The 72089-nt window shown below is 45.6% G+C and overlaps 2 protein-coding genes and 3 pseudogenes across 2 annotated transcripts; 4 read left to right on the plus strand and 1 right to left on the minus strand.

The window, feature by feature from the left end:
* Positions 1 to 1588: 1588 nt before the first annotated feature.
* Positions 1589 to 2307, plus strand: LOC122684099 (annotated as a pseudogene).
* A 15669-nt stretch (positions 2308 to 17976) lies between these two features.
* On the plus strand, positions 17977 to 18922 carry LOC122684328 (annotated as a pseudogene).
* Positions 18923 to 22837: 3915 nt separating this feature from the next.
* On the plus strand, positions 22838 to 23781 carry LOC122684100 (annotated as a pseudogene).
* An 8494-nt stretch (positions 23782 to 32275) lies between these two features.
* Positions 32276 to 32542, minus strand: LOC122684334 (non-histone chromosomal protein HMG-17-like). Its single transcript, XM_043888390.1, has one exon. It carries the CDS (start codon positions 32540 to 32542, stop codon positions 32276 to 32278), a length of 267 nt encoding a protein of 88 aa, XP_043744325.1.
* Positions 32543 to 51265: 18723 nt separating this feature from the next.
* On the plus strand, positions 51266 to 60543 carry LOC122684102. Its single transcript, XM_043887963.1, has 4 exons — positions 51266 to 51304; positions 51398 to 51851; positions 58881 to 58996; positions 59934 to 60543. Exons 1-4 carry the CDS (start codon positions 51266 to 51268, stop codon positions 59955 to 59957), a joined length of 633 nt encoding a protein of 210 aa, XP_043743898.1. The 3' UTR covers positions 59958 to 60543.
* Positions 60544 to 72089: the final 11546 nt, after the last annotated feature.

The raw sequence follows: 72089 nt of genomic DNA on the forward strand, positions 1-72089 counted from the left end.
TGTGGTGTATTACATTGATTGATTTGCGGATATTAAAGAATCCTTGCATTCCTGGGATAAAGCCCACTTGGTCATGGTGTATGATTTTTTTAATATGTTGTTGGATTCTGTTTGCTAGAATTTTGTTAAGGATTTTTGCATGTATGTTCATCAGTGAAATTGGCCTGTAGTTTTCTTTTTTTGTGGCATCTTTGTCTGGTTTTGGAATTAGGGTGATAGTGGCCTCATAGAATGAGTTTGGAAGCTTACCTTCATCTGCAATTTTCTGGAAGAGTTTGAGTAAGATAGGTGTTAGCTCTTCTCTAAATTTTTGGTAGAATTCAGCTGTGAAGCCATCTGGTCCTGGGCTTTTGTTTGCTGGAAGATTTTTGATTACAGTTTCGATTTCCTTGCTTGTGATGGGTCTGTTAAGATCTTCTATTTCTTCCTGGTTCAGTTTTGGAAAGTTATACTTTTCTAAGAATTTGTCCATTTCATCCAAAGATAAAGAACACTACAGCATACTAACACATATATATGGAATTTAGAAAGGTGATAACGATAACCCTATATGCAAAACAGAAAAAGAGACACAGAAATACAGAACAGACTTTTGAACTCTGTGGGAGAATGTGAGGGTGGGATATTTCAAAAGAACAGCATGTATACTATCTATGGTGAAACAGATCACCAGCCCAGGTGGGATGCATGAGACAAGTGCTCGAACCTGGTGCACTGGGAAGACCCAGAGGAATCGGGTGGAGAGGGAGGTGGGAGGGGGGATCGGGATTGGGAATACATGTAAATCCATGGCTGATTCATATCAATGTATAACAAAACCCACTGGAAAAAAAAAATAATAATAATAAAAAAAAAATAAAATAAAATAAAAATAAATAAATAAATAGTATCCCATAATACTCAATGATTAGCTCATTGATTTGGATTTATAGTGAAAGAGCTAAATATTCATAACGTCAAAGACAAACAAGATTTGGAAATACCACTGGAAGATCATCATTTTAAAAATTAACTATCTTTACCCCCAAAACAATTTTAAGTGGCTTACAAAATATTTACAGGAACAATAAAATTAATTTTGAATTGATAATAGTGGAAAACAGAAGAGAGAGGTGAAAAGAGCATGTCAGTGGAAAACATGAAATCATTGTTACAGTGGAACATAATTTTCCATTTGAATTTTTAAGTGTTCAAATGAATAGCAAAATTGCAATCGCCTGTTTTTATAATAAAGCAATAAAATAATATATTGTAGAGAAAACAGAGAGTGAAGTTTTTTTCTTACAGATAGGTTTCATGATAAATAAAAGTATACTCCTGTGTAATTTTAGAGCACCTGGCATTATAAGTTTGGTTTTTATAGGGAAATGAAAAGTAAGAAGACGTATAATCTAGTTTATACACAAAAAACAAGAGTCAATAAAAATGAAATGACAGTGCCTCTGATTGAATCATTCCCACAGATGAAATATGAAGAGATGGAATCAGAAGACAACATGTCCACAGGATATAATTTGCACTACTGGGATTTTTTGATCTTCCATACCTCCAAGGGTTATTATTTGGGGTGTTTACCATCACTTACATCATGGAAATCTGTTATGTGTCCGTCACTCTCCCTAGGATTCTGGTGAACATTTGGACTCAGGACAGAAGGATATCTGTACTGGACTGTGCCACCCAAATGTGCTTCTTCCTTATCCTCAGAGCCACTGAGTGCTTCCTCCTGGCGGTGATGGCCTATGACCGCTGTGTGGCCGTCTGTGACCCTCTGCACTATCCCCTGGTCATGACCCCAAAAGTGAGCATCCAGCTGGCTGTGGGCTCCTCGGTCAGTGGAATCCCAGTGCAGGTAGGGCAAACATGCCAGATCTCTCTGCGTTTCTGTCATTTGAAATAGGTTAACCACTTCTTCTGTGCCATTCCCCCCTCCCCCATTCTGAAGCTGGCCTGCAGACACTTTTGCCCACAGGCTGTCAGTCTATGCAGTAGCTCTGTTGTCTGTTGTTGGACCTTTTATGCTGATCCTTTCCTCTTACAGCAAAATCATTTCCAGTATTCTGAGGTCGCCAACAGCCAGAGGAAGAGCCAAAGCCACGTGTGCCTCTCCTGTTGGTTGTGCTTTCATTCTTTGGATCTGCCATTACCTACTTAAGGCCCAAATCCAGTCATTCTGCAGGAACTGACAAACCCCTCTCTGTGTTCCACACCATAGTGACTCCAATGTTCAATCCCATGATATACAGCCTTTGGAACAAGGATGTGCTTGCAGCACTGAAAAAATTATTACTGAAAAAAGTAGTGTGATGAGTTTATTTTAAAATGCTTTAAATACTGGCCACAGGGTTATCAGAGAAATTTTTTAAAGATGTCTACATTTCCTAGTTTCAAAGTTGACCACCTCTTTTTGTACTATAATTTTCAGTTCAGTTCAGTTGCTCAGTCATATCTGACTCTTTGCGACCCCATGGACTGCAATATGCCAGGCTTCCCTGTCCATCACCAACTCCCGGAGTTTGCTCAAACTCATGTCCATCAAGTCCATGATGCCATCCAACCATCTCCTCCTCTGTCATCCCCTTCTCCTCCGGTCTTCTATCTTCCCCAGCATCAAGGTCTTTTCAAATGAGTCTGTTCTTCGCATCAGGTGGGCAAAGTATTGGAGTTTCAGCTTCAGCATCAGTCCTTCCAATGAACACTCAGGACTGATCTCCTTTAGGATGGACTGGTTGGATCTCCTTGCAGTCCAAGGGACTCTCAGCAGTCTCCAACACCACAGATCAGTGGTAATTATCCCTATATCCCTTCCCTCCCCTCGCCCTCCCCCACTCCAGGTCGTCACCTGAGGCTGGGCCCCCTGCGCTGCACAGCAGCTTCCCACCAGCTATCCGTCTCACGCCTGATCGTGTGTGCATGTTGATGCTACTTTCTCCATTCAGATCCCCCGTGTAAGTCCATTCCCTACATCTGTGTGTCCATTCCTTTCCTACAAATAGGTTCATCAGTATCATTTTTTTTAGATTCCATATATATGTATTACCTAATAAAGAAGATTTTACAAAATCGTGGAACACTGCTGTCCCAGGAGTTCGATCACTGGTTTTTAATCTTCTCTTTACCAGATGTAGAGCAAGTCATTTAGCTACTATTTTTCCTTTCATTCTTTTAAAGAACAAAATTAAAATGAGTATGAAGCTTATTAAAAAGCACATGGCCAGCCATACCATAAATAAAATAAATGTGTTTTATTTTCACAAAATAAACGTGTTTTCTTACACAGGCCTGAATATGATTCTAAAGAAGAAAATACACATTCATGTTTCACAGTGTTTGGTGCTGGTAGATAGTATCTTTTTATAGTGGCTTTTCAGCTGGTGCAGGATGTCTTTTGCGGTAGGAAGTGTTTCTCAGAAATGCAGGTTTTGGTATTTTAATGTGTGTGTTATGACTGAGCACTTCAATGTTTAAACAGTGCTTTCCTCTGCTGTGTATGTATTCAACACAACTTCATCTGATATATGAACTTCTGTGAACTACAGACACACCTCATCTGTGACTACAGACACACCTCATTAGTACTTTGCAAAGATTTAATATACTCATGGTGTCAATGCGAGAGCACTTAAAGAGGTCTTATTTTAAAGAAAAGCATTCCATGCTTCTGTAGGTGTGGATTTCATAATTAAAAATCCTATAGCTAGATATTTGACAGCACTTTTGCACGAATATCTACTATTAAAAAAAAGTGTTTCATTTTATCATCCAGTTTGTTGCTACTCCTATATAATTTTAACATTAAAAAGCATTATTGAACATGCAGGCTTTGCAGATTTTGTTTACAATTTGGCCAACAGAGAATGTGACCCCATCATCATTATTTGAAATAATGGTAAAACCAAACTTGGGAAAACTATTTCCACAGTTTATGATTCAGTTCAATTCAGTTCAGTTGCTCAGTCATGTCTGACTCTTTGCGACCCCATGGACTGCAGCACGCCAGACTTCTCTGCCCATCACCAACTCCCAGAGCTTACTCAAACTCATGTCCATCGAGTCAGTGATGCCATCCAACCATCTCATCCTCTGTCATCCCCTTCTGCTCCTGCCTTAAATCTTTCCCAGCAGCAGGGTCTTTTCAAATTAGTCAACTCTTCGCATCAGGTGGCCAAAGTATTGGAGTTTCAGCTTCAGCATCTGTCCTTCCAATGAATATTCAGGACTGATTTCCTTTAGGATTCACTGGTTTGATCTCCTTGCAGTCCAAGGAATTCTCAAGAGTCTTCTCCAACACCATAGTTCAAAAGCATCAATTCTTTGAGGCTCAGCTTTCTTAATAGTCCAACTCTCATATCCATACATGACCACTGGAAAAACCATAGCCTTGACCAAGATGGATCTTTGTTGGCAAAGTAATGTCTCTGCTTTCTAATATGCTATCTAGGTTGGCCATAACCTTTCTTCCAAGGAGCAAGCATCTTTTAATTTCATGGCTGCAGTCACCATCTGCAGTGATTTTATTTCCCCATCTATTTGCCATGAAGTGATGGGACTGGATGCCATGATGTTAATTTTCTGAATGTTAAGCTTTAAGGCAACATTTTCACTCTCCTCTTTCATTTTCATGGCAGATTCAAGTCAATGTATGGCAAAACCAATACAATGTTGTAAAGTAAAATAAATAAATAATTTAAATTAAAAAAAATTTTTTTAAAAAAAGCTCTATAGTTCTTCACTTTCTGCTATAAGAGTGGTATCATCTGAGTATCTGAGGCTATTGATATTTCTCCCAGCAATCTTGATTTCAGCTTGTGCTTCATCCAGCACAGCATTTCTCATGATGTACCCTGCATATAAGTTAAATAACGTTGGCAACAGAAGATAGCCTTGACATACTCGTTTCCCAATTTGCAACCAGTCTGTTATTCCATGCCCAGGTCTAATTGTTGCTTTTTGTCCTGCATACAGGTTTCTCAGGAGGAAGGTCAGGTGGTCTGGTATTCCCATCTTTTTAAGAATGTTCCACAGTGTGTTTTGATCTGCACAGTCAAAGGCTTTGGCATAGTCAATAAATCATAAGTCGATTTTTTTCTAGAACTCCTTTGCTTTTTCAATGATCCAACGGATGTTGCCAACTTGATCTCTGGTTCCTCTGCCTTTTCTAAATCCAGCTTGAACATCTGGAAGTTTATGGCTCATGTACTCCTGAAGCCTGGCTTGGAGAATTTTGAAGATTACTTTGCTAACGTGTTAGATGAGAGCAATTGTGCAGTAGTTTGAGCAATCTTTACCATTGCCTTTCTTTGGGGTTGGAATGAAAACTGACCTTTTCCAGTCCTGTGGCCACTGCTGAGTTTTCCAAATTTGCTGCTGTATTGAGTGCAGCACTTTCACAGCATCATCTTTCAGGATTTGAAATAGCTCAACTGGAATTCCATAACCTCCACCAGCTTTGTTTGTAGGGATGCTTCCTAAGGCCCACCTGACTTCGCATTCCAGGATGCCTGGCTCTAGGTAAGTGATCACACCATCGTGGTTACCCAGGTCATGAAGGTCTTTTTTGTACAGTTCTTCTGTGTATTCGTGCCACCTTTTCGTCATATGCTCTGCTTCTGGTTAACAATACCCATGTTGGTACTGACCTATAGTTATGTTTCAATCTATCTTTCCTTTGAATGTTCAGCCGATCGTGATAATAAGTTCCTATGACTAAAATTTTATCATTAAGATTAAATTAGTTAAATATTTATAAATAGCCTTTAAGGAAGAATGGGTTGTTCTCTAGTCTGGAAAGGATCACTTTATGGTATTTGAAATATAGCACAATTTTAACAGTATTGTGCATGTATCATCCAAACAACTGTGACATAATGGACATGTTTTAACATTAAATTTTACTGTCATCATCTGTGTGTCCCTGTCTGCAAACTGTATCAATTAGGTGTATGAGAGTGTCTGTGACAAACAAGTAACTCAGGAACGACAAAGACCTCCTGCCAGCATCTGACTGAGATTATTTTTCAACCCACAGGCTGACCATGGCAGTCTAGTTGTCAAAGGTAATTGATTGTTAAATGAGAATAAACAGTCCTCTTTAGACTGGTTCAGGGGAATGGCCGTGTATAATACCATAGAGATGTTTTCATTAATTGATAGCATTTTAAAATATATTCTATAATATTTTAAATTTGTATGCAAATTAAAATGCACTTTTTTTTGTAAATTTTTTGAGAAGTCTGACAAATCCACAGAGTTATGTTACCAAAATCATGATCAAAATACAGAACTGCCTGATCAATCTCCAAAATTCTCATGTTTTGTCTCTTTAGTTAATACCCTACCAATTTACTACCAGCTGACCAGTCCTCTGTCCATATGACTTTTTCAAAATGTCATATAAATGGAATCATAAAGCCTTTTAAGTATGAATTTTCACTTTGCATAAAGCATTTAGCATATTGCTGCCGCATCAATATAGTTTGTTTATTTATATTTCTTGGTAGTGTCTCACACTATGTAATGTACCAGAGCTTGTTTACTCATTCCTTGGGTGAAGAACACGTGGCTGTTTCCAGGATTTCACTGTTAAAACTGCCCTGAATGTTTGATAATAGATTTTTGTGTAAATACAAGTTTTCTTTTCTCTATAAAGTGGGACTTCTGGATAAACGTGTTTCATAAGTGTACAATTAACTTTATAATGAACCACCAACCTTCAGAGAAGCTGTCTCAAATTTCCATTCCTACGAGAAATGTACAGAAGTTCACTTGTTCTAAATCATCACCAGCATTAAGTATTATCTGTGCATTATTTTTGTTGTTGCTTTGCTTTCATTAGATTTTTTTTTAAACTTTAATGTGTCTAGTGATATTTCATTTCTTAATTTTGATTTTCCTGATCAAACTCAGTAATTTCACACTGAGTTTTTCATGGTGTAACTTGTCATCTTTATATCTTCTTTGATGAATTATCTGTTCAAACTGTTTTCTAACATTTTACTTGTGCTGCTTTATTACATAGTTTTAAGATTTTTATATATTTATATGTAAATACAAAAAGTATATATGCAATGCATATGTATTCATATATATTTATATTCACTGACAGGCTTCCTTGGAAGCTCATTGGTCAAGAATCCACCTGCCAAGCAGGATATAAGGGTTCAGTCCTTGGGTGGGGAAGATCCCCTGGAGAAGGAAATGGCCATCCACTCCAGTATTCTTACCTGGGAAATGCCATGGACAGAGGAGCCTGGTGGGCTATAGTCCATGAGGTTGCAAAAGAGTCAGACATGACTTAGGGACTAAACAACAACAGTATTCATTGACAGATTACAAAATGAAAGAAAGCCATTATCCAAAAATTTTACTGTCAGGAATTAAGCTGATAGAACTGCTCAGCTGCACATGTATGCTACGTTTCATGCAAAGAGACTTGTAACAAGAAGTCTGACTCCATATTTGATGCTTGACTGTGGACAGCTTTTAAAGCACACAGTTGAAAACAGTTGAAATGGCCCACTGTAAAACAAAATGGGATCCTCTAAGACTTAAACTCATTATACAAGAACCATTTGAAAGAGAAGGGGAACTTTTTTTAGTAATTAGGGCTAGAAAGCGCCTTCCTCCTCTCGTCTTCCCCATCCTTCTGCACCCACCCCAGCCTCTGCAGGCCGTCCCTGGGGAGCAGACTCTCCAGGCTGTCACGCGCAGCGTGCAGTCAGTGGGGCTGTGTAAGGAGCGAGGCCTGACGAGCCTGCAGACCTGTCCACCCGCGGGCTCACCGCACGCCCCCTCCTTGGGGCTGGCCTTGCACTGCCCCAGCTTCAGGCTGGGGTTCATCTGGGAGAGAATGGCAGTAAGCCGGACTCTCCTGTAGTCGGAGGTGATGGGGGCCCCAGCAGCCCTGGCCTCCCCAGGGAAGCAGGAGGACCTTTGCCTTGCCTCTGGTCAGGCCGTCTGGGCTCAGAGAGTATAGGCTGGTCCAGAGGCAGCGTGTTCCCTTTCCTGGGGTACCAGCTGCAGGGAGCAGGGACGAAGGACTCCTTCCCCCCACTCACCCATCCTCCCACCCGGCACGGAGGAACCGCGCCATGCCCTGCGGCCCTTGGGTTGTGTCCTTGCTTTGTCTTCCACCTTCACCATCCCCTTTCTCCAGATCAAGTTGACTCAGGAAGAGGGGGGATTAGCTCCCAGCATTTCTCCATTTTACAATCCAATTAGGCCGATCCATAAAATGGAAGTAATGAATGACACCATATGATCACAACCTTAATGCCGTAGCCCCAGCTATGAAGGCTCCATAGGCAATAACAATGAAATTACCGACTTCATTCCAATAGCAAATATCAAGTATTTTGTAGCCATAGATTTAGCTAATATATTCTGTTCAGTGCCTATTTTGATTGCCTCTCAGAAGAAGTTTGCTTTCACCTCTACAGGGACACAAGATACTTTATTTGACTGCTCATAAGGTATCTCAGTAGCTCTGCCATCTCATAAAATTTTTTCAAGATATTAACTGCATTCAACTCCTTCTGGAAATATGGATATGACATAGTGTATAAATGGATTCGGGCTTCCCCAGTGGCTCAGCAGTAAAGAGTCTGCCCGCTGAGCTGTGGAGATGCAGGTTCAGTCCCTGGGTCAGGAAGATCCCCTGGGGGAGAGTATGGCAACCCACTCAAGTGTTCTTTCCTAGAGAATCCCGTAGACAGAGGAGTCTGTGAGCTGCAGTCCAGAGCGTCACAAAGAGTCGGACATGTCTGAAGCAACTCAGGACTCCCTCACATAAAGGGATTCATTTGACAGATTCATTTAGGACCATTGGAGGAGGTCATCTGGAGAAGGTGACATCTGGTTGACTGGCAAACTAGATCTGCGTGCTCCTCACCCTCTCCCTTGTCTTTAGAATGTACATTCTGTCCGTCATTCCTATAGTGAGAGATATTTTCAAAGACCACACAAGCAATCTTGAGAGAGCAACTTACTGTTGAGACCATCTGAATAGTATACATGCCTGAAGCTAATTAAGACCTCTATATAAATACTTGAAATTCTGACTGGTGGGTGTTGAGATCTACTTGTATCACAGCCTCCCATGAAAAGCCCTATATGTGAGACTACAAGCAATAATTTGATGCTTATTCTAGAACTTGAGTTCAACTTTAATTCAATTGTATTTTACTGACCTGCTGTAAAATTAATTCAGCTTATTGGGATACCAGGGCTTCTCCAGTGGTTCAGTGATCAAGAATCCACCTACAGTGCAGGAGACCCAGGTTTGGTCACTGGGTCAGCAAGATCACCTGGAGGAGGAAATGGCAACCCACTCCAGTATTCTTGCCTAGAGAATTCTATGGAAAACGGAGCCTGGTGGGTTACAGTCCATGGGGTGGCAAACAGTCGGACATGACTTAGAGACAACAACAAGAATATTTGGATATTGATACCAATATGAGAAGAATCAGGACTTTTTGTTTGATGATGGTTTACTAGAATCTGAGAGTCACAGTTTCCTGCACAGAGAGGAATGTTATCAATTTACCAACTAGTGGGAAAATTTCTTAAAAAAAAAATCTGAAAAGAAAAAGCATATATACTTAGTGAGAAACAGAGTACTAACAATTGGAAATTTCAATTACATAAAAATCTTTAAGAACACTGAAAGCTTATTTTTCAGGACTGACTTAGAAGCATATTAACGAGATTAGATAGCTGTCTCTGGTACCATCTATTGTCTGAAAGATGCAAGAATTCTAGGTTCTACGGTATATGAGAAACACTTTTTAAGTTCATTCCTCTCAAGCAGTGCCATGTGAAAGAGCATTTGCTAAGAAAGTCTGTTTTCTTAAGGCTGGTTAATGGTGAGCATTTAAGTGGAAGTAGCATATATTAAGAAGAGGTGGCAAGAATACACAGAAGAACTGTACAAAAAAGATCTTCATGACCCAGATAATCACAGTGGTGTAATCACAAACCTAGAGACAGACATCCTGGAATGTGAAGTCAAGTGGGCCTTAGAAACCATCACTACGAACAAAGCTTGTGGAGGTGGAGGAATTCCAGTTGAGCTATTTCAAATCCTGAAAGATGATGCTGTGAAAGTGCTACACTCAATATGCCAGCAAATTTGGAAAACTCAGCAGTGGCCACAAGACTGGAAAAGGTCAGTTTTCATTCCAGTCCCAAAGAAAGGCAATGGTAAAGATTGCTCAAACTACCACACAATTGCACTCATCTCACACGCTAGTAAAAAAATGCTCAAAATTCTCCAAGCCAGGCTTCAGCATACGTGAGCCGAGAACTTCCAGATGTTCAAGCTGGTTTTAGAAAAGGCAGAGGAACCAGAGATCAAATTGCCAATATCTGCTGGATCATCAAAAAAGCAAAAGAGTTCCAGAAAAACATTGATTTTTGCTTTATTGACTATGCCAAAGCCTTCAACTGTGTGGAGTACAATAAACTGTGGAAAATTCTCAAAGAGATGGGAATACCAGACCACCTGACCTGCCTCTTGAGAAACCTGTATGCAGGTCAGGAAGCAACAGTTAGAACTGGACATGGAACAACAGACTGGTTCCAAATAGGAAAAGGAGTATTTCAAGGCTGTATCTTGTCACCCTGCTTATTTAACTTCTATGCAGAGTACATCATGAGAAACACTGGGCTGGAAGAAGCACAAGTTGGAATCAAGATTGCCGGGAGAAATATCAATAACCTCAGATATGCAGATGACACCACCCTTATGGCAGAAGTGAAGGTGAAATAAAAAGCCTCTTGATGAAAGTGAAAGAGGAAGTGAAAAAGTTGGCTTAAAGCTCAACATTCAGAAAAGTAAGATCATAGAATCTGGTCCCATCACTTCATGGGAAATAGATGGGGAGACAGTGGAAACAGTGTCAGACTTTATTTTTCTGGTCTCAAAAACCACTGCAGATGGTGATTACAGCCATGAAATTAAAAGATGCTTGCTCCTTAAGGAAAGTTATGACCAACCTAGATAGCATATTAAAAGCAGAGACATTACTTTGCCAACAAAGGTCTGTCTACTCAAGGCTATGGTTTTTCCAGTGGTCATGCATGGACATGAGAGTTGGAATGTGAAGAAAGCTGAGCGCTGAAAAATTGATGCTTTTGAACTATGGTGTTGGAGAAGACTCCTGAGAGTCCCCTGGACTGCAAGGAGATTCAACCAGTCCATCCTAAAGGAGATCAGTCCTGGGTGTTCATTGGAAGGACTGGTGCTGAAGCTGAAACTCCAATACTTTGGCCACCTGATGCAAAGAGTTGACTCATTGGAAAGGACTGTGATGCTGGGAGGGATTGCGGGCAGGAGGAGAAGGGAACAACAGAGGATGAGATGGCTGGATGGCATCACAAACTCGATGGGCACGGGTTTGGGTAGACTCTGGGAGCTGGTGATGGACAGGGAGGCCTGGAGTGCTGCAATTCATGGGGTCACAAAGAGTCAGACACGACTGAGCGACTGAACTGAATTGAACATATATTTTCCTGATGACCTCCTTTACCACATTAGTTGCAACTTCCAAACTAAAGAACCTTAATACAAACCCTTTTGCCCTTTCCACTTTTCATCCAATTCTCTGCTTTTAAAAATTCAATGTATCAATATATCTATTCAATAAGTTGCTAATTTAGATGTATTTTTCAATTCTATTTTATTTTCTAAGGTTTCCAATCATTTGTGGAATGTCTCCCAACTTTTGTCATTTTTTTTTTTTTGAAAATTTTCTCTAGGATATTTTTAGAATCATTTTTAAATTCTTGCTTACTAACTCCAATTTTGGTTCAATGTGCATTCGCTTTTGGCATTTTCCCTCTAGTATGGGCATAAAATCTTTCCTGTTATCATGCTTAGTAATCTGTTTATTACATGCCATACAGACTACAAAGATGTTCTACAGGATTTATCAAATCAATGAAGCTTCCATTATTTTTCTGATGCAGTTAAGAGTGATAAGCTCCATTCAATAGAACACTGATTCTTTTGGTTTTGGCAATATGCACTGTATCTCCAGTTTACCCCTCTTACTAGGGCATAATGACCTAGGATTTTCACATAAGTACTTGAGCTTTCTTAGTCTCTTCAGCACAAAAGGAATATAGAATTGTCTACTCTTGTATTTCAGAGGTTTTTGACATATCTTTAACCCCCCAGTCCAAGCAATTTGAAATTTGGCAAATGCTGTGAAGGGAAGACAGCTCTGTGTTTGTAGCCATGCAGATTTCCAGTTTGGGTACTCTAGTACTGTGTAATTACCAAAAGTTCTGCAAGTTTTTTTTTTTTTTTTCTATCATTGTTTTAGTGAATCTGTCATACAAAACGCACATAAGAACAATCAAGTTGATGATGAAAAACTGTATTTACTAACTGGGATGGTTTTGCCTCCTTTTGATGCTCTCAAGCATAAGACTCTTATTTAAAAGTCCTTCTGGGACTTCCCAGTGGTCCAGTGTTTAAGAGTCTACCTTCCACGGCAGAGGACATGGGGTCAATCCCTGGTCCAGGAAGATAGCCACAGGCCAAAGGGCATCTAAGCCGTGCACCGCAGCTGCTGAACCTGTGATATTAGAGCCCAAGTTCTAGGGCCCGTGGTCTGCAACAGAAAGTAGCCCCTCTCTCTGCAACTACAGAAAGCCCACGAACAGCAAGGAAGACCCTGCACAGCCAAAAGTAAGCAGGTAGGTAGCTAGATAATTTTTAAAAATAAAGTCCTTTCATCTTCTCAGGAAGCACCTACTGATAACATGTTCTATAGTAGCCTTCGCTGGTCTCCCCATTCAGTTCAATAAAAAATATTACATTTCAGTGCTGAGGATATCAAGTAACATTTTTAGGAACTTCCATGTGGTTTTTGAAATAATTTAAATGAGAGCTACATTTTAAAATATATGAATTATTTGAAAGAACCTCTACAGTATTAGAGTGTAGGACTCTAGTGGGATTTCAAGTGTCAGGAAAAAACCACCATAATATTACTGAGAGTAAAAATTCCCTCTTCAAACTAACACTGACAGAATTGCTATTATAATTATGAAGTTGTTTCAAAATAATAATTCACAATAACCTACTAATTATTCCATGGGATATCTTGGAAATGAACATGTTTGGAATCTTCAGTTATTAGGTCCCTAATGACTTGAGAATGTATATAAAAGTCCTTGGTTCTATTGGTGAAATTATTCATCTAGGTAATGTGAAAATGTCTCCTTCTTTGGTAAGTCGCTTCTGTGTTTACCAGATTGGCTTTTGGCTTTATTGATGCAAAAATAGACTTTTATGGATCTGAGACCACTGATGTGTCAAAATAGTTACAAAATTTTATGCATTAGCATATTACCCACAAACAAATCGACCTGTGTCATTCTACTATAGCTTCTATAGGGATCTGAAACACTCACCTTGTTTCAATAAGCTTTTTTGTTAACAGAAATAAACTGAAACATAATTGGCTACCTGATAGTTTCAATTAATTTATTTTCTGTTCTAACATTGTTTTGCTATATACTTATGAAAAAAAATAGTGAATCACTTCAGTTTGATTGAATCTTTCTGGTCATTCCCATTGAAAGCAAGAACCCAAGATTCACTCTCATCTGACTTTTCCCCTCGTGCTTCTCTTCTCACTCACGTTTCTCTACGTACATGGTGGTGGTGGTGGTGGTAGAGGTGATTTAGTTACTAAATCATATTCGACTCTTTGCAACCACATGGACTGTGGCCCCGCCCGGCTCCTCTGTCCATTAGATTTCCCAGGTAAGAATACTAGAATGGGTTGCTGTTTTTTTTCACCAGGGACTCTTCCTGATCAGGGATCAAACCCAGGTCTCCTGAATTGTAGGCATTCTCCTGCATTGTGGGCAGATTCTTAAAGGGCTGAGCCACCAGGGAAACCATTCTTAGGCTATTGAAAGGGATATGGAATTTAGAAAGATGGTAATGATAACCCTATATGCAAACCAGAAAAAGAGACACAGATGTACAGAACAGACTTTTGGACTCTGTGGGAGAAGGCGAGGGTGGGATGTTTCAAGAGAACAGCATTGAAACATGTATATTATCTATGGTGAAACAGGTCACCAGCCCAGGTTGGATGCATGAGACAAGTGCTCGGGCCTGGTGCACTGGGAAGACCCAGAGGGATCGTGTAGAGAGGGAGGTGGGAGGGGGGATCGGGATGGGGAATACATGTAAATCCATGGCTGATTTGTGTCAATGTATGACAAAACCCACTACAATATTGTAGAGTGATTGGCCTCCAACTAATAAAAAAGAATGGAAAAAAAAAAAAAAAACCTAAAAGAAAAAAAGAAAAAAGAAAGGGATGCTCACTGTGAGTCCCTGAGAGTAATGGACTGTGTTTTCAGGAAATAACTGAGTCATTCTGCCCTGCCTTCAGCAAGTCTGCACCACAGCCTGTCTCACAGAAGCCACACTAATAAATCTCTAACCACCTTCATGGCTATCCTCATGAACTGTGACTTCACACATATATGAATTTGAATTACACCTGTCAACTACTTGTGGAGTGACTCGGAACATTAAGCTTCGGTGTCCCCATGCAACATACAGAATCAATAATGAGAATCTAGCTTACACAGCCAATCTGTCTTGAAGTTTTGGAGGCAGCAGCCTGGGCTCCAATCCTATTTTCATCACATCTTGGCTCTCCAGCTCTCTGCTTTAGCTCCTCAACTGTAAGAGAAAGATGACAGTGACAGAAACTGCTGTGAAATTCTGTTAGTATACTTTTGTGTGACAATTAAATGAATTATATGTAAAGGGTTAAGAATATTGCATTTCACATCACAATCATTATGTAAATGATAACTATTATTTTAAAAAAATCTAGTGACATAGTTCTATTTATTAGCTAGGGATGAGCGAGAGCACTGGAATTGTCTCTGTTGTTGTTTCGTCATTAACCCGTGTCCAACTCTTTGTGACCCTGTGGACTGTAGCCCGTCAGGCTTCTCTGTCCCTGAGATTCTCCAGGCAAGGAAACTGGAGTGGGTTCCCATTTCCTTCTCTAGAAGATCTTCCCAGATCAGGGATTGAACCCACATCTCCTGCTTTGGCAAATGGATTCTTTACTGCTGAAAAGACAGCAGTGGAGTAATTGAAACTAATCTTCACTCTTTACCTATTATGTGACAGTCTATCTAAAGTGAGACAGCAAGAAACTATAGATAGAGAGTTTTCCTAATTTAAACTGGCAGAGAAGCCATGTGAAATACTGTTGTCATTATTATAATAAAATTCTAAATATATATAATGGTATATATAATATACATATAGTATATGTATTAAGTATAGCAGATTGTCTCTCTCTGATACACACACACACACACACAGTTGTGCAAGGTCATACAATCCACGTGGCTAATACGAGATTCTAATAAAATGCTTATTAACTCTAGATTTAGGTCTTATCATTCCTGAACACTCTGATTACCTTCAAAACAGGCAAAATAAGTATAAATTAACTACTGTCCTAACAAGGCGCTGCATCTCACTCACACTGTTTGATGTAACAACATAAGACAGCATCCTAACCCTTCTAATTCTCTTACACTTCTCTGTGCCTATGTTATAGCATACTTTTAGTGGTTAAATGATATTACAACAACGGAGTTCTTAGCCCTGCAGCTGTCTCAATAGTTTTATATAAGTGAGAGAATGACCCCAACCATTTGTTCTAGCCATCTGTGGCAGTAGTAACAAAGCTCAAATCTCATTGGAGGTTTCACTTGCATATTTTATAGATTTCCAAGTCATCCTTCAAGGTTACAATAAAAAGTCTTATATTTCAAAGTCATGTTCAAATTCTCCTTGCTTCTAGAAAAATTTTAAGATTACAGAAACAGAAACTGACAAAATTCTTAGACTCAACATCCTGAATTATACTAGGATAAAAATTAAATGAAGCTATTTGTGTTTGCTCACATATATAATTAGTGAGGTGGCTATACAGAGTGATATTTAAAGATGAGAAGTTAATACTAATTTTTTGCCCACTTTACTCAGTCATCTAATATTTATGCTGTGCTTACTGTAAGCCAAGAGTGATAAAGAATGCCAAAAAGAAAAGCAGTTAATTACTTTAATCTCCTTGACTTGGTATCTTGACAGGATTTAAGGACTTGCCTTAAATCCCTGTCTAAAACATGCTCTCAGCTGACGTTTACTGACATTTGCTTTCATTTCACTAATATCATTTTTGCTTTTATTATTTTTAATAGCTAAAATATATTTCATTGCATCACTCTAATCACAGTCAAGAGTACAACACATTCAGTTCAGTTAGGTTCAGTTCAGTCGCTCAGTCCTGTCTGACTCATTGCGACCCCATGAATCACAGCACGCCAGGACTCCCTGTCTATCACCAACTCCCAGAGTTTACTCACACCCATATCCATCGAGTTGGTGATGCCATCCAACCATCTCATCCTCTGTCATCCACTTCTCCTCCTGCCCCCAATCTGTCCCAGCATCAGGGTCTTTTCCAATGAGTCAACTCTATGCATCAGGTGGCCAAAGTACTGGAGTTTCAGCTTCAGCATCAGTCCTACCAATGAACACCCAGGACTGATCTCCTTTAGGATGGACTGGTTGGATCTCCTTGCAGTCCAACGGACTCTCAAGAGTCTTCTCCAACACCGCAGTTCAAAAGCATCAATTCTTCGGCGCTCAGCTTTCTTCACAGTCCAACTCTCACATCCATACATGACCACTGGAAAAACCATAGCCTTGACTAGACAGACCTTTTTTGGCAAAGTAATGTCTCTGCTTTTAATATGCTATCTAGGTTGGTCATAACTTTCCTTCCAAGGAGTAAGCCTCTTTTAATTTCATGGCTGCAATCACCATCTGCAGTGATTTTGGAGCCCAAAAAATTAAAGTCTGACACTGTTTCCACTGTCTCCCCATCTATTTCCCATGAAGTGATGGGACCAGATGCCATGATCTTACTTTTCTGAATGTTAAGCTTTAAGCCAACTTTTTCACCCTCCTCTTTCACTTTCATCAAGTGGCTTTTTAGTTCTTCACTTTCTGCCATAAGGATGGTGTCATCTGCATATCTGAGGTTATTGATATTTCTCCCGGCAATCTTGATTCCAGCTTGTGTTTCTTCCAGCCCAGCATTTCTCATGATGTACTCTGCATAGAAGTTAAATAAGCAGGGTGACAATATACAGCCTTGACGTACTCCTTTTCCTATTGGGAACCAGTCTGTTGTTCCATGTCCAGTTCTAACTGTTGTTTCCTGACCTGCATACGGATTTCTCAAGAGGCAGGTCAGGTGGTCTGGTATTCCCATCTGTTTTGGAAATTTCCACAGTTTATTGTGATCCACACAGTTGAAGGCTTTGGCGTCGTCAATAAAGCAGAAGTAGATGTTTTTCTGGAACTCTCTTGCTCTTTTGATGATCCAGCCAATGTTGGCAATTTGATTTCTGGTTCCTCTGCCTTTTCTAGTACAACACATTAATATCTATTAAATACTAGACAAAAGGAGTACATTTTTCTAGAGTTATCATTACAAGATGTACTCAAGTTAGCATACTTTTAATAACAGATATGTTTTTCCTCTTATCATCATTTCACTTATCACTTCATTATTCATTTCATCCTCTACTAGCTATAGCCCTACACTTGAGAATTTAAAAAAAGTAAGCAATATGAGATGTTATCTGCACATGTCTGTCCAGTGGAAGAACTAGCTATTGATCAAACAAATACAACAAAACTATCAACCAAGAGATAAAGCTACTAAATTCTGAAATATGTTTCTCAGAATTTATATTTGGAAGGAGATTTGATCTGGCACTCTTGATTGCTTATTTGTTGAAACAATAAAATAACCTTATGATTATATCTATTTTTTTTTCTCTTTCCATCAACATAGCATCTTAGGATGTTAGAATTCTCATAAGAAGAAAACAGCACGTGATATGGACTTTATAGTTGGGAACTATACCTTGGTGACTGAGTTTATTCTGTTAGGGTTTCCAACTTGCCCTGAACTGCAGATTGTCCTGTTTCTCCTGTTTCTGACTTTGTACTCTATGATTTTAATGGGGAACATTGGATTGATGATACTAATCAGGGTTGATCCGCACCTTCAAACACCCAGGTATTTTTTCCTTAGTAACTTATCCTTTGTAGACCTTTGCTATTCTTCTGTCTTCATTCCCAAAATGCTTGTCAACTTCCTTTCTCAGAACAAGTCAATTTCCTATCACGGCTGTGCCCTGCAGTTCTATTTCTTCTGCACTTTCGCAGATACTGAATCCTTTATCTTGGCTGCCATGGCGTATGATCGCTATGTCACCATCTGTAACCCTTTACTATACATGGCTGTGATGTCTCGGGGAATCTGTATATGGTTGATCGTCTTGTCATACTTTGGAGGCAATATGAGTTCCCTGGTGCACACATCCTTTGCATTTATTCTGAAATACTGTGATAAAAATATCATTAATCATTTTTTTCTGTGACCTGCCTCCCTTGCTTAAGTTATCGTGCACAGACACGTCACTCAATGAGTGGCTTCTCTCCACATATGGCAGCTCAGTGGAAATTATCTGCTTCATCGTCATCATCATCTCCTACTTTTACATCCTCCTCTCAGTCTTAAAGATCGGTTCTTCCACCAGAAGGAAGAAGACCTTCTCCACCTGTGCTTCCCACCTGACATCCGTGGCCATCTACAAGGGGACTCTGCTCTTCATTTACTCACGACCCAGCTACCTGTATTCCCCCAACACTGATAAAATCATCTGTGTTCTACACCATCATCATCCCAGTGCTGAATCTCTTGATTTATAGTTTGAGAAACAAACACGTAAAAGACGCTGCTAAAAAAAAGTCTTAAAACCAAAGATAAATTCCTCCTGAGACATAAGGTTCCAGGATTCATCTAAATCCCCAATTACAAACTCCAGCTGTGTGTATGCTCAGTCGTGTCCAGCTCTTTGCAACCCCATGGACTATAACCTGCCAGGCTCTTTTGTCCTTGGAATTATCCAGACAAGAATACTGGAGTGGGTTGTCATTTCTTCCTCCAGGGAATCTTGCCCACCCAGGGATGGGACCTGTATCTCTTGCTTATCCTGCATTGACGGGCAGATTCTTTACCCTTGCAGTGCCTGGGACAAAGTGTAACTAAGAACCTGCAACAATCTTGCCAGCATATACACAATTTCTCACACAAACATTTTATCAAACACTTGTTTTCACAGAACCAAACACATTTCATAGCCCCAAGATAAAGGAAACATTTAAAAGTTTCAAAATTGCTGCAAAGTAATATTTGAATAACTTTCCAACTATTCAGTTCAGTTCAGTCACTCAGTAGTGTCTGACTCTTTGCAACCCCATGGACTGCAGCACACCAGGCTTCCCTGTCCATCACCAACTCCCGGAGCTTGTTCAAACTCATGCCCACTGAGGTGATGATGCCATCCAACCATCTCATCCTCTGTCGTCTCCTTCTCCTCCTGCCTTCAATCTTTCCCAGCTACAGGGTCTTTTCCAATGAGTCAGTTCTTCACATCAGGTGATCAAAGTGTTGGAGTTTCAGCTTCAGCATCAATCCTTTCAATGAATGTTCCTTTATCACTGACTGGTTTTATCTTCTTGCAGGCCAAGGGGCTCTCAAGAGTCTTATCCAACATGACAGTTCAAAAGCATCAATTCTTTGGCACTCAGCTTTCTTTGTGGTCCATCTTTCACATCCGTGCATGACTACTAGAAAAACTATAGCTTTAACTAGATGGGCCTTTGTTGCTAAAGTAATGTCTCTGCTTTTTAATATGCTGTCTAGGTTTGTCATACCTTTTCTTCCATGGAGCAACTGTCTTTTAATTTCATTGCTGCAGTCACCATATGCTGTGACTTTGGAGCCCAAGGAAATAAAGTCTATCACTTCCAACCAATAGGAGCTGGAAGTAAATACTAGAACAGATTGTATTAGGTTGTCTGAAAAGATATAGTAAGAACCTCAGAGATTGTGCCTGTGTGTGTTTTCATGTGTAGGATATCTCCTTAAGAAGATTGCATTTACAAAATTACTGGATTAGAGAGGAAGCCAGATTCCTTTGGTTTCTGTGCTATCTCTTGTACCCAACTAGTCAATTGCACTTTGATCAGTTACTTAATTTTTCTGTCTCAATTGTCTGACCTGTAAAGTGAGGAGAGTATAGTACCTACATCAGTGGCTGTTGTATGTTTGACTAAATGCTGAGAATCATGCTGAATCATTTTAAATACTTGATAGATCTTAAATACATACATTTCTTTAATCAATTAAAATACATAAAGTGCAACAAGATCGTGTGAGGCAGGGTGCTAGGAAAGCAATAATACAAAATCAAATACCTTTTCTTAAGTGCTGTCCAATAACAAGTCAAGAACCTTTTATACCCAACCTAATCCAAATTAATTTGAAAACTTTTTTCTAGGTGGCATCTTGTAGACTAAAGTTTAATTGCAAGCAAAGTATTTGTTTTCCTCCCTATCTTTAATTTTTTATGTCTGAAAGTATTACTGAAAGTGTGGAACATCCTTCTCTGGTATCTCAGAAACACAATGAGCTACTGAGCGTATAACCTGTGTTTTCAATAGCCGGTCAACTGATGTGACATTGGGAAGCACCACAATGAACATTTACTTGAAGCCTGAATATAAAGGGACATGTATAATTGCAAAATATATTTCTATAACTTATGTTTTTGCTATTTATTATTGTTTTCCTCATTATTATTTATTATATCATTATTTAATTGCCACTTATATATCTATCGGTGAGATATCTGTTCAAATCATGTTCCTATTTTTAACTGGATTGTGTTTTTATTATTTATAAACATTTTTGTATAGTCTAGCTACAAATCTTTGTTGCAAAAATGTTTTGCAAATATTTTCTTCATCTATAAATCTAACATCTATCTATATTACATAATAATACATAACATTACCTAAGAATACAAAACATTAAAAATGATTTCATAAAATTATGTAACAGGAATAATTAATAATCAACAAAACATTTTTTCCCCTCTGCTTATATTCTATTCATACTGCTTCAGTTTTCTTTTGCTCTATAAACACTATCTCAAAATGGCACAGGTTAAATAACTGGGCTGTCTTCTGTTATTCTTCATGTTGACCATGATCAGATGGTATCAAACCATACAGCATCCCATGGACAGAGGAGCCCAATGGGCTACAGTCTAGGGCGTTGCTAAAGTGCCAAACGTGACTTAGTGACTAAACAACAACAACAACCAAGTATAAACTTTAGTTTAGAGATTCTTGTTGCTTTATTTCAAAAGTAGTTGAGATTCCATCTTACAAATAACAACATGTGAAAAAATGAACTTCATGTGAACAATATGTCATATTGTTTAGGTCTAAAAAATATACACATCACTCACATTCCAATTTTCACATATTATCCAAGACACACACGTGCAAACACGTGACACACACATAAATGCATGCAAACACAATGGAGATAAGTCTATACATTTCAGAAACAATTGAAAGTGAAAGTCACTCAGTCGTGTCTGACTCTTTGTGACCCCCTGAACTATACAGTCCATGGAATTCTCCAGGCTAGAATACTGGAGTGGGTAGCTATTTCCTTCTCCAAGAGCTCATTCTAAACCCAGGGATCAAACCCAGGTCTCCCTTATTGCAGGCAGATTCTTTACCAACTGAGCTACAAAGCAAGCCCACAGCATTTATTATCACTCATCTCATTTCCATTTTATAAAGAAAAAGAGTTTTTTATATTTCACTGGAGTGGGTAGCTATTCTTTTCTCCAGGGGATCTTCCCAACCCAGGGATCGAACCCAGGTCTCCCATATTGCAGGTACAGTCTTTACCATCTGAGACACCAGGGAAGCACAAGAATATTGAGTGGGTAGCCTACCAATTCTCCAGGGATCTTCCTGGCACAGGAATTGAACCAGGGTCTCCTGTATTGCAGGAGACCTGTATTCTTTTTTTTTTTTTTTTTAGGAGACCTGTATTCTTTACCAGCTGAGATACATGGTAACTCAAGAGATAAAAATACATGTGTTTAATAAATTTGTAGAAATGTTTCCCTTCAATGAGTAAAGAGATTCTTTCTTTGGCAGGAGACAATTCCCACAAAAAGGTAATTAATATTATGACAAAACAAAAATACACATCTAGAGAACTGCTCATTAATACCTGCTTAATGTCTCACCAAATACTGAACATAACATAAACCAAAACCAGAAACATAATTATTTTATTATGATCAATCCATGATATGCTCATTATTTCTGGAACTGATACAGATACTCTTAAAACAATCATGGTTTTGAGAAATATTAAATTTGCTATCTTGTTTTGTATCCACATGAATATTCGAAGAAAATACTTAGTTCTGACTCTTACAGCCAGGTACCTCTAACATTAGAGTCTCACCCACATTATTTTGAAGAGGAGAAGACAGGTAAATTCATCAAATGTATTCTCTGAAGTAGAGAAAGGGAGGCTCAGAGCCGAGCTTGTAGAAAGTAACATGCCTCACAAATGACATTTAGATTAGGTTCAGCTTCTCAATGTTCTGTTCCAGGTGCTTGTTTTTATTGAGTAATAATAGTTCTGCCTTTTTAAAGAGTGGGTGCATGAATGTATAATTTTCTGAATATAAAGACTATTGCAGGTGGAAATGTGTTCTATCTTATGATATACTGCAGATGTGCAGAAGTGTGACACATCCATGTGTCCTTTTCTTGATCATTTTCTAAAAGCTTAGACAAGAACAAAGAAAAATGGATGGAGGGAATTGCTCCTCCATGACTGGATTCATTTTCTTGGGAATTACTGATAACACAGAGGACAAAGTTAGACCATGGTTCTAACTGTTTATCTCATTGGCCACTTGGCAGATCTTGGGATGATATTGCTGATTAAGATGGATCTGCAGCTCCACACACCCATGTACTTTTTCCTCAGTCACCTCTCTTTAGGTGTCCTCTGCTATTCCACTGCAATTCACCCCAAGATGCCCTTAGACCTATTTTCCAAGATTCCGAGATCTATTTCCCCTTCTATGGCTGTTGTTGTGCAATTCTTTGTCTTCTGTATCTTTGCTGATTGTGAGTGTCTGCTGCTGGCAGTGATGGCCCATGGCCGGTAGAAAGCCATCAGCAGCCCCTTGCTCTATGCGGTCAGCATGTCCAGCAGGGCGTGCTCCCTGCTCATGGCTGGGGTTTACCTGGTGGGGATGACAGATGTTTTGATACACACGGCATTAGCATTCTGCTTATGTTTCTGTGCGTCAAATGAGATTAACCATTTCTTCTGTGACTTACCTCCACTTTCCCTCCTTTCCTGCTCTGGTAAATGAATGAGCGTTATTCATTGTTTTTGGTTTTATTGAACTGAGTACCATTTCAGGAGTTCTATTCTCTTATTGTTATATCATCCTATCAATCTTGAATATCCACTCTAGGAGGGGGAGTTCAAAGCTTTCTCCACCTGCACCTCTCGTTTAAATGTTGTGCCAATTTTCTAGGGCACTGTAATTTTCTTGTATTTCAGGCCAAATACTTCCTACGCTCCAGATCAAGACAAAATGACCTAATTGTTCTACACCCTTGTGATTCGCATGTTAAATCCTCTGTTATATAGCCTACAGAACAAAGATGTGAAACAGGCCCTGAAAAACTGGAAAATGAAAGGTGGTTTTAAAGGGTGTACTATAAATATATAGACACACATACATATGTCTGTTGTTTTTGTAAAATTATATTCATGATACAAGGGAAATGAAATTGTTTCAAATTCTTTAAAGGAGTAAATAAATATTTGTAATAAAGTGTAATTTTTAAAAACACTACCTTTCCAAAACACAGCATGCTTCATTGTGTATATACAACTAATATATAGCACTTCCTCTTTGCTGAATACTTCCAGAATTTTGCAATTTTGTTAAATATTATGGTTAAATCTTTCATTCAAATATTATTTCAATTACACTAAGACTTACTGTATATTTACTGCGACACCTTTGAGCATTTAGGTCCTTTATATTCTATGATACACACTGCATTTTCTATATTAATGACTGTAAGCTAGAGCTAATAGAATTAATTAACTACACAGCCAAGTAATTCCGAAGAAGCCTCAAAAATCACTCTGAAATAAAAATTGAGGACTATAAAGCCAGCGGAGGAAAAACTATCAAAAGGGAAAAGGCAGTCTCTTCAGTAAGTGGTGCTGGGAAAATTGTACAGCCTGTGTAAATGAATGAAATTAGAATATTCTCTAACACTGTACAGAAAAATAAATGCAAAATGGATTAAAGACATAAACATAGGATGAGGTATTACAAAACTCTTAGAGGGAAACACAGGGATAGCAGTCTTTGACATTCATTGCTGCAATTTTTTTTTTTTTTTTTGTATCCATATCCTAAGGCAATGGAAATAAAAACAAAAATAAACCAATGGACCTAATTAAACTAAAACAACAACAAAAACTTCTGCACAGCAAAGGGCACCATAAACACAATGAAAGGACAACCCATAGAATGGGAGGCAATATTTGTCTCCCATCCAAGTACTAACCAGGCCCGACCCTGCTTAGCTTCCGATCAGACGAGATCGGGCGCGTTCAGGGTGGTATGGCCGTAGACTGGGAGGCAATATTTGTAAACGATGTGGGCAACTAGGGATTAATTCCAAAATTTACAAACAGCGAATGCAGCTCAGTATACAAAACAACAACCCAAACAAAAACATGCACAGAAGATCTGAATAGACATTTCTCCAAACAAAACATACAGGTTGCCAAGAGGCATGTGAAAAGATTCTCAACACATGAATCATTAAAGAAAAGCAAATTAAACCCACAAAGAGATATTATCTCACACTGGCTAAAATGGCCATCATCAAAAAGCCTACAAACAATCAATGCTGGAGAGGGTGTCAGTTCATTTCAATTTAGTCACTCAGTCATGTCCAACTCTTTGTGACCCCATGGACTGCAGCACACCAGGCCTCCCTGTCCATCACCAACTCCTGGAGCTTACTCAAACTCATGTCCTTTGAGTCAGTGATGCCATCCAACCATCTCATCCTCTGTCATCCCCTTCTCCTCCTATATTCAATCTTTCCCAGCATCAGGGCCTTTTCCAATGAGTCAACTCTTCACATGAGGTGGCCGAAGTATTGGAGTTTCAGCTTCAACTTCAGTCCTCCCAATGAAGACTCTCAAGAGTCTTCTCCAACACCATAGTTCAAAAGCATCAATTCTTCAGTGCTCAGCTTTCTTTATAGTCCAACTCTTACATCCATACATGACTACTGGAAAAACCATAGCCTTGACTAGATGGACCTTTGTTGGCAAAGTAACGTCTCTGCTTTTTTTTTTTTTTCCATTTATTTTTATTAGTTGGAGGCTAATTGCTTTACTCTGCTTTTTAATATGCTGTCTAGGTTGGTCATAAGTTTTCTTCCAAGGAGTAAGCGTCTTTTAATTTCATGGCTGCAATCACCATCTGCAGTGATTGGAGCCTGAAAAAAAAAATAAAGTCTGCCACTGTTTCCACTGTTTCTCCATCTATTTGCCATGAAGTGATGGGGCTGGATGCCATGATCTTTGTTCCCTGAATGTTGGGCTTTAAGCCAACTTTTTCACTGTTCTTTCACTTTCATCAAGAGGCTTTTTAGTTCTTCTTCACTTTCTGCCATAAAGGTGGTGTCATCTGGATATCTGAGGTTATTGCTATTTTTCCTCATCCATCCCAGCATTTTGCGTGATGTACTCTGCATATAAGTTAAATAAGCATGGTGATGGTATACAGTCTTGACATATTTCGTTTCCTATTTGGAACCAGTCTGTTGTTCCATGGCCAGTTGCTTCCTGATCTTCATACAGATTTCTCAAGAGGCAGGTCAAGAGAGGGTGTGGAGAATAGAAAAACCTCCTACACTGTTGTGGGAATGTAAACTGGTACAGCCACTATGGCGAACAGTATGAAGGTCCCTTAAAAACTAAAAAAAATGGAGCTAGCACAAGATCCAACCATCCCAATCCAGGGCATATATTCAGAGAAAACTGTAGTTTGAAAGGATATGTGTACCCCAATGTTCACTGCAGTGCTGTTTACAATAGCCAAGACATAGACGAATCCTAAATGTCTGTTAACAGATGAATGGATAAAGAAGATACAGTACATGTTTATAATGAAGGATTTGTTGTTCAGTCACTTAGTCGTTTCCAACCCTTTGTTACCCCACGGACTGCAGCATGCCAGGCCTCCCTGTCCTTCATTATCTCCCAGAGCTTGCTCAAAGTCATGTCCATTGGATCACCATCCAACCAATCTCATCCTCTGTTATCCCCTTCTCACCCTGTATTTGACCTTTCCCAGCATCAGGGTCTTTTCTAAAGAGTCAGTTCTTTGCATCAGGTGGCCAAAGTATTGGAGTTTCAGCTTCAGCATCAGTCCTTCCAATATATATTCAGGACTGATTTCCTTTAGGATTGATTGCTTTGCTCTCATTGCAGTCCAAGGGACTTCATACTCAAAGTCTGCTCTAAGATCTTCATATCTGGTATGACTGGGCTACTTCCAAAGATACCAAGACTATGACTCATTGGAAAATGAGTGTCCAATGACCATGACTGTCTTTGGAAAAGACCCTGATGCTGGGAATGATTGAAAGCTGGAGGAGAAGGGGATGACAGAGATGACAGAGAATGAGATGGTTGGATGGCATTACCAAGTCAGTTTGGTTCAGTTCAGAAGCTTAGTCATGTCTGACTCTGCAATCCCATGGACTGCAGGATGCCAGGCTTCCCTGCCCATCACCAACTCCCAGCACTTACTCAAACTCATGTCCATGGAGTAGATGATGTCACTTCATGGCAAATAGATGGGGAATCAATGGAAACAGTGACAGACTTTATTTTCTTGGGCACCAAAGTCACTGACTCAATGGACATGAGTTTGAGCAAGCTCCTGGAGTTGGTGGTGGACAGGGAAGCTTGGCACGCTGCAGTCCATGGAGTAGCATAGAGTCAGACATGATTGTGTGACTGAACTGACTGACTGAAAGAGTTCCATTGCTGTCTAGAAGGGAGAATTTGGGAGGATGTAATATTGAGACTTCTGTCTCATAGAATGAATGTGGATAGTAGCAAACAAATAACTTTAAAAAAATTTATGAACTCTGTTTATTTAGAAAAATCATTTGTGTAAAAAATTTTAAGTGAGTCATCTTTGCATATATAAACTTCATTGGTAGAAAATTCTGAACACAGTTACATTCTTATTTTTTGTTCCTCAGCCTCCATTTTAATAGAAATATTGGTACTATACTTAGTAGTAAGTAAATATTTAGATAGTATTAGCTTTTCAAATTTTTGCACTAGAAATTGCAGGAAATGAAAAAAAATCATTGATTTTATTCCTGAGGTCTTAAATATAATATGAATGTTCTTATATAAACAAAATGTAATTCACAAAGAAGAAAATACATTATTTAGGAAATGTGAGGGAGTCATAAAGTCAATGAAATGCTTGTAAGAAATGTGGTAGGATGAAAATAAGACAATGTGTGGTGATGAATGCTACCTTGAAAGGTAGCAGTTACTAGTGTTATAGCATCATTACTCATAATAGATAAAAAGTAGAAAAAACCTGACAGTCATTTAAGTGAAGAGAGGATCTACAAAGTGTATCATATCTTTAAAATGAAATATTATTTTCCCAAAATGATGAAACAAAATACTGATAAGTAGAGCAATGTGGATGCAACTTGAAAACATTACCTTCAAGGAAAGAAGGCTGACAGGAAAATAAAATAAACAAATGAACAAAACATATTAGAAAAAAAAGGTATCACATGATTCTGTTTGTATGAGACATCCATAATAGGAAACCACATAGAATTAGTGGTTGCTATGGGCTAAGAAGGAGAACTGGCAGGTAGCCGGTGAGGGTTTCTTTTTTTTTTTTTTTTTTTTTGCAGGTGAGGGTTTCTTATTGAAGTGATGAAAATGTTCTGGATTTAGATACTGGAGATAATTGAACAATCTTGAAAATATAATAAAAAACAATAAAAACAAGAACTGCATACTTACATAAGAAAGATCACTTTTATGGTATATGCCTCATATTTCAATAAAAAAGAAACTATGGTCAAAGTGTAGTGATAGTCCTAAATACTGTAGTGAAGGAGACTGTTTCAAAGACACAATGACCAATCCAGAGGAGCTGAGAATGATGGAGGGAGGATCTTTTTGAGTTTCATTAGGTTTCCTCTTTGACTGGACAAGGAGAAGATAGTTTCAGGGTAACTGTGAGGCACACCATACAAACAAATTGCTATTTTCTTCTACCATAGGTCAATCTGGCAGCAATAGTGAAGCTTCAAAACTCAGCCTTTGCAAAGTTGTTTCTGACTTTACAGGCAAATACACAGAAGCAGAAACATAATTAATGAAATGTTTGCTAACAGCAAAACCTAGGGGCAGTACCTCAGGGAATTAAGTCCCCATATACCTGGTAAAATAAAAGACCCTCTGCTTATTAGCATTTAGCTACCCAAGACCTCCTCATTTCAGGTAGGTTTCCAGGTCCTATCTTAAATAATATAAGAGGAAATAACTTTTTGAGAAAGAAGAAATGTATTTGTAAGTGAAACGTTTATGCCTACTTACTCAATTAACTCTGCATTTACTTGCCAGAAGCAATATTGATTTCTCTGATTGGGAACCATCTTCCTGAACGTCTTAATAACCACAGTATAATTTCTTAATGATTTTATTTTCTTGTTGGCTCACAAAAAATCTTTTACTCCTTTTATCATTGGATAAGTGTATACATGAATTGAAGGTTTGTTTCATTTTGTTTAAAAAATAATACAACTACCACAGTAAAAACAAAAACTTGCAAATTAATTCTCATGTGAAAAAATATCATATCTATTTAGGCTTAAGGAAGAAGTTCATTAGATACATTCTATTCTCATATACATCAAAAACATATACAAGTCAAGAGGGAGGTAATATATTTATAATTATGGCTGAGTTGCTTTGGTGTATGGCAGAAACGAACAGAAAACTGTAAAGCAATTTTACTCCAATTAAAAAAAAATAGGCATATCAAACATGACACACACACAAAGACACATACATAAGAGAGGGTATGTGTCTATCTCAGAAGAATTTATTGTCTCTCATCTCATTTCCATTTTATAACATTCAGTTCAGTTCAGTTCAGGCGCTCAGTCGTGTGCGACTCTTTGCGACCCATGCATGAATTGCAGCACGCCAGGCCTCCCTGTCCATCACCAACTCCCAGAGTTTACTCAAACTCATGTCCATCGAGTCGGTGATGCCATCCAACCATCTCAACCTCTGTCGTCCCCTTCTCCTCCTGCCCCCAGTCCCTGCCAGCATCAGGGTCTTTTCCAATGAGTCAACTCTTCGCAAGAGGTGGCCAAAGTATTGGAGTTTCAGCTTCAACATCAGTCCTTCCAACGAACACCCAGGACTGATCTCCTTTAGGATGGACTGGTTGGATCTCCTTGCAGGCCAAGGGACTCTCAAGAGTCTTCTCCAACACCACAGTTCAAAAGCATCAATTTTTCGGCACTCAGCTTTCTTCACAGTCCAACTTTAGAGCCCATTTAAAATCCAAACAGATACAAATGTGTTCTATTGTTTTCAATTCCTTTTAGATCTTTTCTTTCACTCATCAAACGACTTGATTTTTGACAACTATCTCTGCAAAGCGGTACTGAGTATTGTGACAAATCAGTAATAAATTACTAGGAATAAAGGTTGATAATACTTAGATGTCTAACTATTAAACACAACATAAAACCAGTAACAAAATAGTGATCATTATTATTAGTCAGTGACATGGTCATTATTTCAGAAATTAATACAAATATTCTTAAACCAATCATGTAATGAGAAACTTTAAAACTGTAATCCCATTTTGTTTCCATGTAAATACTGTCAAGTGTAGAGACTCTTTAGCCCTGTATTACAGCTCAACATCTCTAATACATTAGAGTCTTGTTCATATTATTTTGAAGAGGAAAAGAGAGGTAAATTAATACAAATGTATCCATTGAAATAAAAAAAAGTCAGACTCCAACATGACCTTGTAGGAAGTAACATGCCTCATAAATGACGTAATAGATTTGGTTCAGTTTCTCAACAGTCTATTCTAGGTGATTTTTGTTATTTGGTAATAGATAGCTGAAGACGTGTTAGTCACTCAGTCATGTTGGACTCTTTGTGACCCCAAGAACTGTAGCCCACCAGACTCCTATGTCCATGGAATTATTCAGGCAAGAATACTGGAGTGACTGCCATTCCCTTCTCCAAGGGATCTTCCTGACTTTGGGGTCAAACCTGGGTCTCCCAAACAATCTCTATCGTATCTCACCCAACAGAGAGACCTCATCATCCCTTGGCAGAGATTACCAAATGTCAATCATAAAACTAGATTCCTGACTTTGCTGCTACCTCTGAGAGAAACTCATCACCCTGGCACAATAAATTCTGTTTTTGTTGTTGTTGGGTTTTTTGTTTTTATTTTTATTTTTCTGCTTCACGGCTTGTAGGATCTTGGTTCTCCCACCAGGGACTGAACCTGGGCCCTTGGTAGTGACAGTACAGAGTCCTAGCCACTGGATAGCCAGGGAACTTCCTGATTAATTTCTAGTATTAACAGATTGTTGGGAATGCAAGTCAGCCTGGCCTAGAGGTCTGGTGCCCTCCCTTCATGGACCAGCTATGGAAAGGGGCACAGCTCAAAAGACAAACTAGACAATTCACAGGCAGACTTGACCAGAAACCAAAACAAAGAATCAAAAGGAAAAGTGAAGAAGCACAGTTAGCATAGGTAATGTTCTAGTCTTCCCTCATAGCTCAGTTGGTAAAGAATCTGCCTGCAATGCAGGAGACCCAGGTTCAATTCCTGGGTTGGGCAGATCCCCTGAAGAAGGAAATGGCAACCCATTCCAGTATTCTTGCCTGGAGAATCCCATGGACAGTGGAGCCTGGCAGGCTATAGGCCATGGGGTCACAAAGTCAGACATGACTGAGTGATTAACACTTTCACTTTTTCCACTTCGAATTCCTTGTATCATAGCATGACCTGTGGGAGAGAGGGGAAGGGAATGGGGAAGAGGTTCAGATTGAATTGGACTTGAGATGTCTTACTCCATACACATCTGTCTCTTCTGCCTCTTTTGTTCTCTGACTTGTCTCCACATCACTTTGAGGATGCCTTAACTCTCCTCTACTCCCTCCAACTTCCTATCCTGGTCCCTACCCTGACCTAAATACACCATGAAGAGTGGAGAAGTTCTACCTGAAATCTCACTTGAGTGACTCCTTTTGAAGTTTCTCACCTGGACACTGAGGAGAAAATTTTATATGGAGGGATCATCAACTCTCATAGTCCCCAACATTCCATTGAACTTTTAGATTTCTTCATGAATCTTCCTCAATTTTCACCTTGGAGGGAGAGATGATGGGAAGGAAACATATAAGAATAGGGACAATGAAAAAAAAAAAAAGAATAGGGACAATGGACTTCCCTGGTGATATAGTAGATAAGAATCTGCCCACCAATGCAGAGGACACAGATTTGATCCCTGGTCTGGGAATACACCTCGTGCTGTGGAACTAAATCTATGTGCCACAACTACTGAGCCCATGTACTTAGAGCCTGGGTTCCACAACAAGAGAGGCCACCACAATGTACTGCAATGAAGAGTAGTCCCTGCAACTAGAGAAAGCCTGTGAGCAGCAACGAAGATGTAGCACAATCAAAAATAAGGAAAGAAATCTATAAATTATTTAAAAAAAAAAGAGTAGGGATGGTGTGCATTGGAAATAAGATGGAGATGGCAATAAAGACAAGGGCAATGCCCATCACCAAGGATGGGCATTGGAAAAGGGTAGAAATAAACCCTGGAAGAAGCAGGAACTGATGATAAAGATGAATGAAACTGAAGACAAAAATTAAGATGGAGATGCAGATGGAATGAAGACCAGATAGAGATGGGGATGGGATAGAATCTGAGGATATGATATGGATCAGAATGAGAATAAAGATAGAAAGAAGGACCTGTAGGGAGGGAGAATGGAGCTGAGGAGAGGAGTACAGAGATGGTGATAAGGGTGGAAGTAGAATGGGAGTGGAAACAGGAATAGGATGGAATCATGAAACTTCACTTGGTATCTCCAGCACCTTCAGCTTTCTGCGTCTTGTCTGTTTTGGCAGCTCGATTTTTTGTAGGGTTATTCCCATCCTTGCTAGCATCACTCTTTTCCCCTTTGGGTGCCTTCTCTTTCTTCTTTGCAAATGCCTTTTTAGGCTTGGGATCTGGCTTTGGAGGAACAGGTTTAGCAGATAACCTTGTAGATCTTCTCTGTGGTTTGTCCTCCACCTTGGTTTTATCTCCTGTAGCATCCACTTCAGTCTTTCTTTTGGGCATACTGGTAGACACACATAATGGGCATGATGAGCATAAAGGTAACACATAATGGTGTTAGACACACAGGGATGCTGTTATGTACAGGTTTGGGTTAGTCCACAGATCACTCTTCCCTCTTCTTCATTGTTCCTGTTATTAGTAATTCTTATCCAATTACATTCCCACAAATATTTTACAATATGCTTGTTATACTGGCATTTTCTTTGGGATTGCATTGAATCTATAAATCTATTTGAAGAGACTAAATATATTACTCTTCCAATCCATAAATAAAACTTTCTATCTCTCTAGATCTTCTGCAGTGCTCATTTCGGCACCACATAAACTATTTTGATCTTCTGTAATGTCTATTATTAGAGTTTTACCATTTTCCCTGAAGAGGTCTTGTGCATATTTTGATAGACTTATTCCTAGGACTTCATTTTTTTAATGCCATTGTGAATTTTTTATTTCAATTTTTGGTTTCTTACCGGAATGTAGAAATAAAATTAATTTTGTTAATGCTGGTTTCATATCTAGAACTGTGCTGTTTTAATTATTTATCTTTACATTATTTAAGGTTTTTAAATACCTAAAATCATAGGGTCTGCAAGTAATGCCAGTTTTATTTGTTCCTTTCAAGTCCTTTTATCTTTTCATTTTTTTCCCTTTTCATACCTCAAGGACAGTGCTGAATAGAAGTGATGATTGCAGGCATCCGTGTCTTGTTCCCATCTCAAAAGGAAAGTTTTGTTGATTGCTACAAGGCTTTTGTAAACAGCTTTTATCAAGCTAAGGAAATGTCATTCTATTCTTAGTTTGTTAGGAGTTTTCATGAATATATATTAATTGTTATCAAGTGCTTTTTCTATATCTATTGAAACTGTCATGTGATTTTTTTTAATAATTTGTGAATGTGCTGAATCAAACATCAATATTTTGAATGTTCAAGCTAAAGGTATTTATTAGTTGTATTTACATATCTGAAATTCTGTCTTGGTTACTGTTGAAACAGCTTTCACACATTTCAGATTATATTTTTTAAATGTTGATGTTAGAGGAGGGACTCTCTTGCATTCAACACCGAAATCTGTTTTCTGAAACCTCCAGCCAATCTTCTCCCACAGATAGCTTAACAAAAGGGTACAGATCAACATTTTAGTACTTTGACAATTAAATCACTTTAGCTGTTCCCTTTAAAAGTATGCAGTAAGATTGCAAATCAAAAGAGAAAACTGGAACCATTTGCAGTTTGGATGGATATAGAGCTTATTTCACCTTGAGTCAATACCTTTTAATACATACTTGGCAGAATTTCTATAAGTCTCAGCAACTTAATTCCACTTACTAAAATTTCACAGAAAAATCCAGTTTTTGAGCATAAAGTGTAATCTTACCTTTTCTTTATTGGTTAGCACTTTTAAATTTTCTAAAAGAATAATTATTCATAATTTCTAGCAAGTATCATAGCTTTTTCCCTCTCTCATTAAAACTAAGTCTCAATTACACATTGTTTCTTCAGTTTAAATAAACAGAATTTTTGAAAGCAGAGATGAAACCTTCTGGTTGTTTAGGTGAGCTGGCAGAGATCCTGATCCTTCATTCTTTTATACAGAAACCACATTCAGCAGCTGTTACCTAGCCACTGAAACAGCCTTGTATCTCTTCAGCCTTGGAAAGACTTTGTATATCTCAAAAGCTTGGAGTCTGTGAAGGGATAAATAAAATGTGGTATATGGCTGAACTATTGTTCAGCTTTAAGAAGGAAGGAAAAGGGTGGGGGAATTGAATGAAGGTGGTCAAAAGGTACACATCCTAGTCATAAGATAAACGAGTACTGGGCTTGTAGTGGACAACATGGTGACTGTAGTTAACGCTGCTGTAGGGCATGTTTGAAGGCTGCCAAGAGACTAGAGAGGAAATGGCAACCGGCTCTAGTGTTCTTGCCTGGAGAATCCCAGGGACGGGAGCCTGGTGGGCTGCCGTCTATGGGGTCACACAGAGTCGGACACGACTGACGTGACTTAGCAGCAGCAGCAGCAGCAAGAGACTAGAACTTCTCAAGGGAAAAAAACATTTTTTTTAAACTATCTGAGGCAGTGAAATTTAACTAAACTTACTGTGGTAATCATTTCACAGTACATGTTTGTGAAGTTACTATGCTGTACACCTTTAAATTATTCAGTGCTACATATCCATTATATCGCAATAGAGGGGGGAAATTAAACTAAATTTTAAAATTCTATTAAATTTTGGGTTCCCTTCATAGCTCAGTTGGTAAAGAATCCACCTGCTATGCAGGAGACCTTGGTTCGATTCCTGGGTTGGGAAGATCCACTGGAGAAGGGATAGGCGACCCACTCCAGTAATCTTGGCTTCCCTTGTGGCTCAGCTGTTAAAGAATCCACCTGCAATATGGGACACCTGGATTCAATCCCTGGGTTGGGAAGATCCACTGAAGAAGGGAAAGGCTACCTACTCCAGTATTCTGGCCTGGAGAATTCCAGGACTATATAGTCCATGGGGTCGCGAAGAGTTGGACATGACTGAACGACTTTCACTTCACTTCACAGAGTAGTCAAAGCCATAGAAACAAAAAATAGAATGATGGTTCTATTAAGGGCTGTGAGGGAAGAGGAAATAGGGAGTTGCTTTATGAGTATAGAGTTTCGGTTTTGCAAATTTTGAGATTGGTTGCACAACAATATGAATATACTTAACACTAATGAACTGTACACTTAAAAATAATGAGACAGTAAACTTTATGTTATGTTTTACCCTAATTAAAATTTTTAAAAAATGTAGAGTCTATATCTGTATCAATGTATCTGGTTACTAGTTAACAAAACAGATTTTTTTTTTCCTTTGAGGAATCATCAGTGTTTTGCTTTTTAAAAGATGCTCATTATTTTTTAAATAATTCCAGCTACTTTTAACAGCACAGGAAATCCATTAGGGGTAGGAGTTTCACTACAGAAGAGGAGGATCTGAGTTCTTTGGGGGGAGCAAGACTGAAAAGATTTTTTGGAGCAGCTGGAGCTATGTTTCTTTAAGAACTGAATTATGGATTATGGAGAAATAAACCATGTTCATGGATCAGAAAAATCAATATAGTGAAATTGCAATCTACAGATTCAATGCAATCCCTATCAAGCTACCATCGATAATTTTCACAGAACTAGAACAAATAATTTCACAATTTTGTATGGAAATACAAAAAACCTTGAATAGCCAAAGCAATCTTGAGAAAGAAGAATGGAACTGGAGGAATCAACCTGCCTGACTTTAGGCTCTACTACAAAGCCACAGTCATCAAGACAGTATGGTACTGGCACAAAGACAGAAATATAGACCAATGGAACAAAATAGAAAACCCAGAGATAAATCCATGCACCTATGAACAACATATTTTTGACAAAGGAGGCAAGAATATACAATGGAGAAAAGAAAATTTCTTTAACAAGTGGTGCTGGGAAAACTGGTCAACCACTTGTAAAAGAATGAATCTAGAAAATGTTCTAACACCACACACATAAATAAACTCAAAATGGATTAAAGTTCTAAATGTAAGACCAGAAACTATATAACTCCTCAAGGAAAACATAGGCAAGACACTCTCCAACAAATCACAGCAGGGTCTTCTATGATTCACCTCCAAGTGTAATGGGAATAAAAGCAAAAATAAACAAACGGGATCTAATTAAACTTAAAAGTTTTGCACAATGAAGGAAACTATAAGCAAGGTGAAAAGATAGCCTTCAGAATGGGAGAAAATAATAGCAAATGAAGCAAAGGACAAATAATTAATCTCAAAAATATACCAGCAATGCCTGCAGCTCAATTCCAGAAAAATAAATGACCCAATCAAAAAATGGGCCAAAGATTGAAACAGACATTTCTCCAAGGAAGACATGCAGATGGCTAACAAACACATGAAAAGATGCTCAACATCACTCATTATCAGAGAAATGAAAATCAAAACCACAATGAGGTACCATTACACGCCAGTCAGAATGGCTGCTATTCAAAAGTCTACAAGCAATAAATGCTGGAGAGGGTGTGGAGAAAAGGGAACCCTCTTACACTGTTGGTGGGAATGCAAACTAGTACAGCCACTATGGAGAACAGTGTGGAGATTCCTTAAAAAACTGAAAACAGAACTGCCATATGACCCAGCAATCCCACTCCTGGGCATACACACCGAGGAACCAGATCTGAAAGAGACACATGTACCCCAATATTCATTGCAGCACTGTTTATAATAGCCAGGACATGGAAGCAACCTAGATGCCCATCAGCAGACGAATGGATAAGAAAGCTATGGTGCATATACACAACGGAATATTACTCAGCCATTAAAAAGAATACATTTGGATCAGTTCTAATGAGATGGATGAAACTGGAGCCCATTATACAGAGTGAAGTAAGCCAGAAAGATAAACACTAATACAGTATACTAATGCATATATATATATGGAATTTAGAAAGATGGTAATAGACAGAAAAAGACACACAGATGTATAGAACAGACTTTTGGACTCTATGGGAGAAGGCGAGGGTGGGATGATCTGAGAGAACAGCATCGAAACATGTATATTATCAAATGTGAAACAGATTACCAGTCCAGGTTGGATGCATGAGACAAGTGTGCAGGGTTGGTGCACTGGGATGACCCAGAGGGATGGGATGGGGAGGGAGGTGGGAGGTTCGGGATGGGGACACATGTAAATCCATGGCTGATTCATGTCAATGTATGGCAAAAACCACTACAATATTGTAAAGTAATTAGCCTCCAACTAATAAAAATAATTGGGAAAAATAAAAAGAATTTAAAAAATGAAATCTAAAAAAAAAAAAAAACCTTTGAGGTCACTGTTAATAATTTTCTGTGCACTCCTTTATGCCAAATCGATTTCAATTAAATCAATTAAAATGGCAACTATCAATCAAAATAAATAAGTAAATAAAATCTTTGGGTTATTGCCATCAACTACTCCCACATCTTTCTTCTCTAACCATTTCCTGATTTCTGCATGGTGAAGTTAGGCAAAGCTTCATAGCTCCCAAAACACACACACACACACTGTTTCTTATGGGCCTGCTTCCCAAACACTCTGGAGACCAGCCCCTTGGTTGAAAAAAAAAACAACAAAAAACCAAAAAGCAGAAACCAATTTGGGGGATCCAGTCTGATATTGTGTAAATTCACAAGGTGTCCACTAGAGAGCACTATAACCTCACCTCTGAAGCCAAATTCCCCAAGGGAACTTCCTCTTCCTATTCAACGCACTCACGTGCTTTCATCTGGTTATTCCTTATACTAACCACCTAAGAAGCATTAGGTGATACGAATAAGGATGTAAGTAGCACACCTGTCTATCTATGCCCCTCATCTTGCACCCTTGGCCCTAGGGCAAGATAGCTCTCAAAATGCAGGCATTTTTTCCCTCAAGATGTGTGCAACTGACAGCAGATGTATTATTAGTGAATTATTGATTTGACTGTGCTATATCCCTATCAGTGCTTCAGGAACAGTTGAAAGATTAAGTCCTGTCTTGGGTTATCATCCAAATAAAGAATCTGTCAACATGGCAGTCCTATCTCAGGACCAGGCCAGATTCTATCTAGACTTAGTTCTGCTCATCACCAAGGTCCCTTCTTCCCTCCTACCCCACCCTTCACCCCAGGACAAGCTCTTCTTGTTTCCTCTCATCAAGAAAAGCACAACCATTCTCTCATTAGCCCACTCAAAAAACCAGATGACTAATGACTAATGCAATTGCTTTATCTTAGAAAAAGAAAAACGAGCAATTCTTTGTAATGAAAATGCTTCTGTGATTGCATCTTAGAACAAATACAATGTTGCTTCTTACTGCACATTTTAAAATAAAATCTAATATATCTAAATATAAGCATTCAAGATGGTTGCTGTGAAGGAAGGGTGCATCTTTTTAAACCAGACTGCCTTAATCCAATTCTGGGTTTGCAAGTTACTGAACCACTGGGCATCAGTTTCCTTAGCTGTTAAAAGAGGAAAGTAAGTGTTCTACTCTGGAGAGTTGCCATGAAAAAATTGTTGTTGTTGTTGTTTAGTCGCTAAGTTGTGTCTGACTGTTTGTGATCTTATGAACTATAGCCCTCCAGGATCCTCTGTCCATGGGATTTCCCAGGCAAGAGTACTGGAGTGGGTTGCCATTTCCTTCTCCAGGAGATTTTCCTAACCCAAGGATCAAACCTTGGTCTCCTGAATTGCAGGCAGATACTTTACTGCTGAGCCACCAGGGAAGTCCTCTTGGAGAATAGAAGAGTTAATCTATTTATGTGGTGTTCTGCAAGACGTGGATGGTCAGGTGATCCAGGCTTAGCCAATCAGAGCCATTTCTTTGGAATGTATAGGTATTTGTCTCTTTTCCTCAGAAATAACTACACCTGCATGACATGAAGAGACCAGCTGAGACCTGGGACCTTGTACCCTTTGCTGCAATGCTTACATCTGGACAAACATTCCTCAAGCAACAAAAATACAAAGAAACAATAAGGCATGAGGAATAACCATGCACATGCAGTTAGGGCAAATTATGGACAAGATATAAAAAGGCCAGAAACCCAACTGCCACTTCCAAAGTGCTGGGAACAAAAGTGGAGGTCAGGAACAAAAGCAGGGTATTCCACATGCCGCCTGCCCTCAACAGCACCTAGGGGTGTAGGAGTGGGCAAACCACCCAAGCCACCCCTATGGCCCAACCCCTGCACACAGCCCTTACTTCACCCCATATACGGAACCAACTTGCCCTTCCCACTCAGGGAGCCAGCAAGGGAAACTTATTTGTTTTTGTTTCCCCTTGATGCAGTAGAAGCCCCAGTGAAGTCCTTGCCTGGATTTCTTGTCTGGCCTCTTATTATTTATTGAGTAAGGAAGGTCATTACTTTGGCCAACTAATGTGAAGGGCCGACTCATTGGATAAGACCTTAATGAGGGCAGGAGATTGAGGTCGGGAGAAGGGACACTGGAGGATGAGATGGTTGGATGGCATCACCAACTCAATGGATGTGAGTTTAAGCAAACTGCAGGAGATAGTGAAGGATACGGAAGCCTGGCGTGCTGCAATCCATGGGGTTGAAGAGTCGGACACGACTTAGGGACTGACCCACAAGGAAGGCCAAGAACCCTGGTCAGTAACTATAAGACAGGAGCGCTTTTGGCCATGTGGTTTCCTGAGATGGAAGAAGCCTGTCTGAAGTAGAAACTGTAACGAGAAAGGGAGAGAACGTTTGAGTCACTGAATTTAAACCTGCCCTTGTTCTCTCCAGGCCTGAGTCAAAAAACACACCTACTCTGTGCCAGGCCCAATTCCAAACACTTGACAAGAGTCAGCTCAGCAGTCCCAACACCCCAGAAGGGTACCGCCTGGGTACTCTACGTTAGACATAAAAAGATTCACCCAGAGTCGCAGAGGGCCGGAGCTAGGATTTCAGCTTGGCAGTCAGGTGTCAGAGTAGGCCGCCACACTTAGGTCCTTGTGGACTGTGGAGGAACATGCTGGCTCTACACGCTACAGGCTAATAGCACACCTTCCCCTCAGATGTGACGACCAAACGTGTCTCCACACACAGCCAAGTGTCCCCGCAGGGGAGGGACCGGCTGCCCTAGTCAAGATCCTCTGCTGTCACTCGGCTGCCCAAGAACTCGCTTTGAATCGCTCTGAGTCACCAGACCCTGTGTTAGCCACACACTCAGAGTCACCCAATCTGTGTGTCAAGTATGAACAGCCCAACGTTCCTCAAACCTGGGCCACCTGCAATGCGCTGTCACCGAGACCCTGTGCTGTCTAAGGCCTCACGTCACCTACCAGTCTGTGTCTCCAAAGACTTGCTGTCTCCCACGGCCCTGTCACTGAGGTCTGTGCCCCTCTGTCAAACCCCCAGGGTTTCAGGGAGCTCTTCACAAAGACAAGGCCCGAAATACACGTGGAGTCGGGGAGACCAAAACACAGAGGCACCCCACAAGGCCAGGTGGGCAGAGGAGTCCCAGAAACAGAGAGACGCACAGAGATAGGGATGCAGAGAAGCCTGACCCCACGGGGCCACAGCTGGTGGCGCTGCATGGGTCACTGCAGACCTGTCAAGGCCCTCCCCTGCTCACCTCTGCATTAGACTTAGGGGTGGGGAGGCTAGAGGTCCGAGGGTAAGGAGTTTAGATCCAGTCTGACAGATAATTGCCTGCACAAGGCTCTGTCCAGGTCACCGAGCCCTGAGCAGCCCCACCTCGAGCAGACACTCCTCTACTCCTCCCATCAGGTACTCAGTTGATGAGGTCCTATCCCTAATGCATCTCAGCCCAGAGGGGCAGAGGCAAGGGGTCAGCCCCTCCCTGCCTCCCTTCCAGCTCTGCCACCAGAATGCCCAGAGGAGATGCTCACCAGCATCCAGAGTGCTGGGGTGGGGCAGGCCCGGACAGAGAGCCTGAATTTCCTCCTGGACTGTGCTGGCGAGTCCCTGACTGAGACCACAGAAACTTCCTTCCCTGAGTTGAGAGACACAGTGGGGAGCGGATGGTCCCTGCTGGTCTGGACCTCCCAGTCCTCAGGGCCCCTGAACATGACCACAATGAGAGGAGCAGGCCTATGTTCTGAAGCAATAAAAGACTTTAAAGCAGCCCCAACCCACTCCCATCCTGTCTGGCCTGGTTGCTATGGTGATGCCCCAGTTGCTCCAGAGGTGGCTGCTGGTCCTTGAAGTGGGAGTGGTGGGGGCTGTGGATCCTGAGCTGAAGTGAGCTGGGGTGAGAGGTCAGCACTGTCTGGGAGCATTCCTGGCTGTGGCCGGGGGCCGAGAGCCCAAGGTTCCCCTCGATGCCTGCTTCTCTCGGCTCACACTCCATCTGTACCCACTCCCCTCCCCCTCCAGCCCCCACTTCTGCTGCTGCTGCCTAAACAGTGCCATCCTGGAGTCTGAACCCACCCAGATCTCACCTTCAGGAGTGAGATTCTGGCGTGATGGTGGATCACAGGGCCCAGGTATACAGGGTGCAGTGAGGAGCTCAAGCGTGTTGCCCCTGGTAAGGGCTCAGAGAGACCACTGGCGAAAATGTGGGGGTGAGGTGGGGGTGAAGGCTTGGCATAAAGCTTCTGGAAACAGTCCAGGCAAGACATCATCAGCAGGGCTCAGACATGCTCTCAGCATGGGGTTCTCACGGGCCAGGACCTAAACATCCTCAGGGTTTGGGTGCAGATCTGTGCTCATGTCTCCCTTCAGTGGTAATTTATCACTAATAACAATTGTTCAAGTACCAAAATTCAGCTGGGCAACTTTTTGAATGTATGAATTAAAAGGGCTTTCAGGTCATTTCCATTCCTAGAGGCTTCTCCTAACCTTTCTGAGGTTGAGTTTTCTTACCTATAAAATAAGAATCCTAGTTTCTAGCCTGTAGAATCATTGTGAGGATTAAATGAGAAAATAAATATAAAGTTAACACTGCTGCTGCTAAGTCACTTCAGTCGTGTCCAACTCTGCGCGACCCCATAGACGGAAGCCCACCAGGCTCCTCTGTCCCTGGGATTCTCCAGGCAAGAATACTGGAGTGGGTTGCTATTTCCTTCTCCAATGCATGAAAGTAAAAAGTGAAAGGGAAGTCACTCAGTCGTGTCCGACTCTTAGCGACCCCATGGACTGCAGCCTACCAGGCTCCTCCATCCACAGGATTTTCCAGGCAAGAGTACTGGAGTGGGGTGCCATTGCCTTCTCCAGCTGGTAGTCCTAGTGGGAAGAAATAAGACCATACTCTACCATCAGTTATGGGATCCTCAAAAGGTAAATGATGAAGCCACTGACAGGCTCTAGTATTCTAAAAACAATATTGTCATTTAAAGGTTTGTAGACAATAAAAAAACATAAAGTTCATCCAGAATTTTAAGATTCTAAGAAAACCAAAGCTGTTGACAGATGAGAAAGCTGTTAAGAGATGCAAAGTTAAAACTGAAATACTATGGCACAGTAATGTACAGCAGTACATCTTAACATCCTTCATATATAGCAAACTTCACTTTCTTTTTGGCTTGAAGTTAACAAAGTCCTTAACAAATAATCGCTTTTTTAAAAGGGTCTTTAGAAACAGGAGAGATGGAATGAGAAAGTGTGCCAGTAATTATAGACAACCCAGCCAGACAACTGGCCGATGTCACCACTTCTGAAGGCAGGAGCTACTGAGGGATCGATTTTTCTTCTCATGAAGGAAGACCAGGCTGTACAGGGCGAAGGTGACAAAGTGAACATTCCACAAGGGAGAGAAAATGCCACCAGGCCTACCGTGAAAATGAGGAAAACCTGTGACTTCTTTGCCTTGTGATGGAAAACAGTAAAAGAAGCTTATTCTCTAATAGTACATTAATAATGACAAGAAAAAATAAAGTCTCCTTTGAAAAAAAATGAGATATAATTAACATATAACACTGTGTTAAGGGGACCACATATTAATTTGATACATCTATATATTGCAATGTGATAGCCATTGTAGCATTAGCTAATGCCTCTATCATTTTATGTAATCATTATTATTATAGGGACAAATAAGATCTTGTTTCTTAGCAAGTTTTTAAACACAGTTTTGTCCTTTTCTAAGTAAAACTCTAATTCAGTGGTTCTTAAACTTTTTCATCTTAGGAACCTTTAAGTAATTGAGGACCTTCTTGTATCGCACCTTAAAGGTGCGTGGCTCAGATGGTAAAGAATCTGCCTGCAATGGAAGAAACCCAGGTTCAGTGCCTGGGTCTGGAAGATCCCCTGGAGGAGGGTATGGAAACCCACTTCAGTATCCTTGCCTAGAGATCCCATAGATAGAGAAGCCTGGAAGGCTACAGTCCACTGGGTCGCAGAGTTGGACATGACTAAGTGATGAACGCGTTCTTTCACTGTATAACACAGGGAAATCCGCTTAATGTCATGTGGCAGCCTGGATGGGAGGGGAGTTTGGGGGAGAATGGATACGTGTACATCTATGGCTGAGTCCCTTTGCTGTCCACCTGAAACTATCACAACATTGTTAATTGGTCATACTTAAATATAAAAAGTTTTTTTTTTAAATTGAGGACACAAAAATTTTTGTTTGAGTTTTATCTATTGATATGCACATTTATTCATACTGATTCTCACACCTTTTGTATTCAATCTGTTGCACTAAATGGTTTTGGTTGCAAGATGTGAAGGAAACTCAGCCTCCCAATATATGTAGTTAGAAAAGAGAGAAGTTAATAGTCTTTTCGGGCCTCCCAGGGGGCTCAGCAGTAAAGAATCCACCTGCCAATGCAGAAGACACTGGTTCGATCCCTGGGTTGGGAAGATTCCCTGGACAAGGAAATGGCAACCCACTTCAGTATTCTTGCCTGGAGAATCCCATGGACAGAGGAGCCTAGAGGGCTACAGTCTAAAAAAGTTCACAAAAGAGGTGAACACGACTGAGCCACTAAATAACAACTATAGTCTTTTAGTTTGCTGTGGCTATGCCTCTTTGATACCACACCAAAACTCAACAGATGTCATTTCTCAAACATTAGTGACAGTGTGGAATCTGAAACTATATCAATGAACTGATTATACTCTATTAAAATCCATTGGTCTGTCTTGCTTTTGAATGGCTCTTTTATCTGTGCGTGTTTCTGTAACTCGTACCCTGATCATTCGGAAAATATTGGTTCACCGAGTTAGTTATCAGGTCTTCCAAATGTTGACACATCTCATTACATACAATGACCAACAACCAACCAAACAACAAAACAAAAATCCAAACAAACAAAAAAGGTCCTGTACGTTCATTAATGTCATTACCAATCTCATCAAACTTGGGAAGCTTTCAAACTCACGGTAGCAGATGGAAGTTTCCCAAACTCTAATTTTCACTTGAAAGCTCTAATTGTATCACTGGCCACAAACACCAAGTTTGATTTTTTTTTTTCTCCCTTGAAGTGACAGGCTCACTTCATTCACTTGAGAAAATCATGCCAAAAACTCAAGTCTGAGTAACTGTTTTTGTCATGTGCTCTTTTAAGGGAAAGTAGCCAGTCAGTGAGAAAAGTGACATTCGGCTGACCACTCAATCGTTTTGAGTGTTTTTCCTGGAGAAAACTATCATACTTCTACATGCACACTTTCCCTTTGTCACACGAAATGTTGAAAAGATATACTCAAGAGTCGAGATTTAATAAAATTTATAATTTTGTTGTTTTATCAACAGCAAAATTGGCCTTTTCTTCTTTTTTTGTACTGAGCTCGCACAGTGGCAGAAAAAAAGAGAGAGAGAGACTGAGACTGCTGGTACAGTTGGGAGCCCCGCCCTGATTCCTGTTTGGGGGCCAGCAGCTCTGCCCGTTGCTGCTCTGCAAACATCAACCAGGTGAAAATGGCAAAGAACGATGCAGTAGTATTACGAACATCATTCTGGCCTTGGAGATCCCCTGGAAAGGTCTTGGAGACCCCCAGTGACCTGTGAACAAGACCTGGAGAACGAATAAGAACTGACACTTGAATTCAAATGAAAGAATTGGAATAGCTCTATTTATGTTTTTTTCTTTTTTTAATGGTTTTTTAATGGAGTAATCACTCAAAGGTTTATAAAATGCTCATAAATAAAATGTTCACCAATATCCTACAGAAAAACTGAAAGCCAATTCCACTGGCAGCACTATTTGCCTTACTTCCTCCAAAAAAAGTAGGGGAGAGGGGAGGATTAAGACCAGGGAGGCCCAAGAGAGTGTATCAGGCTTGTGGAGCCACCCATCAAGAGTGTCATGGTGAGCACAGACAGTCCTGGGGCCACAGAGGCCAGGGGTGCTGGGGACTCAGGGCCCTCGTCAGTGTCCCCCACACACCCCTCCACAACAGTCACACACACACACACACACACACACACACACACAGCTGCACTTTGCTGTGGCTAACTTCACCCGACACAAACGACCAGCCTAACTATGCTTACACTCACACAATACAATCACACGGTCACGCAAAACGTCTCCATAGTCAAACACCCAACCTCACTGTGCTCAACACCAAGTCACACGAGTTTGTATTTACAGTTGAAGAATTTCAATGCACACACACCCAAGATCACTGCACTCCGATTATCAGTACGGCACATAAAACTTTGACCGGGCCACCACATGACCATGTGTGTATGTTGTTCGCAGGGTGAGAGCATAGGTTTTGGAGACTGGCCAACCTGTGTTCAAGCTCAGGTTCTACCTCTTATTAGTTCTTTCACCTTGGACAAATGATTTAACCTGCCGGAGCCTCAGTTCTAGAAAATGGGGATAGTTGCTACCTTGGAAACATGCTGTGAGGAAGGCATAAAGATAGCATTTGTTTGGTCAGATGTGCCCTAAGGCTAGGCTGTAACAGCCAAGGATGGATTTTGTCACCAGAGGGCACCAGGGCTCCAAGATCTCAGTGCAGGCTGCTGGAAGAAACCCTGCCAGGAAGCCCAGGATTCCTGGGGAGTCTGCAGTCAAGCGCAGACTGGGATGGGGTGGGGATGGGGCTGCACAGATTCTGGAAAGCCCAGTGAGGCTCAGGCCAGCCAGGAGCTGCTCCTGGGCCAGGTGGGCCCCCTGATAGGATCCTGGCCTTCCCTAGGAAGGAGGATGAGCACTTACTATGGACCAGGCTCTCTTCTGTGCCTACTTCACCCTGTTTAATCCTCACAACAGTACTGTGATTGGGAGCCACTACTGATAGTCTTCTGTTGAGGAATATTGAGGAAAGCGAGGTTCCAGTTTACCTGGCTATCAAGTGGAACTCCTGGGATAAGAATGCAGGCAGCCATGGCTGTCTTGGGGATCCCTCCCACCCCCTTTCTGAGGGTCTGCCAGGGCTCCCTGACTCTGGCTGGCTGCCCTGGAGCTCAGCCAGCCCCAGCTGACCCGTTCCCCTCTTCCAGCCTGCTCCCAGTCTGCTCCCTGAGCTAGCCCAGGGGTAGGAGGCTATAAGGCATGTGGGGGAGACTGGTATGGCAGGCCCCCCAGTAAACCTCACCCAGCCTCGCCATCCTCAGCTGCTGGGAGTTGTGGGCTGCTGCCAGCAGACAGAGACCTACCCACTCGGGCCGCCAGACACCCCCCACTTGGGGCCCGGTGTCACTCCGCATCATGTCAGAGCTCCCTGTGACGTCATCGTTGGCAGGCACTTCATGGCTTTGTCCTCCTCGTGGTCTGAAAGGGCTACTCAGACAGGACCTGGGGAGGTGGAGTCAGACAGGAGCCTTACCCAGGCTCCAGGTCAGCCAGCTGGGTGGGCTGGACCGGGAGGAGGGGGTGGTGTCTCAGGATTTTCCCCAGGGGCGGATGGCCAATTTTGGTGTTGGCTGCTCCACTTATAGCCACTCCTCCCAATCCAAGGAGGCTCTGGGTTCAGCGGGGGCAGGGGCAGTGGGAGGAATCTCTCTCATCCCTCAACAGGACAGCTCTGGGTGTCAGACTCTAGCCCAGGACTAGCCTCCTGCTCCTCGCAAGGAGGCCTGATCCGACGGAATAGGGGCCTTCCCTCCACCCCTTAAGAAAGCAGCGAGGCAGAGACGGCCTAATGGGGAGACATAGTCAGACCCGTCAACTTGCTGGCTGACTGTGCTCACAGCCTGACAGCCACACTCTTGCAGGCCAGCAGCCCTTCCTTCTCACAGCCGAGCCCTTGACTACACGTGGGCCTCAGAGACAGGCTGTCTCACCCCGACAGGGGCCACAGGCACATGGTCGCGTTCCCGTATAGGGAACAGGAGTTCCTTTCCTCTCAGCGCTGAGTTCCTAGAAGTCAGCACAGTCCCCAGCACAGAGCAGATATGCATTCACACGTGGAGAGTTAGTGGACGTTCACTTACACAGGTCATGTGGCCTGGGGTGGGGAGGGGCTGGAGCAAAGGTCACCAGCCTCCATCCCACTTCAGGACAGGATGAGAGCATCAAGGAAGCATCATTTCTCCTTCCAGCACCACCCCTGGCCCAGCTTCTGTGACGGCCACTCCTCAGGCAATGCCAGTCACTGAACTGGGTCAACAGGGTCAGCACTCCCCCCACTCCAGATTCCTTTCCAGTGAATTGGCACTGTGAGTGCTGAATGTTAGGAACCCCAGAGATCTAGACAGGAGGTGCTCTGGGCATTTAGGGCCTCTGGGTGCTGGGAACTCTAGACTTCGGGTTCCCTGTGGTGTTCAGAGCTCTGGCACCCTTGGCATTGGGAATCCTGGACTTTTAAGAGCTCTAAGGTATTTAGAAATCTGAACACTGAATGCTCTGGACATCAAGGCTGTGCCCCAGACAGGCCAAAGTCAATGTTTCCGTTCTCTCTCTCTCATTTTACCTGCAGCTGCTGAGATCCAGCCTGGGCCCCTGCTCTGATTCCTGTCATTGGCTCATGCTGACCCTTGGACCAGGGCCAGAGTAAGCACAGCAGGATGACCTGAAGGGCACCTGGAGCCCCAGAGGCAGCTCTTGTTTCTGGAACCAACCTAGATCCCTCCCTTGCATTGGGACAGGATAGGGAAGGTGCTAGGCGCTGACCACTAGGCATTCAAGGGAGGAAGAATCTGAGGGCAGAGCCCAGGTGGGTTTCTGCAGCTCCTGAGGCCGGGGCTTCAAGCCTGGTCAGGCCAGGCTATACCTCAAAGCTATGTCCAGCCTCCCCCAACTTCTTCACGAGGTCCCCCAGCACCCCTCCACCAACTGCCCCATGCCGCCAGCTCCTAGAGTGCCTTCCAGAAGTGCCCACCCTGACCTGATCCCGCATCCCACCAGACACACACCTAAGCACACTCTGTGCTGCCCGACAGAAGCCTTGCTTCTTCGGGCTGATGATGACAAGTGAGACCAGTCAGCACCAGGGCATCTGATGTGGACCCAGCCCTCCCAGGAAATAGCACTGCAATGGGAGGCTCCTGAGACACGCCTTAGACCACAGTGGGTGGGGCCCAGCTGCTGCCTGTCCTCTTGCTGCCCTGCCCAGGAAGAAGCCAGCCAGCGAGATGTCTGACCCCACCGGTCCTCCCCTCTGTCCTCTGGCCTGATCCCCCTCCTCTCCCCACAGTGGCTCAGGCTGGCCACGCCCTTCCCATCCTGTGGGCCAGAGGCCTAGGCCACGGTGGGGGTGAAGCCATCTGGGCTCTGACCTGGGCTAAGCCCAAACCTGCCTCCCTTGGGGCCTCATTCTGGTTGGAAGAAAACAGTCACTTTAGTCTCTGACTCGTGGAGACAGGCAATTTTTCAAACCAGAATCATTCTCCTAAGCTTTTCCTCAGTACTCACCTCATTGCGCATCTGCTTGAAGCCCTTTCTAGATCAAAATGGGTAAAATGCACAGATCTATAAGTCTCTGTATGTATGCAAATGTAGTTTCTGTGATGACATCACTCTAGCAAAACCCATGTGGGCAACATCTCCAACTTTCCCAAATCCCCAGGGAGAAAGTGTGAGACTGTCTCCCTGTCCCGGGATTCATCCCAAATGCACCTTCTCCCTGACTCAGGGCTGAGTCCTGAGCACTCCTCCTCTTCGCTTCTTCCAACCCCAGCCCACTCCCCATCCCCACTTCACATGGAGCCCTTAGAGTGGGGTGGCCACGTTGGTCCCAGAAGCTTCACTGACATGCAGTGCTCTCTTCTCAGGGACCCCCAGCCCCAGTCTACCCCTTCAAGGGGAATGGAGGCCATTGTCCCACCCTCCTATTCTCCCTTGTCCCCACTCCACTCCATGGAGGACCTTCCAGCAGCCTCCATCCTGTCTTCCCTGTGTAGTGGCCCTTTATGGCAAGCCCCAGGGGGAGGGAGGGAGGGAGACACCAGAAAGATAATTTATGTCCCAGCAGGAAAGGCAGAGGGAGGGAGGCTTGGACCACAGGGGCCCAGTCCCCAGAGTTGGGCACACACACGCACACTGAGACCCAGGGCTGCTTCAGTGCACAATCACTCCCCCCCAAACACAGATCCATCTAGACAAGTCCACAAGGGCGGGGGGCATGTGAGCCACAGACTTCTCAGGAAGAGGACGCGCACACGTGAGACACCTGCGGTTCGTTCGTAGAATACAGATCACAAACGAGCTGTGGAATACAAATCACAAACCTGCAAGACAGGGGACAGAGTTAAAACAAAAATAATCTTGCTGATGAGAAGAACGTCTCCAAATCTTCCCGGTTCTGACCAAGCCTCTAAAGTGAATAGGTTGTAAGTTCTGAGTGGTTGGGCCCTGGAGAAGCCTAGTGGAATGGACTAGTGCTCCTTGACAGGAAATGTCTGTGCCTGATGCCTGCTATCTTGCTTAGAGCCTCTGTAAATTAATCAAGTGGAATCTCACTTGTCAACCAATCTTGTTTGAGTTTGGCATATGTGAATCAGCTTCTTGGAGGCTGACTATCCCAGGGATCAAAGAAAACTGGTTTCCTGGGCAGACAACAGTGAGGACAGACTCAGGGTGCAGAGAAGAGACTGGTCCCTTTCCTGAGCACATGGTGGGGCGACAATAGTCCCCTGACAGCCAGTACTAACTCCTTGAAAGCTGGTGGCCTCAAGACAAGTAAATATGGGAGCCCCTTTCCACCAACTGCCAAGCTTTGCTGCTAAGAGGCAGCCTGGAGCAATGTGTTTTATTTTGTAGGACAGGAAACTGAGGCTCAGCAAAGCTACCTTTGGCAAAACCTCCTTTAGCTAGGATTGGAACCTCCGCATGTCTCCCCAGGGTAAGAACAGGGGGCCCAGGTTGGTGTCTGCAGCCCTTGAAATACAACAACCTCTGTGCATGCTGAGTCATTTCAGTAGTGTCCGACTCTGTGACCCTATGGACTGTCGCCCACCAGGCTCCTCCATACATGGCATTCTCTAGGCAAGAATACTAGAGCGGATTGCCGTGCCCTCTTCCAGGGGATCTTCCCAGCCCAAGGATAGCACCCGAGGCAGTGTAACTTTGACCAAACCAGTGAGAGGGTCAGTGGAGAAAGGACTCCCAAGCCCTCCAGTTCCAAGGAGTAGGACCCAGGCCTTACCCAGCTGTGCCCACAGTCCCCAGAGGCACTGATCCAAAGGGAATGGAATTCGCTCAGACTTCTCTCTAGGGTGGAGGCAGTTGCAGAAGGCCGGGGCCTGGCAGGCTAACTCCAGTCCCAGTACCCCAAGTGCCCAAGGCCTTTCTGGCTTCATTCCAGCCTAGCCCAAGGGGAGACATCTACTTCCTCCAAGGGCCCCAGCTGGAGGGCAGCGAGGATGAGGCAGAGCAGTGGGCTCCTTTGTGGAGTCCACTCCCAGGGGTTCATGGGGCCCAATCTTTGGAAAGCTTGGAGCAACTGGTAAATTTATTCCCTGGGAGGAGGAGCCTGAGAAGTCGGCCAGGGGTGGGGATGAGAATGGGGTGGGGGGGGTGGCTGGGGTGGCGGGGGTGGGCAGGGCGGCCAGGGGAGCTGCTCAGAGAGGGGAGGGATTTGGCTAGGTCTCCCAAGCCATCTTCACTCTCCAAACTTTCAACAAACTCTTGTCCCCCGCCTGCCCAAAACCAAAACACAACAAGCTCAGGAGGAGCTAGGAGCAGATCCGCGGGGAGGGCAGACTCAAGGCGGCACAGAGCCTCAAGAGGCTGATGGAACTTTCCCTTTAAGAAAGCCACCTGGGCGCACCGCGGGGCGGATGCAGCTCGCCTGGGAGCCGGGAAGAGGGTGTGGGAAGGGGGCGCTGCACCCAAGCCTCTCTCTAGCCTGCCGTTGGTCTGGGTGTTTGGTGGCTCCATGGGGCTGAGCCCCAGGAAGAGCGAGAGAGAGCGCGGAGTGTGTGTGTGTGATCACGCATGCATGCGGGCATCTGTGGATGAGTGTGGGTACACGCGTGGGGATGTCTGTCTCGCCGGAAAGGTCGGGTAGGTGCATGCGTCTGGGTGTCACCGCGGTCACCAAGGAGCTGCAGTGGGCGGAACGGCAGCGGCGGGGGGTGGGGGGCGCGTCGCGGGGGTCTGCTCCTGGAGGAGGAGAGCTGCGTGCCGAGGACGGTTTGGACCCAAGCGGCAGGCCCGTGGCAGTACCGGTAGCGCTAGAGCCAGAGCGTCCGTTAGAGGCGCCAGTTGGGTCTGCGCGCTGGGGGCCTGCAGACGCCAGGAACCTCCAGCCGACCTGCCTCCCTATCTGCCCGCCGACTCGCCGGTCGGGTGCGGGTTCCTGCGCGCCCAAAGGTCCTGGGAAGACGTGCCCGGGAGTCTGGGTGCCCTCGGGCCCTTGTCTGCGGCTCCCGGCTCTGGGAAGGGGCTACGGCCGCGGTGTTCTCCGGCTGTTGTTCTCCCGGGAAGAATCCGCGCCCTCCCCACCCCAACCGTCACTCCAGGTGCGCTTAGGGCGGCCCGGGCGGCCGCAGGTGAGGGGAGGGGCCCACAGTCCGGGCCGTCCACCCCAGCCGGCGCCCCGCAGACAATGGCGGGAGGGAGCTGACTGCAAGTCTGGGGCCCGGCGGGAGGGGGTGCTTTCCCGAAGGGCCGGGAGGGGCCCGAGCCGGTCCGGGGGCAGGGCAAGGGGCCGGGACTTGGGCGCCCCGGTATTTTCCAAGGCAGGGGCCGGGGGCGGGGTCATCACGCCCACACCCGCTGAGAGGCCCACACGTGGCGGTTGATGTAATGGCCACTCCCGACACCTCGCACCCGAATTAAAGCGAAGGTACCGGCTTCTAGGAATCAGGGCTCTCCAGGCGGTGCTACAGCTTGGAAAGGGACCTCGCCTTTTCCTGCGGTTCAGGGGCCTCTTCTCAGTGGACTGGCCGCTTCTTAAAGGAGCCGCACCCCCTTTCGGGCTAGTTCTCTGCAGGCGACGCCCCCTCGCTGGCCACTGTTAAAGGAGCCGCGTCCCTGTCTCTCTGACAGCTCTCATAAGACCTAGGTCTGTTTCTTTGCTGAAATAAGCTGGATGCTGCAGCTGCAAGAAGAAGGTTGGCGGGCCAAAGAGTGGAGAAGGAGAGAGGGCCTGAGAAGTTAAAGAAGCCCAAAGTGAGGGAGTGTCAGAAAACGGGAGGGTAGTGGGTGAGGGGGACTGATTCTAGGGACTAATGGGCGACACTGAGCATGCCCAGGTGTTTCCAAGCACCGCGAGAAAACGCCCTTAACTCGGCCTACACTGTGACTGTGCCCAGCTCTGAGGATGCAGCAGAATCACACTTCTGCCCTGGGATCTCTCCAGCTGGTGGGGGAGGCAGATTTGGACAGAACTAACCATGCTACAATGGCTGCGTGTGAGGAAGGCGTTGATCAGATGCACACTGCGTGCATTGGGTGTAACCGGGGGTGCAGTGGAAAGACTGACTGCAAATGCAAGAGAAAGGAAGGCTTCTTGGTGGTAATGACTTTGGAACAGGTTTTGAAGATGGGTGGTGTATATACAGATGGAGATGGGGACAAGGGTGCTCAAGGAAGAGGGAATTGCCTAAGCAACGGAATGAAGGCAAGAACCCTCCGGGGATGCTGGATAGTCTCACATGGCCCGCAGGTGGCCATAAGTGGCTGTAGGCAGCTGATTTTGTCTGTAGGCAGAACTAAGGGCCCTTCCCCACTCCCACAGCCCTTCCCCCCCACCCTCCGTCACAGTGAATGGGAAATTATGCTTCCTCTTCTATCTTTTTCCTAAACTGTGAGGTTCTTGAAGGCAGGGAAAAAACCTTGTCACCTTTCCATCCCCAGGAAGGACTTCAAGGCTTGGCCCAGATGGACCCTTAAAATTGATAGACCTGACAGTCCTGTTTGGAGGAGAGGAAGACTGAGCAATGAGACAGTAAAGATGGGCCAGGTCCTGTGACTGTCCTCTCCCTGTCCTCCCTTGGGTAGCTCACTGGCAGCTTGAACCCAGCTCACCCAACCTCCTCATCCTCTCCCCACTCCAGACCTGCAGCATCCCCGGCGTTTGTGTCTCTGGTCTCTTGGACGGGCACTGGCTTCTTCCTGTTATACCATTAGAAACCAGAGACCCCTCCTCATCCCTCACCCCCAAGTCCAATGCATCACCAAGTCCTACCAAAGTTACCTTCTCTATTTTCCCTAAATGTGCACCTCTCCTTACCCCATCATCACCTCATTCCTGGCCTGGCCTAGTCCTAATCAATTTCCTTTCTTCCCCTCTTCCCTCCCTCCAGTCCTTTCTCCTTACTAATCTAGGTTGGCGTTTTCAAAATGCACACACCACCAATTGCTCCTCCTCTCAGTTACAACTTTGGTTTAAAGCCTTCAGTGTCTGTCATTGCCCTCAGGGTAAAGATCAAAACAAAGCCCCAAAGACCCTGACGCTGCTTTTGCATCCACCTTAGTCTTTGGCCACGTTCTCCCTCACTCTTTGAGCCCCGGGCTGCTGGTCTTTTTCTGTATTATTTCATTTGCTTGAATCTCTCTTCCTGGTCTGTTGCTCACTGTTACCTAATCATCCCCCTCTGACTCTTAAACAGCACTTCCTCAGGAAAGTCCTCTGTAACTCTCAGACAAGGCCAGGCCCCACTGGTGTAGACTCTGATTTAAGAGGATCTTTCACTTTCCCATCCTTTATCATAGGCTCTAATTATATGCATTTGAGTCACCTGTTTCACTGGTTTCTGTTTCCACCCAGCCTGTAAGCTGCAGGAGGCCAGAGACTGGAGAGTTCATGGCGCCCAGCACAGGTCTGGCCCAGAACAAGCCCAAAATAAATATTTGTGGAATAAATGAACTGTGGTCAGCCCTAACTGCCTGCTGAACGATTTAGGCCATATCCTGTTGGCTGTGGAAGACTATTGGAGGGAATCGGGGTTTTAGGACTTTGGGAAGATGAATGGATTGGAGGGAGTAGAAAGTGGAGGACCTGTAGAGTCAAAACTTAAACAGAAACTTCAGAAGGTACAAAGGAAGTATAATTAGCCCCATCTTCCAGACTGAGAAAACCAAGGGTCAGAGAGGTTAAGTAATTTGCTCGAAGTCACATACCTAGTGAGTTCACAGTCAGTTCCTGCTTCCAGGTCCCAGAGTCCAAGCTCTTCATCACAAGCTAACCTGATTCTGACCCCCATGGCACAGACAGCTTGTCAACAGTGGTCCATATGTGGGTGAGAGGCAGGCCTGGTGCCTGGGTGATGTGGATGCCCAACCCTTATCTGAGGGCCTGACCTATCACAGGCTTTCAGGTGGTACTTTTTAATGGATGGATGGGACCTGTTCACAGAAACAGCAGAGGCAGGAGAAGTACAAAGCTTTGCACCCAACTCATTGTCCTGGAAGCAGCTGCCAAGCAGTCTTTTTCCCACTGAGAAAGAGAAGCACCTTGAACACAAGGGCCATATTTGCATTGCTCAGGGCTATCACCCTGTAGCCGAAGCTCCAGGACAGAGCATCCTCAGTTTACTCCTCTGACCAGAAGGCATGATATCCAAGCTTCATTACTGTCATCATTGTCATTATTATCTGTTAGCCAGAGAATGGCAGTTTTGAAGACAATAAGTCTAGAGTTTATAGCTTGGAGAGAGGGATGTGGTGAGTGAGAACAAGCGTATGATCACATTCCCTCTTCTCCTGACTGCCGCCAAAAGACCAAAGCCATGAGCAGGGACTTCTCTAGAGAGGCAGGAAACCTGGCCTGGGTGACTAAGTGAAGGGAAACGGTCACAAGTCACACACTTGCCTGGCCCTGAGGAGGTTATGCAGGACACCTGCTGGCCAGGGAAAAGGCCAAAGGTAACCTAAGGTGGGATCTGGTTTAGGTCATATCTGAATGGTCTAGTGGTTTTCCCCACTTTCTACAATCTAAGTCTGAATTTGGCAATAAAGAGTTCATGATCTGAGCCACAGTCAGCTCCCAGTCTTATTTTTGTTGACTGTGTAGAGTTTCTCATCTTTGGCTGCAAAGAATATAATCAATCTGATTTTGGTGTTGGCCATCTGGTGATGTCCATGTATAGAGTCTTCTCTTGTGTTTTGGAAGAGGGTGTTTGCTATGACCAGTGCGTTCTCTTGGCAAAACTCTATTAGCCTTTGCCCTGCTTCATTCCGAACTCCAAGGCCAAATTTGCCTGTTACTCCAGGTGTTTCTTGACTTCCTACTTTTGCATTCCAGCCCCCTATAATGAAAAGGACATTTTTTTGGGGTGTTAGTTTTAAAGGTCTTGTAAGTCTTCATAGAACCTTTCAACTTCAGCTTCTTCAGCATTCCTGGTCGGAACATAGACTTGGATTACCGTGATATTGAATGGTTTTTCTTGGAAATGAACAGAGATCATTCTGTCGTTTTTGAGATTGCATCCAAGTACTGCATATCAGACTCTTTTGTTGACTATCATGACTACTCCATTTCTTCTAAGGAATTCCTGCCCACAGTAGTAAATATAATGGTCATCTGAGTTAAATTCACCCATTCCAGTCCATTTTAGGTCACTGATTCCTAGAATGTCCACGTTCACTCTTGCCATCTCCTATTTGACCACTTCCAATTTGCCTTGATTCATGGACCTAACATTCCAGGTTCCAATGCAATATTGCTCTTTACAGCATCAAACCTTGCTTCTATCACCAGTCACATGCACAACTGGGTGTTGTTTTTGCTTTGGCTCCATCCCTTCATTCTTTCTGGAGTTATTTCTCCACTGATCTCCAGGAGCATACTGGGCACCTACCAACCTGGGGAGTTCATCTTTCAGTGTCCTATCTTGTTGCCTTTTCAAAATGTTCATAGGGTTCTCAAGGCAAGAATACTGAAGTGGTTTGCCATTCCCTTCTCCAGTGGACCACATTCTGGTTTGTGACATTGTACAGGAGCCAGGGATTGAGACCATCCCCAAGAAAAAGAAATGCAAAAAAGCAAAATGGCTGTCTGATGAGGCCTTACAAACAGCTGTGAAAAGAAGACAAGTGAAAAGCAATAGAGCAAAGGAAAGATATACCCATTTGACTGCAGAGTTCCAAAGAATAGCAAGGAGAGATAAGTAAGCCTTCCTCAGCGATCAATGCAAAGAAATTGCATTGAGGAATGCAATAGAATGAGGAAAACAATAGAATGGGAAAGATTAGAGATCACTTCAAGAAAATTACAGATACCAAAGGAACATTTCATGCAAAGATGGGCTCAATAAATGACAGAGATGCTATGCACCTAACAGAAGCAGAAGATATTAAGAAGAGGTGGCAAGAATACACAAAAGAACTGTACAAAAAAGATTGTCACAACCCAGACAATCACAATGATGTGATCAGTCACCTAAAGCCAGACATCCTGGAATGTGAAGTCAAGTGGGCCTTAGGAAGCATCACTAGGAACAAAGCTAGTGGATGTGATGGAATTCCAGTTGAGCTATTTCAAATCCTAGAAGGTGATGTGGTGAAAGTGCTGCACTCAATATGTAGGCAAACTGGGAAAACTCAGCAGTGGCCACAGGACTGGAAAAGGTCAGTTTTCATTCCAACCCCAAAGAAAGGCAATCCCAAAGAATGTTCAAACTACCACACAATTGCACTCATCTCACACACTAGTCAAGTAATGCTCAAAATTCTCCAAGCCAGGCTTCAGCAATATGTGAACTGTGAATATCCAGATGTTCAAGCTGGATTTAGAAAAGGCAGAGTAACCAGAGATCAAATTGCCAATATATGCTGGATCATCGAAAAAGCAAGAGAGTTCCAGAAAAACATCTATTTCTGCTTTTTTTTGACTTATCCAAAGCCTTTGACTGTGTGGAGCACAATAAACTCTGGAAAATTCTGAAAGAAAGGGAAATACCAGACCACCTGACCTGCCTCTTGAGAAACCTGTATGCAGGTCAGGAAGCAACAGTTAGAACTGGACATGGAACAACAGACTGGTTCCAAATAGGAAAAGGAGTACATCAAGGCTGTATATTGTCACCCTGCTTATTTAACTTCTATGCAGAGTACATCATGAAAAAAAACTTGGCTGGATGAAGCACAATCTGGAATCAAGATTGCTGGGAGAAATATCAATAACCTCAGATATGCAGATGACACCACCCTTATGGCATAAAGTGAGGAGGAACTGAAGAGCCTCTTGATGAAGGTGAAAGAGGTGAGTGAAAAAGTTGGCTTAAAACTCAACATTCAGAAAACTAAGATCATGGCATCTGGTCCCAACACTTCATGGCAAATAGATGAGGAACAGCGACAACCATGACAGACTTTTATTTTGGGGGCTCCAATATCACTGCAGATGGTAACTGCAACCATGAATTTAAAAGACACTTGTTTGCTTCTTGGAAGAAAAGTTATGACCAACCTAGATAGCATATTAAAAAGCAGAGACATTACTTTGCCAACAAAGGTCCATCTAGTCAAGGCTATGATTTTTCCAGTGGTCATGTATGGATGTGAGAGTTGGACTATAAAGAAAGCTGAGTGCTGAAGAATTCATGGTTTTGAACTGTGGTGTTGGAGAAGACTCTTAAGAGTCCCTTGGACTGCAAGGAGATCCAACCAGTCCACCCTAAAGGAAATCAGTCCTGAATATTCATTGGGAGGACTGATGCTGAAGCTGAAACTCTGATACTTCGGACACCTGATGTGAAGAACTGACTCATTTGAAAACACTCTTATGCTGGGAAGGATTGAGGGCAGGGTGAGCAGGGCACAGAGGAGTCAGTAAAACACATCCAATCCCTCAGGGAACTGCCCACCCCACAGTGGACAGACATAAGCAAACATGTCTCGAGTGAGTTTATAAGAACACTGGTAGCACAGAACACAGAAGAGGAAGCACTTTGTTCCTTCTGGAGGGGAGGGGGGCCGTGTCAGGAAGAGCAGCAGAGGAGAAGTGACGCTGAAGCTGGGTCCCAGAGGGTTTGTGGGATTTCACCTGGGGAGCAGGAGGGAAGGTGTTCGGCGGGGGCCGCCTGAGCAAGGGCGTGGAGGCGTGCATGCACATGCTGTGTTTGCTGTGCCCAGAGCTTCTGGTCCAAGTGAGTGATGTAACTCCAGATGCCGGGAGCCCAGGCTGAGCAGCATCAGGATAGGGAAGGCCCATCCTGGCCGCTGGGCTGGGGCGAGGCGGGGGAGCAGGTGCTGACCCAAGCTGACTCCCCTTCAGGAGAGGGTTGAGGCCATTCACACAGACAATGAAGGGATTGGACCCTGTCCCAGTTCTGTGTTCTTTATTTTTTTAAATAGAATTGGGCATCTGGAGAGTCAAAAATAAACCTTTGCATTGGGACAGGAAGCCTGGAGACCAAAGGTTTCAGGGGAAGGGTTGGGAGGAGAGTGAGGTAGGCACTGGACTGAGGGTCATTCAGAAAGGAACAGGACGGTGGGGAAGAGCAGCAGTGGTCTGGGGCCTGCACTGCCTGTCCTGGAGCCACACACGTCCTGCCTGCCTTCCCCAGGCCATGTCCTAGACTCATTCTCTGCTCTCTCCACAGCTCTGGAGGCCTGTACTCCGAAAGGTGCTAGAAACAAAGCCTGTGAGTGTGATCCGGGACCCCAGAGCCCCTCAGCCACTACCACCATGGAAGGAAAAGGTGCCAAAGGGATGCTGGTGAGTACAGGGACCAGACAGTAGCGAAGGGGTGGGGGTCATGAGCACCATCTGTCCCTTCTGGGGCCTGCTGTCAGCTGCTGGCCCCGACAGGGGGGCCTAGGAGGCTCTGCGGGGCCCCGAGGCTGGCACTGCCAGGACCCCTGAGTGCTAGGGCTATCGCAGGCCCAGGCAGGCAGCCCCTCACCCAGCAGGTTAGATACTGACGCGGTTCGGAGCCCACAGCAGGCAGATTCTGCTGCAGAGCCCAAAAGGCATGCTGGGAGGCAGGACGCACAGTCCCCACCCTCGTTACAAGATGCCCTGGAGAGCAGGCTGCAGTCGGTCCTGCCAGGAGGGCTGTCTCGTGGCTGACAACCCACACCCTCATCACAAGATGCCCTGGAGAGCAGGCTGCAGCCAGTCCTGCCGGGAGGGCTGTCCCGTGGCTGACACCCCGCACCCTCATCACAAGATGCCCTGGAGATCAGGCTGCAGCCAGTCCTGCCGGGAGGGCTGTCCCGTGGCTGACACCCCGCACCCTCATCACAAGATGCCCTGGAGATCAGGCTGCAGTCGGTCCTGCCGGGAGGGCTGTCCTGTGGCTGACACCCCAGCACCCTCATCCTGTACTCTGCCTGCTAGGGGGAGCATTCAGTAGGGGCTGCTCAAGGAGCCTTCAGAGACTGATTTTTCTCTTCTTCCACTCGAAAAATAGCATACAACATTTCATGTTGAATCCTCTTGTGAGATCTTTCAGGACACATCCCTCTCCCCTTTCCCCAAGTCACGGCTCTTCACTGCCCACTGCCTCAGAGCCCAGGAGAGGTGGTGTGAAGCAGAGGGCAAGAGCAGGGCCAGCTCATGGGTGGATGGCTCATGGATGGATGCAGCAGGCCAGGTCTGGAATCAGAAGCCAGGAAAATACCCAAGGACGGTCGTTGTATTCCTTCTCTAGGGATATTGCCTCAAGAAGCAGTGAGACTGGGCAACCGCCCAGGAGGAAGCCGGTGGCTGAGCATGGCCTGCCCTTGACTCCTCCCTTCCCCACGTGGATTCTCCTGTCGCCATCCTCATTCAGTGAGAGACTGACGACCTCGGGTCTCTTGCTGAGCCCTCCCCAAACAAGCCCTGTCTCTCACCAGGGATTTCTGGGACTCTTAAGTCCTCGGTCCAGAGAAATGCTGTTAGGGAGGCAGCCACACACTTGTGCCCCAGGCTCAGGACCCTCTCTCCTGCCTGGTCCTGAACTTCCAGTATCCAGCCCCTCAGGACCACTCTGGTCTGGCCCACTCCTGATTGGACCAAGTCTGAATGAATAAGGCTTCTTCTCAAAGTATTCCTGAGCCAGCCTGAGCTCTTGAGTGCTCAGGTGTGGGCAGAGACGGAGGTCTCCAGACCCGCATACTTGCTAGGGGGGAGTAGATGCCATGATAGGATCAAGTCTGGCTTCCTTCTTGGCAGAAGGGTTGGAATTGCCATGGGCCTGTAACAGGAAGAGGAGTGCGGCTCTGCCCCTCCCTCATGGAGATTCTGAATCCTGTGAAACTTAAGAAACCCTCTGAGGACTCGCTGGCTTTCTCTGGAGTGACCCTGAAAGGATGGGGGCGGGCAGGCAGGGATGATGTGGGATCCACCTAGGCAACACAGAGAGCCTGAATCCCAAGGTCCCAGAACCCCTGCTGCGACTGAGCTTCCCAGACCCCAGGCTCTGCTGGCTAGCCCATCTGTGGAAGGGAATGCCGCCTTGGGACACCTGTTCCCAGCACCAGGATGTGCCTAAAGATAGCCAGAGCGTAGTTTCCTTCATGCCCTTTGACCTTTGACATCTGCCCACTGCTGCTGCGTCTGAGGCTCTATAGCAGGCCCCCTGGGCACCCCCAGTGTTTGCTCGAGATTCTATTCCTGTGTCTTTCTCAGTTCTGCTTATGACCCTGGGCTACACTATTCTCAGGAACCAGTGCTGCCTCCATGTAGTGCTTGTCTCTGAGGAGCGCCGTCCCTCTTAGCTAACCTGGGCAGCTGTGCCTGGACTTCATTAGCTGCCGTGGTCCCCAAAGGGGAGATCATGAAGATGCTCCTTCTCTAGAGGCCACAGTGGGGCAGAACAGAGGGAGCTGAGGGCCATGCGTGTAAACCAGGGGCACTGGGGCCCTCCCAGGCCTGTCATTCCTGCTGCCATTTGTGTCCTGGGATGCGGGAGTGGGCAGCTGGCCCTGGCCACGAGGTCCTCCCTTCCATCCCCCTTTGCCCAGGCTTGGGCGTGAAGACATGGGCCCCCTGGGTCTCCTCGGTGTCTACCATGTATCAACCTTGGAGCCTCTGCAGGGCTGTCCATGCAGCAGGTGCCCCGTGGAGGGCAACTTCCCAGCACGTGCCCAGGCCCACATGCCCACGGCACATGTTCCTCCCCCCACTCCCAGCCCAGATGGTCTCTGCCAGGCCAGCTCAGCTGCCTCCCTCATGCCTCAGCAGCTCCTAGGACAGGGCCATGCAGGAACCCAGCTGGCCAGGGTGTTTCCAAGCCTGGGAGCAGCTGGGATGGTTGGCAGCACCAGGGATGGGGATGGGGGTGGTTCATTTCATGGAGACCTAGTGCCTCTATTTATACACATGTAGGGTCGGGTTGCCTGGGGCTCAGAGGACGGGGAGCTGGTAGAGAGGAGCTCAGGACAGGAGAGCCCCACCGCTGCTGCTAAGTCGCTTCAGTCATATCCGACTCTGTGCGACCCCATAGACGGTAGCCCACCAGGGTCCTCTGTCCCTGAGATTGTCTAGGTAAGAATACTGGAGTGGTTTACCACTTCCTTCTCCAATGCATACATGCATGCTAAGTCACTTCAGTCATATCCGACTCTGTGTGACCCCATAGACGGTAGCCCACCAGGGTCCTCTGTCCCTGAGATTCTCTAGGTAAGAATACTGGAGTGGTTTACCACTTCCTTCTCCAATGCGTGCATGCATGCTAAGTCACTTCAGTCGTGTCCGACTCTGTGTGACCCCATAGACGGTAGCCCACCAGGGTCCTCTGTCCCTGAGATTCTCTAGGTAAGGATACTGGATTGGTTTACCATTTCCTTCTCCAATGCATGCATGCATGCTAAGTCGCTTCAGTCGTGTCAGATTCTGTACGACCCCATGGACAGCAGCCCACCAGGCTCCTCTGACCATGGGATTCTCTAGGTAAGAATACTGGAGTGAGTTGCCATTTCCTTCACCAAGAGCCCCACTGGGTCAGCTTTAATCCCACAGTCTCACATGACATCCAACTGAGTCCCCTCCCCTGTGCCTGCTCCCCACTCATATAGTATCTTGGGCAGATAGGCCTTGGTGAGTCTTACTGGTCTCTCCCCGCATCTCTGCTGCATTGGGTGCCTCTGCTACTGGGAAGTCTCATGATGAATAAGAGCAGAATCACCCAGGCTGGGGCTCTAGGTGCTGGAGCATCTAAATCATCCTAGAAGGCTTTGAAAGCACCACAGGCTGCCTGGGCCTGTCCCACCCTGACCTATTCTGTTCTGTTTTGACAAAAGTGTTTAGCTACTTCTTGTCTGCAGCAGCCGTCACAGAGCCTGGGGCACAGTGGATGCTCACCCAGCCCGGGTGTGGGCTTGACACATCCTGGGAGCTCAGCAAGCACAGGTTTGGCGTACACCGGGGCCTCCCCTGGTAGAAGGCTCGTCACTTACCAGGCGTCCTGCTAGCACGAGTCCTGGCACGTGACCAGGGCTCACCCAGTGTGACACGGCACACCCTGGGCACCCGCCTGGCACAGTGCCAGTGCACGGTGCAGCTCACCCTGCTCGGGGCTGGCCGCATCCTGGGTCCTCACCTGGCCCAGAGTTTGGCACACATGGGAAGACCGCATCCTGGGTCCTCACCTGGCCCAGAGTTTGCCACACATGGGAAGACCGCATCCTGGGTCCTCACCTGGCCCAGAGTTTGGCACACATGGGAAGACCGCATCCTGGGTCCTCACCTGGCCCAGAGTTTGGCACACATGGGAAGACCGCATCCTGGGTCCTCACCTGGCCCAGAGTTTGCCACACATGGGAAGACCGCATCCTGGGTCCTCACCTGGCCCAGAGTTTGGCACACATGGGAAGACCGCATCCTGGGTCCTCACCTGGCCCAGAGTTTGGCACACATGGGAAGACCGCATCCTGGGTCCTCACCTGGCCCAGAGTTTGCCACACATGGGAAGACCGCATCCTGGGTCCTCACCTGGCCCAGAGTTTGCCACACATGGGAAGACCGCATCCTGGGTCCTCACCTGGCCCAGAGTTTGGCACACATGGGAAGACCGCATCCTGGGTCCTCACCTGGCCCAGGATTTGGCACACATGGGCACTCATCTAGTGCAGGACCCAGCAAACCACCAGGGCTCCCTGGCATGGGGCTGGCACACACTGGGTGCCTTCCTAGTGTGGTTTGACACACAGTAGGTCTTCTATCTTAGGCACCAACACACAGTGGGCACTCTTCTTATATGACAAGGACTCGCAGAGGAGGTGCTCTCCTAGTCAGGCCAGCCTGCACAATGACTGGATGATCCTAGATTCACAACTACAGCCTCCCCAGTGAAATGGACAATATCTAGATCCAGAGGAAAAGGCCCAACCTCCTCAGGCTTCCTCTATGGACCTAGGGCCTGCCCTCCATTCCACTTGGCCTCCCTCCCCACCCTGGCCTCCCTGGAGCCCACCGACTCAGCTCTGTGGCCTCCCCTCCCCTCACACAGCTTTCCAGCAGCCCCACCACCCCAGCACGTTGCAGTCCTGCCTCAGCAGGACCTTCCTTCGGAGTCACAGGTCACAAACAAAGCCCCTCGACTCCTCGGCCCTCTGGAGTAATGCCCACTCTTATTAAGAAAAGTCAGTAGGCCTCCTCTGCCTCAAATCTTCTCCTAGGCTGCCCTTCATATTGTGACCTGCAGAGGGCGCTGACCAACACATGCCTCTTCTGCCAAACTCCCGCCTCTGCGTTGGTTTGCTCAACAGGCATCAGGGTCAGAAACTTTCCAGGCTCTCAGTCCATGGGGGAACCAAAGATAAAGGGATGAATACGCTCCACCCACTCCTCCCTGGAGTGGCTCCTGGACCCTTGCGGCTGAGCTTTCCAATCTTCTTCCCTTTGGGACATGCAGAAAAAAATAATTTGGGCCCATGGGGCAAATTGACAAGATCACTCAAAGCTGAAGGCAGCAGGGCTGGGGATTCTGGGCTGCCCAAGCCCGACCGGATTGGCACACTATTTAGGGCACATCGTGTTGGGAGGCTCTGCCTTCCAGAATAGCCGCCGGGTCTTACTGCTACAGCTGAGAGGTGATTTACTTTAAGCACCAGCATTCAAAGTAAGGAACCCATTCCTTGCTCAAAAGACTCTAAAAACTTTGTTTAGTTACATATGTTAAACTGGCAGTGCTTTGTATTATTTTTTTATTGCAAGAGTTCAGCATACAATACAAGGGTTTAAAGAGTTTGGAAGGCTAATCTTCTGAACTCTAACTTTCTTCTGATGGCACCATATTTAATGTTTGGTTTTGGTTTTGGACCATGTGCTTTTGAGACCAAACAACTAACTGAAAAGCTTTTGGAACCACACATAGTTACAAGTTGGCTTTCACATAACGTCTCTGGACTTACTCTGCATTATTTTTTAATTTCCCCAACCAGATGGTAAACGCCTTGAGAACAGGACACTCTCCTCTAATCACTGCATCTCCAGCAGTGGCTTTCACTGTGCTTACTGAGCACCCATCCCTGTTCTTAGAGATTTCTGCTACATCTTCATAATAACAAGAATGATGCTGTAACCACTCCCACTTAATGGATGAACAGTTGAGACGTAAAGAGTTTGGTGACCTCACAAGGCCAAGCTGGTATGTAGCACAGCCAGGATCTGAGTGAGGTCTGTGTGGGTCTAGAGCTGGCGTGAAGACACTGAGAGCAGGGTGCTGGGATCCAAGTCCCATTGGGCATCAGGTGTCTGCTGGGAGATGAGGGCATGGTCCTGAGCTTAGGGCCTGCCTGGCAGGCCTCAGACCAGCTCTCAGAAGACTGTGAGGTCATGCTCTAAAGACGTGGTGAGGGCAGGGAAGGCTGGAGGCCAAAGGGCGGGCACAAGGCAGACATGGGCTCAGAAATCTGCCCTGGGAGCTCTTCTCCCTTTAGAGGAGTCAATCTTTGTCTTGACTTGCTTTGTTCACTTGTAAAATGGGAATATTTTATAAAACCGTCACACACTAATAGGGTTGCTGTGGGGCTCAAATGAGATTGTGCAGCTTTCCAAAGGGTCGCTGAAGCCTGTGGATCCAGAATGCCTGGGCAGTATCATCGGCCTAATTCACATTCGGCACCAGGCACAGTGGGGCATGCATATCCTGACACAGCATTGCGGCCTAGCTCCTCAACATCGGGTAATCAGACTCTGAATCTGAAAATGGGGTGATGTCATATAACATGCCCAGCACATAGTTCCCTGGTGTCTCAGGGGTAAAGAACCCACCTGCCAATGCAGGAGACTTGGGTTTGATCTCTGGGTTGGGAGGATCCCCTGGAGAAGGAAATGGCAACCCACCCTAGTATTCTTGCCTAGAGAATCCCATGGACAGATGAGCCTGGAGAGCTGCAGCCCATAGGATTGCAAAAGAGTTGGATACGACTGAGCAACTAAACCACAATAAGCACATAGTAGGTGCCCAGAAATGGGGGTGCTTGCTCACCTCGTCTTGCTGAAGCCAGCTCGGGCAGCCCTCTCAAAGGTCACTTCCCTAGGTTCTCCAGCAGGGGGCAGCAGGGAGCCATCCTGCCTGGGACTGCCTGCTCCTTAGGGAGGCCTGGCTCCAGCCCCGGACAAGGAGTGGAGTTCAGTGGGCCATCCTGTGGACCTCCTGACCCATGGCTAGTTTTCTTGGAGGGAAATTCCCCTCTAATTGCATTGGATAAAATCTCCTGAGCTTTGCCAAGCAGTAGCCCCACCCTGGAAGACAGCCCCTGGGGTGATAATTTCTGGAGCATCTCCAGGTTTTGTGCTTCTGGAACCTTCCAGAAGGCTCTCCCTAGTCTAGATCCAGTTGCCCAGTCCACACCATGCCCCAAATGTAGCAGAATACCTAAGTAGGTGGAGTCTCTTACTCCCCTCTCTGCCCCTGCTCTGAGTACAGTTCTCGGCACCTACTTGGTGCTCAGGAAATGACCCGTCCAATGACTGAACGACTGAATCTGCCCAGAGGTAATTTTGCCCAAACCTCACTGGGAGGCAATGGCTCTATGGTCTCCACCATGAGTCTTGAGGACGGTGACCACATCTTAACCGTCTTTGAACATCTACAGCACCACACAGGGCCTTCCCAGGTGGCTCAGTGGTAAAGAATCCGCCGGCCAGTGCAGGAGGTGCAAGGAACACTGGTTCAATCCGAGTCAGGGAGATCCCCTGGAGGAGGAAACAGCAACCCATTCCAGTATTCTTGCCTGGAAAACTCCATGGACAGAGGCACCTGGCAGGCTACAGTCCGTGGGGTTGCCAAGAGTCAGACACGACTGAGCATGTATGCGGCAGCAGCAGCAGCCCAGGGACACTGGGCCCCGAGGCTCTGAGTGCTGGCCCTCAGCATAGAGGACATGGACCTGCTAGGACTTCGCGTGTCCCTGGGCCCTCAGCCGCTCAGCCCCGACTCTCCATCACAGCGTGGAGAAGGCTCGAGCCCTCTGACCGGCAGGGGAAGCCCTGTGCCTTTTGATGTCCTGGCCTCCTCTGTCCCAATACTCTGTCCTACCTGCTCCCAACCCCAGCTCCAGCCTGCCACCTCCTGGCTGCAGCTCATCTGTCCATGTCTCCCAGTCCTTCTATACTTCCTTTCTCCCTCCTCTGGGAAGTCTTGTTTTTTGTTTTATGATTTATTTTTTGACCGTGTCATGCTTGGCATGTGGGATCTTAGTTCCCTGAGGAGGGATTGAACCTGTGTCCCCTGCAGTGGAGGCACTGGAAGCTCGGAGTCTTAGACACTGGACCTTGAGGGAAGTCCATGGGAAGCCTCCTCGATCACCTGTTCTTGCCCTCACCACACCCCTGCATACGACTGCACTGAGGCCCCTGCCCCAAATAGCACCAACAACCCATCTCCCTTCTAGACTGTGACCTCCTTGTGGCAGGGTCTCAGGGCCGTTCATACCCCATAGGCACACAGGGCCCGGCAGAGTGGACGCCCTAAATGTTAGTGGAATGAATGAACGAGGCCTGTCCCCCAGCCCACAAAGCCCTCTTCCCATGAGCTCACCAACAGGACGTGGGGAATTTCCTCCAGGATGTCCTATTGTGCCCTCACACCCACCCAGCTGGGACAAGATGTTCCAAACACCCCCAGCAGCAGCCTCGATTTAGGCCAGCCCTGGAACTCCCTTCTCTGTCAGCGCAGTGCTCAGGGGTGCCAGGCTGCCCTTCCCAAACGCAGCTTGATGACGACAGCCCTGGGCTCAGGGAACTGCCACGGCTCTTCTTTGGTTCTGCAGGGTTAGCTCTATGCTTCATCCGTGCAAGCCCTCCGAGAAGTCACGTACTCCCTGGAGACTGCCACGTGGCTGGTGAGCTCCCCACACACCTGTCACCCTCGTCACAATGGCTTATCCTCTGGCTCATCTGGAGCTAAGGGCCTCTGCTGGCGCTCTTCTGCTCACCAGGAAGCCACCCCTCTTTGCCCCGACCCTCCTCGTCTGACCTGCCTGACTGCTGGAGCCTCAGTGCCGCGGTGTAAGGACGCGCACACACTAAGCCTGTGCATCAGCCTCTCCTGAAGTGGACCGCGAGCTCCTTGTGTCTCTTCCCACACCCCTGCCCTGCTCCCTTCCCGGCGCCCTCCCTAGACTGCAGATCACTGCCCTTCGGCGAACAGGGAGGGATGAAGATAGACTCCCAGGGTAACCCCTAGAAGCCTGGGTCCCATGGGGGCCTCCCCTCCTAACTCCTCGCTGGGGCTTGTCCTCGGGAGGGTCTGGTGGGGCGCCTGAGAGATGCTGCCAGGCAGGGCAGGAAGCTGCGAGCTCTCGGTGATGTTGGGTCATCCAGCGCACTCACGCAGCCAGGCGTGTTCCAAGGGTTATTACAGTAGGGGTCTTGGTGATTTGGGGTCACCCAGCACGCTCACGCAGCCGGGCGTGTTCCAAGGGTTACTACAGTAGGTCCAGAACGTCATGGATGAGAAGTAGTAGTAGAAGGCGATGCAGACGACCACGTTATAGTAGATTCCAATATATGTGGACACCACCATCATGCCGTAGCCCACACCTAGGGGAGGGGAAGGGCAGGAGCAGCCTCACACCTAGCTGAAGGATGCGAAGCTAATTTTGAAGGGGCTAAGGGGCAGGCTTTCGTGGAGGGCCACAGAAGGGGGCAGACCAAAACCTTGGTAGGAGCAAGCTGGAGGCTGAGTGGGGGAGAAGGCTAAGGGCTTTTGTGTATGCCTGTGGTAGGAGGAGAGGGTGGAGGCCAAGTAAACAATGGATCCCAGCACGGGTCCCTGGCCTTGGCCATTGATGTGGACCTCGGGTCAACACCTAGGTTCCATAGGGGTTGGCAGTCTTTATACAGATGAGTGAGTCAGCACGGCCCCCAGAGGCCCTTGTATGTGTGTGTATGTATCACATCCGGGCCTCACCTTTGAACATGGGGCTGATCCTCCAGAACCCCAGGCAGCCCTGACTTGCGAACTGGCCTAAGGCGAGTTCCATGAAGAAGAGGGGCATCCCGCAGAAGATGAGAATGATGAAGAAGGGGATCATGAAGTCTCCTGGTGGGCAGGAAGAGGGCTGGCTCAGGGCCTACTTTGGGGGATCCCACCCTCTTCCTGCTCAGAACCCGACAGCAGAACCTTTGCAATTGACTGGGCTTCCAGGAGGGTGTGCCATGCCCTGGACTAGAGCCTCAGTCTGATGCACACTGCTCACGGCGTTTTTGAACGTGACAGGGGTTCCCAGGAAATCTGCTCTGAGCTGAACCCAGGTCCCAGAGCCACCATGTTTGGGTGGGAATTGATGACTTAACCAAGCAATTTCACACACATTAGCCGATGGGGTCCTCAGATATCCCCAAATCATTTGGGGTTGGCTGGTGAAATGCAGGGGGTACAAAACTGAGACTTGGGAGGTTGGGTTGCTTTCCTCTCTACCTTTTCTTCCCCTGAGGGATCAGCTGCCAGGCTGATCACCCCTAAGCCAGGGGTGGGGGCAAAGGAGATTAGGGCCAGAGGCCAGCCTGTCTGGAGTGGGGTCTGTGCCGGAAGGGGCCGGCTGGGCCCTGGTGGCTGGGCTCTATCACGTGGGTGGTCCCTGCCCTGTGCCCACTGGGTACCTCCCCCGTTGCAATAGCAGAGATATAGGAAGCAGCAGACACTGCCCAGGCCCACGGCGTAGCCCACGCTTATCAAAGGGTTGTGAAGCCCTCAGGTGCCCTGTTGGCGACTGTGGTCCTCCTCGGCGGCCTCGCTGGGAGAAAAGCCACCATCAGCAAGGCACTGGCATGAGGGGCCTGACCCTTCAGGCCTCCCCCAGTGGGGACACCATGGGCCCTCCAGGCCCCCACCCCTACCTCGGGCTTCCCCTCTGCTAGCAGGAGCTGCAGGCAGGCCTGGCAGAGGAGCACAAAGGGCAGAGTGGCTGCCAGAGGGTGCCAAGCGGGGCCTCCCTCACCAGCCCCCCAGCACCCCGTGCCGGGGGCACCAGCCCACCCAGCATCTGAGAGGCGGGACACTGAGAGGGAGCTCGAGTTGAGAGCCCCCCAGCCCCCAGCCCCTCCAAAGCCTCCCCTCTCCCCTCTGGGTGAGGATCTGGGAGCAGCTGAGCCTCATACCAAGCAGCCAAGCTGGGCTGGGCACAAAGGGGCCTATGTCCAGACAGCCCGCCAGCCTGCCGCCACCATATCGCCAGGCTGAGCACGCTGCCCATGGCAGGTGGCTGTGGGGGAGGGGGTGCTGGACCCCTGCAGCAGCGAAGGCTTTTTCTAGGGGGCACCTGGTGGTCAGGGCTGTAGGCTACAAGAAGGGGAAGCAACTGAACTGGGTCAGACCTGAGGAAGGCATTCTGGGACTCAGGATGGGAGGGTCAGGGGAGCCACCTCTGACTGCCCGTGACTGGGGAGGGGATCCCTGGGGAGGCTGACCTGGGCTGGATAGGGGGGGGGGAGACCAGAGTTGTAGGCACCATGCCTGACTTGGAGGACGTACTCTGGGCAGTTCTACTTCCAGTTCCCTCAGGGGAACTGGAGGGGGTGACTCCAGAAAAGGGTCTCTGAGCTGAGAGAGCATGGACTGCAGAAGAGGGGGCTGGACAGGAAGGGCTGATGAGGGGGTTCGCCACAACGGAAGGATACGGGCTTGCCTGGGGAGCTGTGGAGCTGGACTGGGTGGCCTGAGGCCCCACTGAGGACCCCAGCCCCACAGTTGGGACTAACCCAATAAGTCTCTTTATACATGTGAGCAGACGCATCCCCCATGAGTCAGCCACCCTTAGCCAGAACCTGAGGGGTCAGAGGAGTCTCACTAAGAGGCAGGGGAGGACCCTGAGAGTCCCTGAGTGACAGAGGCAGCCTCCCAGAGGTGGGCTGTTCTCCTGAGAGAAATGGCCAGGGGTCCCTGAGGACACCTAGGATCAGAGACACAGCCGCACGACCTCTGAGGGACAGCACTGTAGTGACACTGACCCTCAGTTTGGAAGAGATTCAAGGCACACAGGCAAATAAACAAATGGGCCTGCTGCTGGACTCTGACGCTGGCCGACAGGTGCAGAGTGGGGGATGCTCTCACCGGGCCTGCGCCTTCCAGGAGGGCCCATTTGGGAAGGCAGGCCCAGAGGCCGCAGCTCCTGATGGTGGCCCTCCTAGCCACGCACCCTTTGCTCTGAGTGGGCGCGTCTGGGGGGTCACTTTGGGCTTGCACAGCACGTGGGCACTACTGCACAGACAGCCTTGTCCTGCACAAAGGTGTCACTGCCCAGAGGAGACCCTGAGCCTCAGCGGTCCTGGGAGGTTTGGGGCCCAGTACCAGGAACCCTTCACAGGGCACCCAGAGCCGACCAGCAGGGCCCGTGTGCATCATCCGTGGAGGTTGACAAGCACCTACTATGTGCCGGGCCCCACCTGAGGCTCAGGAAATTCAGAAGGGGACAAAACACAGCCGGCCCGCTCAGAGCGCGAAGTCCCGGGGAGGGAGCCGTTCCGGGCCGGCCTGGGTGCTGGAGAACATTCCGCAGGGCCTGTCGCCTCCAGCCCTGAGACGCTCGCCCGCCCCTCCCCCATCCTCACCACGCAGCCCCTGTACCAAGTCCCCCTGCCCCTCACCCACTCTCCCCATAGGAGAAACTGCCATGGCGCAGACAATGGGGCTGAGTTGATTCCTGGGCACCTCCGGCCGCCTCACCAGGAGTTAGGACAATGCAGCTTTGATACACAGGGCAGACTCTCAGCAGGCCCTTGGGCCAAGGTGGGGGGCCCTCACACCCCCATTCTCTCCCGTGCCCCGCCACACAGCCAACTCTTCCTGCTCCTTTGCACACTTGCAACTTTCTGCGTCACTTTTGCTGGTGTTTGCCTCTCTGGCTGGCTGTGCCTGCCCCTCCCTGGCACAGACCCCTCAGCCCCTCTCCCCACCCCCAGACCTGCCTCCCAGTCCGCCTGGCACCAGAGAGGGGGCTCGACCTCCTGGAAAGTGACTGGCCTGTTCTGGGGAGGAGGGGTCCACAGGTCACTGAGCCGCCGCCATCCTGGGGTGAACACTTGTAATGGAGTGCGTGCGTCTCCTCCACTCATTCACACCTCTGCCAGATCCCGACGACACTGACGCATCCCCTGCCTCTTCCACTGCCTGCTGGGCGGCGTCAATTACTCTCACCTCATCTCCTCCCAAAGCTCTGCCTGCCCCCTGCCCTGGCCCTCCCGCTCCGGGGCCAGGTGCTCCGCAGCTAGAGTGCGGCGTGGGGCTTGCTGTGTTTCTCTCTTGCTCCCACACACACTCACAACCACAGGGTGAGGCAAAGTGGGAGCAGAAGAGAGAGAGGGCGGCTCATTCCCATTCTAGAGTGAGGCGTGGGGCTTGTGTCTCCCTCGTTCCCACACACACACTCACAAC

The sequence above is a fragment of the Cervus elaphus genome, chromosome 26 (assembly GCF_910594005.1).
Source record: "Cervus elaphus chromosome 26, mCerEla1.1, whole genome shotgun sequence".
Taxonomy (NCBI): Eukaryota; Metazoa; Chordata; class Mammalia; order Artiodactyla; family Cervidae; genus Cervus; species Cervus elaphus.

Excerpts from the sequence above, each read along its gene's own strand:
- LOC122684334 (XM_043888390.1), bottom strand. The coding sequence starts at position 32,542 with ATGCCCAAAAGAAAGACTGAAGTGGATGCTACAGGAGATAAAACCAAG.
- LOC122684102 (XM_043887963.1), top strand. The coding sequence starts at position 51,266 with ATGGGGCTGAGCCCCAGGAAGAGCGAGAGAGAGCGCGGA. Across the intron at positions 51,305-51,397 it reads AGAGCGAGAGAGAGCGCGGA|GTGCATGCGTCTGGGTGTCA; the intron begins GTGTGTGTGTGT and ends AAGGTCGGGTAG. Across the intron at positions 51,852-58,880 it reads CACCCCAACCGTCACTCCAG|CTCTGGAGGCCTGTACTCCG; the intron begins GTGCGCTTAGGG and ends CTCTCTCCACAG.